A 72,089-nucleotide genomic window follows, 5' to 3' on the forward strand; every position below is an offset into this window, starting at 1 on the left:
AAAACTGTCGCAGAACGCCACCATTAAAAAGAAGGGAACTATAATTTATACACAATTTTATTTACACATTTTATGACGTCTTGTCCATGATCATGTTCGATTATAGGAATGGTTTTTTTATGGAAGCAGGTGCGGATCCAATATAGCGCAGTCACCCGTTTGTGCAAAGATTTTAATATTCGTTATTTGGGGGCTAGGACAAGTTTTCACCCATTTTTACCCATTTTCAGTACAAGAATGTGTTAAAACTAGAAAAATACGGTTTTATTTTTCAATTTTATTAAGGTAAATCGCATATTTGCGTATGCCAATGATCTTGATATCATCAGCCTCAACACCCGCAAGGAAGCAACGCAAATTCTGACAGTGAACGAGGGCAAGACGAAATATCTCCTGTCTTCAAACAAACAGTCGTCGCACTCGCGACTTGGCACTCACGTCACTGTTGACAGTCATAACTTTGAAGTTGTAGATAATTTCGTCTATCTTGGAACCAGCGTAAACACCACCAACAATGTCAGCCTAGAAATCCAACGCAGAATAATTCTTGCCAACAGATGCTTCTTCGGACTGAGTAGGCAATTGAGAGGCAAAGTCCTCTCTCGACAAACAAAGACCAAACTCTATAAGTCACTCATAATTCTCGTCCTGCTATATGGTGCAGAGGCTTGGACGATGACAACAACTGATGAGTCGACGTTGCGAGATTTCGAGAGAAAAGTTCTGCGAAAGACTTATGGTAATTTTCGCATTGGCCACTGCGAATATCACATCAATGGAACGATGAGCTGTACGAGATATACGACGACATTGACATAGTTTAGCGAATTAAAAGACGGCGGCTACGCTGACTAGGTCGTGTTGTCCGAATGGACGAAAATACTGCAGCTCTGAAAGTCTACCCGCTGGGGAAAGCAGAGTAGGAGGAAGAAGGACGTTGGAATGACCAAGTGGAGGAGGACCTAGCTTTGCTTGGAATATCCAATTGGCGCCACGTAGCGAAAAGAAGAAACGACTGGCGCGCTGTTGTTAACTCGGCTATAATCGCGTAAGCGATGTCTACGCCAGTTAAGAAGAAAAAGAAATCACATATTTGACATATTGACCGACCAATATATGCGGTTCCAAAATTTTTCTTATAGGTATATGGGGATTAAAGGAGTTATTAATCCAAATCGATTTTCGCCATATAGACATAATATTTTCAGAAAAGAATTCTCTCCGAATTGCTATGAAATATCTCACAGATTTTTTTTTCTTTTTTTTATTGAAACGTAACAAGGATGTGGTTTTACATTTCATTCAAATTGCAACTAGTGACTAACTTAAACTAACAAGGTAAAGGTACAACATAAAAGCTTATACAAAAACTCAACTTTGTGTTAAAAACTAAATATTATAATATTTGTTATTTGTTACTTGCTTAAAAGGTCACGAAACGTTGTCCTTTTCAGTCTGCGCCTGCTATTTCGAGTTTCTCCCAGTTGTCGGGCTTCAGCGTTTACGTGATTTTGTAACCTTGTAGCATGTTTCGATGCAATTTCGTGAATGACTTCCCGAACCATTTTTATGCGGAGATCACGATGTAGATCTGAATTGCGTATGTACCACGGGGCATTTACAATTTTTCATAGGACTTTGTTTTGGAATCTTTGCACCGCTTCGATGTATAACGGTGCAGCGCATCCCCATTGTTGGATTCCGTATGTCCAAATGGGCTTTAACGTTGTAGACTAGGATTTTATTTGAGGTAGTTATTGGTGATTTCCTGCCGATTAACCAGTTAATTTTGTTATATTTTAGTTTTAGTTCTGCAACTTTCCTTTGTATATGCTCCCTCCACTTTAATTTTGCATCCAACGTCAAACCAAGATATTTCGCTGAGGTGGAGTACGGGATTACCTCATTACCAATATGTAAGGGGATATAGGTAGCACTTTTGTTAGTGAAGTTTATATGTACAGACTTCAACTCGTTTAGAGTAATGTTCCATTTTTGTGTCCATTCTACAATCTGGTTGATTGAAGACTGCATTCTGTTCGACGACTCGGATTGATTTTTACCGGTAGTAATTATGCAGGTATCGTCTGCAAATGTGGCGATTGTGCAGTTTGGCGGCGTAGGCATATCGCTGGTAAATAGAATGTATAGAAGGGGTCCCAAGACACTTCCTTGGGGTACACCCGTTTTTATTGGCTGTAACGTAGTATACGATTGTCCCTGTTTGATTCGGAAGTAGCGGTTGCTCAGGTAGGAGGCAAGTAGCTCAGTTAGTTGTTGTGGAAAAAGACGTCTTAATTTATAAAGTAAGCCCTGGTGCCATACTCTATCGAACGCCTGAGATACTGTGCAATTTTCTTTTTTTTTTCCATCGCGTTTTCTATTACATCTGTTATTCGATGAACTTGATGAATTGTGGAATGTTGCGATCTAAATCCAAATTGATGAGTTGGTATGAGGCCATTCTTTTCAATTATGTTCTGAAGTCTTCCTACAATTACGGCCTCAAGTATTTTGGACAAAATAGGCAACAATGAGATTGGACGATATGACGAGGCCTCCTGAGCGCTTTTTCCGGGTTTTTGTACCATAATGATTTCAGATACCTTCCATGACAATGGGACGTATCTTCCAGCTGTGGTAAAGTTTCATGGGTCACAGAGGGACTAAAAGTTTTCGTTAGTTTCTCTGAAAAAACTTCCGCTTTTTCTTCGTCAGTTTTGGCCCAGGATCCGTTTGGCTTTCTGAGGGGTGTATTAGACAATATTGGTTTTCTTGCATTTTTTACTGCTTTCCAAAGGGAATAATCGGAATTTTTGTTTGGCGTTAATTTCTCAATATAATTAGAAATATTTTGATTCGTGAATAGCTTTATTTTGGTACTGAGAACCTTTGTTAAATTGTTCAATTCTGTTTTGTATTGAGGAAAACGCGCTATTTGCCATTTTTTACGTAATTTTCTCTTTTTCTTTATGAGATCTAAAATGTCTGATGGATATTTAGTATAAACTCTTTTTTGTTTCGGAACGGAGTACTTTTCCATGCTGATTCTTGAATCGTTTTCGTAAATATATGAACTTCATCTTCTAAAATATCTTGAGTTGTTATATTTACTTTAACATCAATATTTTTGTTGAGAATTACTTTGAAATACTCCCAATCCGTAAGTCTATTAGAGAGATAAGGCGGTATGTCGATTTCTTTTAGATGATCATTTAGTGATGAAAAAGTGGATCAAGTCAGGTAATTTTCTTGTGTCGGAAGGCCAGTAAGTCGGCTTGCAGTAGACATGAAGTCGCATCCAGTGGACATAGCAGCTTTAAATAGCTCTCTCCCCTTCGGTGTCGTAACTCTTGAACCCCACTGGGAGTGTTTTGCGTTAAAATCACCTCCCATGATGAACTTCCCATGGTGTTTTAGTATAAGTTCTGTGTACATATCCATTTTAATATTGTGTCTAGGTGGGCTATATATTGCGGTAATACTTATTTTTCCGAAACTGGTTTCAACCGAAATGGTCGTGGTTAGAAATTCTGGGATACTTATATTAATTTCTTCGTAGTGGGGGATATTATCTCTGATAATTATGGCACTCCCCCCTCTCGCATTGTTATTTGGGTGGTTCGAGCAATACGTCTTGTAGTTTTTGAATTTGACGAAAATCTCATTTGTAAAATGGGTTTCTGATATAAGACAAATATCAATTTTTTCAACATGGAGTAATGTTTCTAGTTCTTTGCTACGTTTGAGTAAGCCATTTGCATTCCATGTCATAATTTTTAACGGTTTCATTTTTGCGTATTTCTTTCTTTTTGTTGTCGCTCTAGTAGAGTAAGTCATTCATTGGTAAGTTTATTTTGCTCTTCTAGCTTATTAAGCTTCTTGAGAATTATCGATAGATTATTGGTAATATCACTAATAGCATTAGAATTGGTTTGGTTTGCAGACATATGTTGTTGTACGTGCTTACTACCTTTAGTTATGCTGGCAAATGAGGGTTTTCCAGCTTGCGGACTTACATTAGTAACTTCCTTCTGAGGAGCAGTAGAAGCTGTTGTACTTAGACGTTTTAATTGTTGGTTATCTTCTTCTTCTTAATTGGCGTAGACACCGCTTATGCGATTATAGCCGAGTCAACAACAGCGCGCCAGTCGTTTCTTCTTTTCGCTACGTGGCGCCAATTGGATATTCCAAGCGAGGCCAGGTCCTTCTCCACTTGGTCCTTCCAACGGAGTGGAGGTCTTCCTCTTCCTCTGCTTCCCGCGGCGGGTACTGCGTCGAATACTTTCAGAGCTGGAGTGTTTTCGTCCATCCGGACAACATGACCTAGCCAGCGTAGCCGCTGTCTTTTAATTCGCTGGACTATGTCAATGTCGTCGTATATCTCGTACAGCTCATCGTTCCATCGAATGCGATATTCGCCGTGGCCAACGCGCAAAGGACCATAAATCTTTCGCAGAACTTTTCTCTCGAAAACTCGCAACGTCGACTCATCTGTTGTTGACATCGTCCAGGCCTCTGCACCATATAGCAGGACGGGAATTATGAGTGACTTATAGAGTTTGTTTTTTGTTTGTCGAGAGAGGACTTTGCTTCTCAATTGCCTACTTAGTCCGAAGTAGCACCTGTTGGCAAGAGTTATCCTGCGTTGGATTTCTAGGCTGACATTGTTGGTGGTGTTTACGCTGGTTCCAAGATAGACGAAATTATCTACAACTTCAAAGTTATGACTGTCAACAGTGACGTGAGTGCCAAGTCGCGAGTGCGACGACTGTTTGTTTGATGACAGGAGATATTTCGTCTTGCCCTCGTTCACTGCCAGACCAATTTCTTTTGCTTCCTTGTCCAGTCTGGAGAAAGCAGAACTAACGGCGCGGGTGTTGAGGCCGATGATATCAATATCATCGGCATACGCCAGCAGTTGTACACTCTTATAGAAGATGGTACCTTCCCTGTTGAGTTCTGCAGCCCGAACTATTTTCTCCAGAAGCAAGTTGAAAAAGTCGCACGATAGGGAATCACCTTGTCTGAAACCTCGTTTGGTATCGAACGGCTCGGAGAGGCCCTCCCCGATCCTGACGGAGCTTTTCGTGTTGCTCAACGTCAGTTTACACAGCCGTATTAGTTTTGCGGGGATACCAAATTCAGACATCGCGGCATAAAGGCAGCTCCTTTTCGTGCTGTCGAAAGCAGCTTTGAAATCGACAAATAGGTGATGAGTGTCGATTCTCCTTTCACGGGTCTTTTCCAAGATTTGGCGCATGGTGAATATCTGGTCGGTTGTTGATTTACCAGGTCTGAAGCCACACTGATAAGGTCCAATCAGTTTGTTGACGGTGGGCTTTAATCTTTCACACAATACGCTCGACAGAACCTTATATGCGATATTGAGGAGGCTTATCCCACGGTAGTTGGCGCAGATTGTGGGGTCTCCTTTTTTATGGATTGGGCATAGCACACTTAAATTCCAATCGTTGGGCATGCTTTCGTCCGACCATATTTTACAAAGAAGTTGATGCATGCTCCTTATCAGTTCTTCGCCGCCGTGTTTGAATAGCTCGGCCGGCAATCCATCGGCCCCTGCCGCTTTGTTGTTTTTCAGGCGGGCAATTGCTATTCGAACTTCTTCATGGCCGGGTAATGGAACGTCTGCTCCATCGTCATCGATTGGGGAATCGGGTTCGCCTTCTCCCGGTGTTGTGCTATCACTGCCATTCAGCAGGTTGGAGAAGTGTTCCCTCCATAATCTAAGTATGCTCTGGGCATCGGTAACTAGATCACCTTGGGGGTTCTACAGGAGTATGCTCCGGTCTTGAAACCTTCTGTAAGCCGCCGCATCTTTTCGTAGAATTTTCGAGCATTACCCCTGTCGGCCAGCTTATCCAGCTGTTCGTACTCACGCATTTCGGCCTCTTTCTTCTTCTGTCTGCAAATGCGTCTCGCTTCCCTCTTCATCTCTCGGTATCTATCCCATCCCGCACGTGTTGTGGTCGATCGTAACGTTGCGAGGTAGGCAGCCTGTTTTCTCTCCGCTGCGACACGGCACTCCTCGTCGTACCAGCTGTTCTTTTGCACTTTCCGAAAACCAATGGTTTCGGTTGCAGCTGTACGTAAGGAGTTTGAAATGCCGTCCCACAGTTCCCTTATACCGAGTTGTTGACGAGTGCTCTCAGAGAGCAGGAGTGCAAGCCGAGTAGAGAATCGTTCGGCTGTCTGTTGTGATTGCAGCTTCTCGACGTCGAACCTTCCTTGTGTTTGTTGGCGTGCGTTTTTTGCTGCACAGAGGCGGGTGCGAATTTTGGCTGCAACAATATAGTGGTCCGAGTCGATGTTAGGACCTCGGAGCGCACGCACATCTAAAACACTGGAGACGTGTCTTCCGTTTATCACAACATGATCGATCTGGTTGGTAGTTTTTCGATCCGGAGACAGCCAGGTAGCTTGATGGATCTTCTTATGCTGGAATCTAGTACTACAGATAACCATATTTCGGGCCCCGGCGAAGTCGATCAGCCTCAACCCATTTGGGGATGTTTCGTCGTGGAGGCTGAATTTACTGACCGTAGTACCAAAGATACCTTCTTTGCCCACCCTGGCGTTGAAGTCGCCAAGCACGATTTTTACATCATGACGGGGGCATCTCTCATAAGTGCGCTCCAAGCACTCATAAAAGGCATCTTTGTTCACATCGTCCTTCTCTTCCGTCGGGGCGTGGGCGCCAATCAGCGATATGTTAAAGAACCCCGCTTTGATGCGGATTGTGGCTAGACGTTCATTCACCGCAGTGAATGATAGTACTCGGCGACGGAGTCTCTCTCCCACCACGAATCCCACACCAAACCTGCGCTCCTTTATATGGCCACTGTAGTAAATGTCACAAGGACCTACTCGTCTCTGTCCTTGTCCCGTCCATCGCATTTCTTGGACGGCGGTGATGTCAGCCTTTGTTTTCACGAGGACATCAACCAGCTGGGCAGTGGCACCTTCCCAGTTAAGGAACCGGACATTCCAGGTGCATGCCCTCAATTCGTAGTCCTTATTTCTTTTGCCATGGTCGTCATCAAAAGGGGGGTCTCTGATCCGAGGCTGGTTCTGACTATTCACTGGGGGTGTTTTTTTACGTGGCGGGTCCCAAACCCAGCGCTCAACCCTTCTCACGTTAGCTCGCCTTCAAACGGATGTTCTTAGGCTACCCAGAGGATACTTGGTCAAAGACCGGAAGTCGTGAGCTGCTTGAGTCATATGTAAAAGAATCGTTTCTGGCCACTCCCAAGTGAATGGCAATCAGAGAACTTTCCTCACTTGCGAGAACTTCTACACATGACTCACATCCCCTATAGTTCGCATTTTGGCGGTAGATCAGCAGGTTTTGTGCAATTTAGAGTAGAATGATTTCCGGCGCACTTCACACACCTTGGTGGTTTACAACAATAATTTCTGGTGTGACAGAACGCTTGACAGGTCTTACTTTGCGGCACAAGATTCGATGGCTTGATGGGCTCGAGTTTGACGACAGAATTTAAAATATGCTTAATTTCGTAAATTTTTTTTGATGTTCTCTGTTGATTCGAAGCATGCAATAAACATGTTTAACGGATTTTTCGTTTTATATTGTAGTTTGTTTATGACCTTCGTAACTTTAAAACCCTGCTTCTGAAGATCTGTGACAATGCTTTCAGGCTCACTTGAGTGATGTAGGTTTTTTATCATTACGCGTATATCACGCGATTGCTTGTCCTCGTACGAGAACCAAGAAATTTGCGATTCATTTAATTTCTTAGTGAGTATTCTGTAGTCTAAACTATCTGAAAAATTTATTTTGCATGAACTTGGGGCAGTGAGCTTAAGCGTGTAAGTATTTTTAACTTCCGCGTTTATCAAGGAACGCATCAAAGGTTGATTAAAATTCTCTGATATAATAATTGGCGGAGGGCGACGACTTATTTTTATAGCTTTTTTACCTTCTGCTGTGTTTTCCGGACTCGGAGACTTCAGCGTTACATCCAGTGATGAATCTGCTTCACGTTTTTTACTTTCCCTCTTTTTTTTCTCTTTTAATAACCAATTTGTTTCGTTTTCCAGCTCATCTTCGTCTGTTTCTGCGACAAAGGTCGATTTTGATGGAGAAGAAGACGTTCCGTTGGTATTTTTGTTTAACGATTTCCTCAATTTTTCATTCACAGATTGACTAATATTTTAATAAAAATTTCGCAATTCGAACAGGGGTCCTCATATTCGGTACCTGGGGTCTGTATGTCCGTCTTTCATAGGTTTGGGCCGATTTGAACAGTTTTTGGTCGGAAATTGGCATATATCGAAAGCATTATTAGTGCAAATGTTTGTCTTGATACTTTTATTGGTGCTTGATTCTTGTATTGTAAATCAAAAGAATCAGAAGGAATTAAAATTGTGTTATGCGATCCGATTTCGTCCATTTCTACACTGTGACATAGAATTATCAGAATTAATTTCTATGTCGAATTTGGTTTAAATCGGTTGAAGCGGTCCCGAGAAATGGGCTTTTACCAAATGTAAGCGGTGCCATGCCATTGCTCAATTTAGGCAACGGCTCCTATAAAGCCCTCTTGTACCATCCCGAGTGAAAATTAAATGCCTTTTTCGGTATATATAATATATTTAATGATTTATTGCACTTTCAGATATTTTTAAAATCCGATTTGACCAATTTTCATAACGGTATGCATGCTAAAAGCATTTGTCTTGAGCGAATTATTGTTTTATTTTTTTCCAAAATTATTTTGTTTATGGGATCTGCTTTTTCTTAAAAGCTAACAATAAGTTATAAAATCCTAAATCTATTTAAAAACTAGACAGGCTCAAGCAAGTGATTGAGCTGTTTTGGTGATACGTCGCTCTTTAATACGCAGGCATATCTCTTCTTTTAAGGCAGTGGTTCCCAAACTTATTTTGTCTACCGCCCACTTTGAGAATAAATATTTTTTTAGCGCCCCCACTATAACTTCAAATTAATTATTGTTACCTATGTATATATGTATATTAACGGAGAATTCTAAACGAAACTTTTTCTATAACCAGCAACTTGAAACCTTAGCGCAGTAGGTAACACACAACGACGCTTAGGTCTCAAGTTAACTCTTACGGGCTCCTCCTGCCAATAAGAATGATTATTGAAACACAACTTTATAGTATTAAAACAGAGAATCTTTTATTAAAAATAAAACTAAAATAATCGAGCCATCGATGCTGTTTAATAAGTTTGTTAATATCAGGTTCCAATTTACTCAAGAACAGTCGCAAGTCGCCACGTTCGGTAACAAGCACACGATTTCTATTTTTAGTAAGCAGTGTTGTCACAGCACTAAATCCACGTTCACACAAATATGACGATGGGAATGCTATCAAGAATGGTTGAACGATTGACCACAATCCAGGGTACAATTGCGAGATCGGTTTTTGTAGCCAAAATTCTCGGTAACCGTTTTTGAACTTGATTTTTATTTCCTCGTTTGTTGTCAATTCTATAAGTTCTTCTTCCAGCTGAGGTGACATTGCTGTGTTGATATTTGAAAACGGATCCAACACCCAGTCTGGTATTTCTAAGTTCAAAATGTCCTGATATCGTTCGATGAAGTCAATGTGGAGGTTTTCCAAATGTTGGCAGTAGGCAAAAAATTCGTTGTTACTGCATGATACTGATAAATTCGGAAAATTGTGAAACTCACGTCTGCCCAGATTCTTTTTGTGTAGAAGCAGTTTGGCTGCGAAAGCAGCAACGACGTTTCTTGTTTTAATTAAATTTAGTTTATCGCCTTGCAGTTGGAGATTCATGTCGTTGAACAATTTATACAGGTCTGTCATGTAAGTTATATCATTCTTTGATGTTATGAGCTTGTCTTGAAATTCTGTATCTTTAGTTTTCAAGAACTCTATAACAGAGTCAAACTGGTTGTAGAGTCGAGTCAGACAATTGCCTCTTGATAGCCAACGAACTTCAGTATGAAACAACAAACGATTGAAATCCTCGTCATTAGTAACACAAAGCTGATGAAATAATCTATCATTCAAAGAGCTGTTGAGGATTTTATTAACTGCTTTGATGACATATTACAGTGATTAAAATAGTTTTTCACTTAAGTTTCTAGCAACTAAATGTTGTCTATGAATAACGCAATGTACACCAAGGACATCTGGAATTTTATTTTTTAAGTGCGCTATTAAGCCTCTATGGCACCCTATCATAGCCGGAGCGCCATCCGTAGTAATTAAAATAATATTTTTCAAAGGAATCTCTTTCTCATCGCAAAACTTTTCCAATATATTGAATATGGTTTCGCGTTTTGTATCGGTCTCTAAATTTCTAGCAAATAATAATTCTTCACATATTTTCTCATCTTTAATAATCCTAACGTAAGACAACAACAATGTTCCATTAGTTGGTGAAGTGGACTCATCGAGCTGAATTGAGAATTGGCTTGTCCTCAGGTGATCGCACAATGATTCTTCAATGTTTTCAGCCATTTCATCAATTCGTCTTTGCACAGAATTATTACTCAAAGGAATTTATCGGATAATATCTGCGGCCGGTTTATGAAGCACGGTAGTTATTACTTCATTTATTCCTGGCAATATTAACTCTTCTCTGATGTTATGTGGTTTGCCTTTTTGAGCAATTAACAAAGAGATATTGTACGAAGCTCGAAGTCCGTCGTCATCTTGCTTAGCAGCCGCCGAAAATAGTTTTGCTACACTTGGCTGAGTAATACTCTTCTCTAGGTCTCGAAAATATGTTACATTCTTGTCTCTCTTATCTCTATGTTTTGAGACATAGAAGGCACAAAGGCGAGGATGGGTTTGTGGGATTTTCAGTGAATCCGAATTTAATGTATTCCGCACAGTATTGCCGTCTCTTCTTTTTTACTTCCGACATTGTTTTGCTTTGAGAAATACGTTTAACTTCGCGAGTAGTGTAAAGGAGGCGTAAGTAATGCTTATCTATTGCGCGCAAAACCACAAATGAATATAAAATAAATATTACATTGTTTATATAGGAATGCTCAAGCACAATTATTATATAGCAGTCCAAAAATATGAATTCTTATTTTACCCAGAAATACATTCGTAAGAAAGGATAAAAATCCTTTTTTTATTTTCCACATAAAAGATTTAAGGAGTTCAAAAGCTCAAAACTTGCGCTACATCAGCTCGAACCTACCTACCCTACACCTTTGCGCAAATGATTATATTATGATAGCAAATGACCACATACAGATTTGACAATGGCAATTACAATACCTTTGACAGTTAGTATTAGTAAACGGAGCGACCGATTGACATGATTTTCATTTTTTCTATATTCAATAAAATAGGACAGATAAACTACGCGGAGAGAAATATAGAACCGAGTTTGAGCAATCTTTTAATTCATATTAGTTGATGTTCACACGTTGTAGAGAGTCGAGAGCTCATGTAGTCGTTGTCTAAGAGGCCTCCTTGTTAAATAAAATTACAAATAACCCCTCAGGCCTCTACACAACTCCCCTATTTTCTTTCTGGGTCTCTTACCGCCCCCCCTTGACACCTGCAGCGCCCACAAGGGGGCGTTATCGCCCACTTTGGGAAACACTGTTTTAAGGCGTGTTTGATCGCAGGAATGTACCAAAGCATTAGCCAGAGGGCTTGGGTGATCTCGGAGTTTAGATATATATTTAATTCAGCTGTCTTCTACTTCTTTCATTACCTGTATACTTGGTATCCCAGGTCTTTATGGATATTTCCGTTACGCATGTACCATGGTGAACACGTGATTGTTCTAAGCATTTTTGATCGAAACTTTTGTAATATATCAATATTAGTTGCAAAGGTCGTACCCCACAGTTGAATGCCATACATCCAAATCGGCTTTATGACCGCATTATATAAAAGCACTTTGTTGTCTAAGATAAGTTTGGAGTTTTTATTTAAAAAACAATTTAAATTTGCAGCTCTAATTTCATACATGTTATTTTACTATAGATGTGTTTTCTCCACGTGAGCCTTCTATCTAGGTGAATACCAAGATATGTTACTTCGTTCGCTTGGGGTATTAAAATATTGTTTATTTTTACTGCCGGGCACAACTTTGGTCTTAGCCAGGGATGGGCATATTAACCCTCAGTGGCATTTTGCCCGTGCGGGCACGAGTGCACATTTTGAGGGCTAGGCGAGGGGATCATCGCGGGCAAACATGAAGAGGGAAGTGAGAGCAACGTATTTTACCACTCCATATTTACAAATGAAAGCAACGGATTTTCCCACACCATGTTTACAAATGAGAGCGCACGCATATATGGGAAGTTGCACTGTGGGTAATAACTGTAAAATTGCCTAACAATTTTAAGTTTCTTTGTAACTACTATAAATTTATAAAATGTAAGAAAAATAACAAATAGTATAATAAATATTTGATTTTAGTAATCATTTTTTTAATATGTCTTTATATCATCATTTAAAATATATAAATTTGGTTTAATCTCATTTGCTATAGCTCCACGCATAATTGTACCAAGTACAAAAATTTAAATCAGATAACCTACTTCTTATTTTATATATAATTTTCGAAGCAAAAAGTTTTAAAACTTATAAAAAGTAATTTCAATAATAACTTCAGTTTATGAACCACTGTTTCTTCAAACACATATGACCAAATGAATCTTTTGAGAGCGCAATGTAAATAATTACACAACAACCCTTCTCCAACCCGGCGAACCAAGAATTTCCAACGACTCAGCTGATTGCTCTCTCACACCGCAGGGTTGCCAGGCTTGATATACTGTAGTACTTATAAAAATGCTATTATTTACAAATATATAAACTAGTTTTAATAGTTTGATTCAAGTTTTGATATTTTTTATTATGAAAAATTATAATTGAAAACTTAGATGTGTACAAAACTACATATGCGCATTGAGTAATGGCAACATTGTTCGAATGAAAACGAGAACAAAACGCTTGCCGCTCGTGGCGAAGTAAGAAGATGTTTCTGCCATTAGCGTTTGTATTCTATTTGTGTGCTTAGCCACTCTCAATCAATAATGCCATACCGCGCAAATATATTTTTATTTAGTGATTTCTTATATTTTTGAAAATATGTGCTCCCTTTCTATAGCGCATATTGTTATTTTAATACATTTCCAGAGGCAACTTAGATTTTTAAAATTTAACAAAATATTTATAGAAAAAAACCTCAACTTTTTGAATATTTTGATAAAACAACCTAACTGAAAATATCACAAGTCATATATTTATATAAGAATTTTCATTAAATGGAACTGCAATATGTTTAAACACAATATATAAATATAATGGTCACAAGTATATTTTCTTTTTTATATATGCAGATATGCATATGTACGAATAAAAGCCCACAACTTGAAAAAAGTTTGCCCAATTGTAACTAAAATGAATTTTTACAACTAGCATCACCACCATTAACTGATCTATCACATGTACAGTGGTGTAAACAAAATAGGAACAACTATATGTGTTGTGAAGTTTAAAATGTGCTGTTTTCTTATTAAATAAAATTGTTTTTAGATACAAGTATAACTTATATATTTTTTCCTAACAGTGATTAAAATTTCCCACCATGCAAAGGTAAATAAAAACAAATTTTAATGCGAACTCTAAACCCTGCAAAAAGTAACAATTACCTCTTTTTGTTTACACAACTGTACAATTCCGATATGAAGTAAACTTCCGCTCTTTAATTTGTGTACAATGTCAGTATTGCCGCAACCACTCTGCCAATGATAATGGGATGCCCAACTTATTCCAGTGTGAGAGCGCCTCAAAATAAGCGTTTTTTATAACATTTTCCATTATGGCCAGATCGAACAAAATAAGAATTTTTGGGCATTTTAAACTAAAACACCCAACAATTATTACGATTGCAAATTGTTATATATTGGACTTTTAACATATGGCGAAACTACTTAAATCCTCTTTTATGATTTTATGGTATATTAAAACAACTGACTCGAACTTTCAATACTTAATAAGGTGAATTGAACCTGTTAGTTCTCAATTAATAAATGTTTTTAATCTTTTGTAATTGAAAATTAATTCGATTATGCATCAAATTACAAAACGTTTCATGAAATATATTTAAATTTCACATTTTCTTTGATTTTCATTGTTTTAAATTTTTATTAGCGATCTTGTACGGCGGCAACAAATTCTTCTGTTCACATATATTTTTGGTATAATTTCTATCTGGCCGTTCCAGTCATTCCAATTGCAAAACGTCAAGACCTACCCAATCCAGTCAACTTTCAAAGTTCGGTAGGTGAGCGGCTCTCACATTTCCAGTGACAGGAGAGTTGGGGATCTCTTTATCTCCGCACTCTGCCATGAACATTAAGTTACGGAGGAATGTAATTGATTTTTTTCGCAACTTGTTATGCCCTTCTCTCCGTAAACCGATATTCCCCTCATCAAGCCCCCGTGCGCACTTTGCTAACTTTGCGGGCTAAAAATGTGCCCATCCCTGGTCTTAGCGAAAATGTAATATGGGCTATGCTCGTAAATGCATCATGTCTTGCAGCATAAGCAACAGTAGCTACACTGCAAGTTTGACGTTTGATACTTCTTATAACGGGTGATTTTTTTGAGGTTAGGATTTTCATGCATTAGTATTTGACAGATCACGTGGGATTTCAGACATGGTGTCAAAGAGAAAGATGCTCAGTATGCTTTGACATTTCATCATGAATAGACTTACTAACGAGCAACGCTTGCAAATCATTGAATTTTATTACCAAAATCAGTGTTCGGTTCGAAATGTGTTTATCGACAAATTTTGTTCAGCGATGAGGCTCATTTCTGGTTGAATGGCTACGTAAATAAGCAAAATTGCCGCATTTGGGGTGAAGAGCAACCAGAAGCCGTTCAAGAACTGCCCATGCATCCCGAAAAATGCACTGTTTGGTGTGGTTTGTACGCTGGTGGAATCATTGGACCGTATTTTTTCAAAGATGCTGTTGGACGCAACGTTACGGTGAATGGCGATCGCTATCGTTCGATGCTAACAAACTTTTTGTTGCCAAAAATGGAAGAACTGAACTTGGTTGACATGTGGTTTCAACAAGATGGCGCTACATGCCACACAGCTCGCGATTCTATGGCCATTTTGAGGGAAAACTTCGGACAACAATTCATCTCAAGAAATGGACCCGTAAGTTGGCCACCAAGATCATGCGATTTAACGCCTTTAGACTATTTTTTGTGGGGCTACGTCAAGTCTAAAGTCTACAGAAATAAGCCAGCAACTATTCCAGCTTTGGAAGACAACATTTCCGAAGAAATTCGGGCTATTCCGGCCGAAATGCTCGAAAAAGTTGCCCACAATTGGACTTTCCGAATGGACCACCTAAGACGCAGCCGCGGTCAACATTTAAATGAAATTATCTTCAAAAAGTAAATGTCATGAACCAATCTAACGTTTCAAATAAAGAACCGATGAGATTTTATGCGTTTTTTTTTTAAAAAAAGTTATCAAGCTCTTAAAAAATCACCCTTTACAATTTTTGACAATTTGCAGATACATTTGTTTGCATTTTTGAACGCGTATAATACTAAAATGGAAAGTTTGCTGAATCTAACACTAGACGAAATTTTTGAGCAAAGAAATGATAGATTTTCTTTAAATTTAAGAAAAAGAAGGGTATTGAAGTCAAAAAGAAAAATTTGTAGGTACAAATGTTTGTCTTTAAAAAGAGAAATACCTAAAAACAAATCATTTATTAAAACAATAGGGGTATTCTCTTGCTCTTGCAAGATTGCAGATTGCAAAAATACTACACCGAAATATACAAGGGCACGAGAGCACCCATTGCAGAATCTAGTGATATATGAGCGACTGATTCAGTCAATTTATTGTAAATGATTATTGTGCATGGCTATTGTGAATTGGCGCACCTTCTGCATACATTTTTAACAAAAAAAACTGTAACAAAACTTTATAATTTATATAGAAATTATAAAATATAATTAAAATTTACCTTTCTCAACAATTTAACGACGTAATATGTCTTTATGTAAAATGGCAACTACAACAGGGTTGCAATTTTATTTTTGCGTGACATTGCACGCTAATATACATGGGTTTTGGTCTGACATATTTCACAGCCCTTGCAAATATTTTTCTGCGTGTGTTTGTTGTTGTGCCGTTGTAAATCTGCAATGCTTGCATCGTGCACCGGGTTTTGCAAGAGCAAGATAATACCCCTAATAAAGTCGTGTGGGCGACGTTGACAGTACCAAATCCAAAGAGGCTTGCAAATTTGCTATTGGAGGAGTAATTGAGTGCCTTGTACCATACCTCCAGTATGTAGCTTCTCTACCGGAAGAATTATTTCTTTTCTTAATGCGCTTGTAAAGGGTGATTTTTTAAGAGCTTGATAACTTTTTTTTTAAAAAAAACGCATAAAATTTGCAAAATCTCATCGGTTCTTTATTTGAAACGTTAGATTGGTTCATGACATTTACTTTTTGAAGATAATTTCATTTAAATGTTGACCGCGGCTGCGTCTTAGGTGATCCATTCGGAAAGTCCAATTTTGGGCAACTTTTTCGAGCATTTCGGCCGGAATAGCCCGAATTTCTTCGGAAATGTTGTCTTCCAAAGCTGGAATAGTTGCTGGCTTATTTCTGTAGACTTTAGACTTGACGTAGCCCCACAAAAAATAGTCTAAAGGCGTTAAATCGCATGATCTTGGTGGCCAACTTACGGGTCCATTTCTTGAGATGAATTGTTGTCCGAAGTTTTCCCTCAAAATGGCCATAGAATCGCGAGCTGTGTGGCATGTAGCGCCATCTTGTTGAAACCACATGTCAACCAAGTTCAGTTCTTCCATTTTTGGCAACAAAAAGTTTGTTAGCATCGAACGATAGCGATCGCCATTCACCGTAACGTTGCGTCCAACAGCATCTTTGAAAAAATACGGTCCAATGATTCCACCAGCGTACAAACCACACCAAACAGTGCATTTTTCGGGATGCATGGGCAGTTCTTGAACGGCTTCTGGTTGCTCTTCACCCCAAATGCGGCAATTTTGCTTATTTACGTAGCCATTCAACCAGAAATGAGCCTCATCGCTGAACAAAATTTGTCGATAAAAAAGCGGATTTTCACATTTCGAACCGAACACTGATTTTGGTAATAAAATTCAATGATTTGCAAGCGTTGCTCGTTAGTAAGTCTATTCATGATGAAATGTCAAAGCATACTGAGCATCTTTCTCTTTGACACCATGTCTGAAATCCCACGTGATCTGTCAAATACTAATGCATAAAAATCCTAACCTCAAAAAAATCACCCGTTACGTTACCAAGAAATTTAAGAATTTTCTCTGCGCTGTGGTGCTGTCCAGTCTTATATGTGGATTTACATTTTTAACTTCGGTCACAACTTTCTTCCACAATAAATTTTTTTCCTTCTACCCTATTTAAACTCGTCCTCCATATTCAACCGTACTCTCAGCAATAACTGTGTCTCCGCATTACTGAGATTTTCTCTAAAAATTTAAAAATAATAATTTATACAATTATTATTAACATAATTTAACTAAATTTTAATGCAAAAATTAAAATAAAACAGTTTTTCACTTACTTTTCGTCAGACATCGTAGTTAAATGCAGTAAACAATTTTTTGATAGAAATTATGAGTGACAGCTGATAGAAGTGTTGTGTTTTTGAATGCTTGATTATTGCAGTGTTGCAATATTGGCATTTCTGAACGTTCCGTTTGTTATGGAATCGTCATGATGCTCGTCATGATGCATTTACGAACATAGCCATGCTCACACTTCTGTTCGTTCAAATTTATACGCCAGTTCACTAGCCATTCTTCAACAGAACGTCTGCAGTTAATACATTATTAGCTGTTGTCTGCTGTATATGTACATAATGTATAGTGTTGGGCCTAAAACACTGCCCTGGGGTAGACCAGCCCTTATCTGTCGTTTATCAGATATGAAATCTTCCATTTTTACCATAAATTTTCTATTTTTTAAATAAGACTCCAATGCTTTATACAATTCTAAAGGTAGCATTTTTTTAATCTTATATAAAAGACCTTCGTGTCACACCTTATCAAATACCTGAGCCACATCTAGAAATATTGCTGAACACTACTCCCTGGGCTCAAATGCTTCCTTATCTTGTTAGTAATTTTATTTACTTGCTCTATTGTGCAATGTTTCGCACGAAACCCGAATTGATGCATTGCTATTGTATTATTTTCGTGGAGGAAAGGAGACATCTCTGATAGTAATACTTTTTCAAATACTTTTGAAAGACAGGGTAGAAGACTGATTGGTCTGTATGAAGACGGCTATGTTAACTTTCCCAGGTTTACCTATCAAGATAATCTGCGACTTTTTCCATGAAATTGGATAGTATCCGAAACTAAGAATTGCATTGATGAGCAAAGAGAGCACCTCTACAGCAATAATTGGTAACTCAATTAGCATTTTTGGGGAAATGTTATCATGTCCCGGCGACTTTTTTGGATCAAATTCTTTGATGATACCAATAATTTCAGAAAATGAAGTCTTAAGAGACTCGAGCGACTCTTTAACTGTGTTGGGTAAGGTTGACAGCTTAAAGTGGTTCTTTGGCAAATTGGGTTGAAATACCTTTTCTAGGTGATTTGCAAAGAAATTAGCCTTTTCCTCGTCACTTCGAGCCCAATTTCCACCCAAGTGTCGTATAGGCATGTTGGAGTCAGTTGGTGGCTTCATGGACTGTTGGGCTTTCCAAATCGAATTTGCTTGTTTGAATTTGGACACAGCTTCTTTATATACATTTCGGTGTTCAATTCTTCCTCACGTTTAAGCGCTTTTTTTAATTTACGTACAGCAGATTTTAATTGAAGCTGAGTGGAAGGGGAACGATTTATCTGCCACTCACGTCTTTCACGCCTTTTTTCATTTACAAGCATTTCTATTTCGCAATTAGGGATTTTTCTGAAACCAATCGGCTTATAGCTTTTGTTTGGCGTTGCTAAGATAGCTACGCTGGTTATTATATTATTGACTTCTCTTATGCTTTCGTCAATATCTCTTCCTGTTTTTATTTTGTACTCTATATTAATGTGGCTACTGACGTATTTTTTAAATTTTAGCCAATTCGTTTAATATGAAGTTAGACCCATTTTTGGATTAACGAATATGGGTTGTTCACATAACTTTATTATTTACGGGAGAGTGATAAGAAGATAGATCAGTACATGTATCAGCTGTTATGTGCGATTTATCTATTTTTTTGATTACAGCAAAATCAATTAAATCTGGTATTTTCTTACGATCACTAGGCCAATATGTCGGCTTACCAGGAGATATTATTTTAAGGTTATTGTGCCTATTTATAACAGTTTGATACAGCTGTCGTCCTTTCGGATTAATAAGACGTGAGCCCCAGTACGTTTGTTTTGCGTTGTAATCTCCACCTGCTAGAAACCTTTGACCTAATGTTCCACAAAAATCTTTAAATTCGATTTCTATAATTTTAAAACGAGGTGGACAGTATATAGCCGTAAGGTTTAAGTCACAACCCCGATTTTTTAGTGATATTGTTGTAGCCTGTAACTGTGGTGTAGCATGAGATTCTAGAGCATAGTGGTTTAAACGATTTCTAATCAACACTGCCGTGCCACCATGCCCTTTTCCATCCGGATGATTTGTAACATATAGTCTAAACCCCGGTACATAGAAATTATTTTTATTTGTTAGATGAGTTTGAAATAAGCATTACATCTAAAGGGTGATTTTTTAAGAGCTTGATAACTTTTTTTTAAAAAAAAACGCATAAAATTTGCAAAATCTCATCGGTTCTTTATTTGAAACGTTAGATTGGTTCATGACATTTACTTTTTGAAGATAATTTCATTTAAATGTTGACCGCGGCTGCGTCTTAGGTGGTCCATTCGGAAAGTCCAATTTTGGGCAACTTTTTCGAGCATTTCGGCCGGAATAGCCCGAATTTCTTCGGAAATGTTGTCTTCCAAAGCTGGAATAGTTGCTGGCTTATTTCTGTAGACTTTAGACTTGACGTAGCCCCACAAAAAATAGTCTAAAGGCGTTAAATCGCATGATCTTGGTGGCCAACTTACGGGTCCATTTCTTGAGATGAATTGTTGTCCGAAGTTTTCCCTCAAAATGGCCATAGAATCGCGAGCTGTGTGGCATGTAGCGCCATCTTGTTGAAACCACATGTCAACCAAGTTCAGTTCTTCCATTTTTGGCAACAAAAAGTTTGTTAGCATCGAACGATAGCGATCGCCATTCACCGTAACGTTGCGTCCAACAGCATCTTTGAAAAAATACGGTCCAATGATTCCACCAGCGTACAAACCACACCAAACAGTGCATTTTTCGGGATGCATGGGCAGTTCTTGAACGGCTTCTGGTTGCTCTTCACCCCAAATGCGGCAATTTTGCTTATTTACGTAGCCATTCAACCAGAAATGAGCCTCATCGCTGAACAAAATTTGTCGATAAAAAACATTTCGAACCGAACACTGATTTTGGTAATAAAATTCAATGATTTGCAAGCGTTGCTCGTTAGTAAGTCTATTCATGATGAAATGTCAAAGCATACTGAGCATCTTTCTCTTTGACACCATGTCTGAAATCCCACGTGATCTGTCAAATACTAATGCATGAAAATCCTAACCTCAAAAAAATCACCCGTTATATTCTTTTCGGACAGAAATATGACAATCTCTAATTTGTTGGTTGGTTAACACCATTAGCATTCCATATACAGATATTTAGTAAGCTCATTTTTTACATCATAAATTTTTCAGCATTTGATTTTGTGATTTTATTAAATCTTGGATCATGTTTTGCATGCTAGACATAAATTGTGTCATACACTATGTAAGATTTATAATCATAGTTTGAATACCTCCATTTGGAGGATTTGTTGCCTTTCACCACATTTGCATAGCTTCCTTGCGTATTATTATTCTTGGAAGTAATAGGATTAGAACTTTTTGCTATAATTTCATTACGGGGTGTTTGTAACACTTCGTTACGAAGTGCTTGAATGCACTGTGACAACTTCAATTTCAAATCTTTATATACAGGGCAACCTCTGTAGTTAGCAGTGTGATTTCCTCCGCAATTGCTGCATTTTTTATTTAATTCTGCTTTCTTAAGGGTGCATTTAGAAGTGGGATGTAAATCACCACATACCACACAAACACTGCGTAGAGTGCCATATGATTTAGTATACCTATATTCTTGGCAGTTAGTACATTGTACCGGACCGTTTCTTTTATGTGGTTCTTCCACAGTTACTCTACGATGCAGCAAATATTTCAAATTATATGTTGGATGTGCATCATTTTTTTTAAGTTGAAATGAGTTGAATTGTAACAATTCAATTTTAAACATTGGCTGTACTTTGTTTCTATTAAATATATTTACAACTGTTTTAATTCCAAAACCGCATTCTTTCAATGGTTCTCTGATTTCACTAGAGTCTACGGCGGACTCTATACCCTTGATTACAACAACTAGGCCCTTGGAGCTCTTCAGTTGATACGAATAATAATTCTTGTTTTTATTTGACAAAAATTTAACTACAACCATAAAAAATTTTTTCAGTGTAGGACTGGAATTTTTACGATTGACCGCTGTCTTTGATGAACTTAATTTCCTTTTCTTGTTAATGTAGCGGTCAATGCCAGTTTGTACAGACTGGCCTTTTTTATTGGTACATTTTTACCTTGCTTTATAATGTTCTTCAGAGAATGCCTACGGTCTTGTTGGTGGGGCTGCGCTGCGCTCATGTTTTCTGTTTTTTTATTGTTTATTTCGCTCTCATGTATTTGTTTTTTTTTATTATTTATATTGTTTACAAAAAGTCGAATGTTTTGTGTTTTTTATTATTTATGCGATTAGTATTATATAAACACATTAATATTATATAACACAATTAATATTATATAAACACATGTATTTATTTTTCTTACTATACTTTGTATATTTTCACAAGGAAGTTGTATATATTCACCAATGAATTATATATGTTTAAAAATGATTCGAATAGGTTTACAAACGGATGATATGGATGATATATGGTTAAAAATGAATTATATATTTCCTTTTAGGTTACAGCATTGGATACTACGCCAATTTCCTTTTAGGTTATAGCACTGGATACTACGCCAATTTCTTTCGCATGTAGCGATACTCAAAGGTTAAACGTTACCACCAAAGTTAATGTACAGTACTTGTCCAATAAATTACGAACGAAGTAAAAAATAGTTCTAACTTTAATCATTAATAAAAACATAAATATTTGACTAATTTTAGAAAAAAATTATTTTTTATATGCTATATACATTAAACTTAAATTATTATATTTTTGTATTGAATCATATTCAATATTTTGTCGCCATATATATATATATATATTTTTGTTTTTTTGCTCTCGTTCGTAATTTATTGGACAAGTACTGTATATACAACGGGTAGAAGCCAAATACCAAACGAATGCTCTTTATATAAGATGACCGGAGGGTGCCAAAAATGCAAAGTTAAAAAATGTTTTTAAATAGACGGTATGTGTGCGTGTGTAGCGGCGAACGTGACTTCTGGAACTATGTAGAACAAAAAACGGCACAGCGTCACCTTCTCGTTGGTATAAAATGAAAAATGGAACAAAAACAGTTTGGTGTGGAGATGATCAATGATGCCCTGCTTTTCTAATTAACGTGTTGATGTGGAGAGTGTTGTATTCACTGGTCAGTGATGCCCTGTTTTTTTTTCTAATTAACATGTTGATGTGGAGAGTGTTGTATTCACTGATCAGTGATGCCATTTAGTTAAATTAGTTCGGGCGACTGGAGTTTATCTCAACATCCTGGCCCCCCTATGCGAGTACTAGCCTAGTAGACGCTGTAGTGCCTGTAACGTAGCTATAACGGCGCTCAGGCCGGTGGGGCGGGGAGGTTGTGGCCTTATTTGGTTGCGCGTGGAGGTCGTATTGAGGGGGCGCCAAGACCATCCAGCTTCTGGATGCCGTGCCACACGGTTAGGCTGCGATCGTCGGGTGGCCGTACGGCGGCGGAGGACAGTTGGTGAGCCAGGATGTCCGGCGTTCCGGTGGAGTAACGTATGATGCGGTCTTTCACACAACCGGCACAAGGTATCAGACTCGCATTCAAGCGTGGCGTGTGACTGGGCCAAGCAGTTTAAACAATGCACATGTGCCTGTGCCACCTTCTGACGTTGTACGGGTAACATTCCCTTGAAAATAGAGCAATGAGAACGGCAACAGAGCGGACATCTGGTGCGGTGCGGTTTCGGAGGCGCCGGCGTCCGTGCTGCGCGTGTTGAGCTTCGTGCCACGGTTGGCGCCCTTGCTGCCGTGATGGTTCGGGGCGCTGCTACTGGAACAGTTCCGGAGCGAGGCACAGTAACAGCCGAACGGAGAGTTGGCGTGGGGGTTACCGGTGTATCCATATCGATCTGTGGAAAGAGAAAATCGTAATGATTATAAGTTGATTGCCTGTAAGCGTGCATGAACAGGATGCCACGTGAGGGGGCATGACTAAATGATCGTCCGTCTATGGGGTTGCGATACATATGTAGGTCTACGTTTGTCTTACGGCTTGAAGCTTATTGTAATCATTTTTTCGGGTTTTCTTAATGATATTATTAATTTATTTTCTTTTTCCCGTCTTTTCGGATCAGTTTAGGAAGGGTTATTATTTGCGTTTTCGTAAGTGGCGGCAGTTGGTAAGAAACATAATTTGAGAAGCGGCAGGGTTAGCGTTCCGTTTTGCGTACGGAGATCAACCACCCGGATGTGACCGTCGGAACCGTAGTGAAGTTTCTCTATGCGGCCAAGCCGCCATTCTGTGGGGGGGAGACAATCGTCGTGAACTAGGACACAATCTCCAAGCATTGGAGCCTGTTCTGGGATTTTCCATTTATACCTCTTGTGAAGGTCTTTTAAATACTCTTCTTTCCATCGTCGGCTAAAATTATGGTGGAGAATTTTAATTCGTTCCCATCTGTTTAGTAAGGACGGCGACTCCATGCCTGGCTCAGGTGTGGCCAGAATGGGCACTCCTTTAAGAAAATGCCCTGGGGTAAGGTCGGTAAGTCGGAGGGGTCTTGCGAGAGTGCAGCGAGAGGCCGTGAGTTGAGAACGGCTTCGATTCTGGTTAACAATGTCGTGAATTCTCCATAATTGAATTTGAGGTTGCCAGCGAGCTTCTTGAAATGAGATTTAAAGCTCTTTACCGCTGATTCCCATAAACCACCCATATGAGGAGCGCTTGGGGGGATGATTTGCCAGTTTATGCCTTGAGGGGCGTATTTTTGAACAATGTCAGGTGAGACTTGTTTCATGAACTCCACAAACTTTTCTCGGTAGCTCTTTGGGCTCCAATAAATGTTTTGCCATTATCGCTCATGATTTTTGAAGGAAAACCACGTCTTGCGACGAAGCGAGCAAATGCGGCAAGAAAAGCCTCCCTGGTCAGATTAGTACATAGCTCCAGGTGGACTGCTTTTGTTGTGAAACAGACAAAAACAGCCACATAGCCTTTCATGAGGGTAGGAGATCTTAGCATGGAAGCCTTTATCTGAAAAGGGCCAGCAAAATCTACACATGTAGTGGTAAAAGGCGGAGCAAAGTTGCAGCGTTCCGGTGGAAGTGCTGCCATAATCTGTGTTCGCATTTTCTGTTTATGCATAGTGCAGATCTTGCACCTGAAAATGCATTTCTTGATTTGGGGCTTCAAACGTGGAATGTAATATTCCTGTCGTACCACATGCTGCATGAGACGGTTTTCGGCGTGTAGCATTAATATGTGGAAGTAAAGTAGGAATAATGTGCAAATGGAGATTTCTCAGGTATTATTATGGGGTGGCGCTCGTTGTATGTTAGGCTTGAATTGACAAGCCGACCATTGGCCCGAAGCAGCCCTTTCGTGTCTAGAAACGGGGTTAGCACTAAGAGTGAGCTTGTTTTTATCAATCGGCTTCGATTCTCTTAGTGATGCTATGTCGCGGCTGAAGTAGCGCGTTTGAGTTGATGCGATAAGAGCGACCTTTGCCTTTTGTAAGGCTTGGTGCGTCAATGTATCGCATTGGGGGTAAGTTGCTCCTTTCAGTTTAAGTTTGAGTTGCTCTATGAATTTAAGCATATAGGCGACGACTCTGAGGGCTCGGGGGAACGATGAAAATCATTCAAGGATGTCATTATCCTTCAATATTGTGTAGTGGGTGTCGATTTTTCGACTCTCGGGCGCAATTATGTTGCGCAGTGGCGATTGTGGCCAAGAATCGGAAGATTCTGCTAGCCATCGAGGGCCATTCCACCAGAGCGTGGTGGTGGCCAGATGCAGGGGTTTGCACCCTCTTGTACCTACATAGATCGGCAGGATTGTCAGCAGTGGCTACGTGTCGCCATGTGGCGGATCCCACTAGGTCAAGTATTTGCGAGGTTCGGTTGGAAATATATGTTTTCCACGCATGTGGGGGTTTTTCCAACCAGGCTAGGACTATTTCGGAATCAGACCAGAGATATAGCTTGTATTTCGCCATGTCTATGTGGGTCTGCACCATGGAAACTAGTTTTGCTAGTAGCAGGGCGCCGCAGAGTTCAAGTCGTGGTAGACTTATCGTTTTTAGAGGCGCAACTTTTGCTTTTGCCACTAATAAGTGGCTTGTGGTTGCGGTATCGCTTTGTGTGCGCACATATATGTTGGCACAATATGCTTTTTCAGAGAGAGAGAATAGTTTACCCACCGTGGAATTTGTATCTGCGAGATGTCGTTAAGATTACTCGCGAACTGGGACCACTTTTCTAGACGAAGTGGTTTTACTTGCTCGTCCCAGTCGGTACCATCTAGCCATAGTTCTTGTATCAGGATTTTGGCTTGTATCATAATTGGCGAAAGCCATCCTGCAGGGTCAAAAAGTTTTGCCACAGAAGAGAGAATTTGGCGTTTTGTAATGGCGGATAATGCGGATATGGACTCGGTCGTATAGGAAAACTGGTCCGATACCGCATTCCATTGGATGCCTAGAGTTTTTGTGGTACTTTCCTCTTCGAATATGAGGAAATTAGTATCCAACAAATTTTCTTTTGGTATGTCTTTTAATATATTTGGGTGATTTGCCGTAATCTTTTTTACTTTGTCACTTGTGATAAGGACTCGTATGCTTGTGAGAGGCTGTGGCTCCCAGACAGAATATCGTCTACATACGTTTGTGTTTTTAAGATTTTTGTTGCCAGAGGAAATTCTGACTTTGTGTCTTCTGCCAGTTCGTGGAGTGTACGGATGGCTAGATATGGGGCACAGTTTACGCCAAAGGTAACTGTTTTTAACTTGAAGTCGCGAAGTGGACTATTGGGGGATTTTCGGAAAATAATGCGCTGAAAATCTTGATCGTCTTTATGTACGACTATTTGTCTATACATTTTTTCGACGTCCCCGTTGAATACGTATTTGAATATACGCCAGTTTAGAATAAGCAGCATTAAATCAGGTTGGAGCGTGGTCCCGTAAACAGGATATCGTTTAGGGATTCCCCGAGCTAGTAGTTCTTGAGGCATTGAAGACAACTCTGACATTTGTTGTTTTCTTGTCAGGCTTCACTACTGCATGATGTGGCAAGTAGAATGAGTATATTTGCCTTTTAAGATTTTTTCACATGGTCTTATTTCCTCCATGTGATTTAAATGAAAGTATTCTTCTAAGACACCATCGTAATCTTGTTTCAGCTCCCCTTTTCTAAGCAGGTTTTTCTCCATACTTAGAAACTGCTGAATTACAGAGGTACGAGAGTGACCTAAGGCGAGTGTATCTGGGAATTGTTGCTTTAGTGGTAGTCGTACGACATACCGACCATTATCCGATCTAGTAGTTGTGGCTTTGTAAAAGTCTTCACAATACTGATCTTCGGGGGTTGTGATTGAAATGGGGGGGAGTTCTTCTATCTCCCAAAATTTTCTCAATTGTGAATTGAGGTACTCATTTGAGATTTCCTCAACTTGAGTTGTCATTGTTGTGACTGGTTCCGTGACTAGTCCACTTATGATCCAACCGAAAATAGTCTTTTGTGCCAAAAGTGTATTTGAAATTTTCTCAATACCTTCGAGTATTATTTGTGGTATGAGATCGCTGCCTAATAGAAGGTCTATTTGAGCGGGGGTGTTGCAGTTGGGATCTGCTAGCTTTAGCCTTGTGCCATTGCTTGCTATTTATGTGATAGCTTGGTAGCATATTGGTTAGTTGCGGTAAGACTATTGCATCTGCTTGAATGCGCTTATCCGCTTGGGGGGAAATTAGGGTAATGGGGCAGATTTTATTTGAGTTTTGAACCACTCTTCCGCCCATTCCCGTAATTTCAAAGTTGGCTTGTTTTGTTGGCAGTTTTAGCCTATTTTGTGCCCTAGACGCTATGAAAGATCGTTGTGATCCTTGGTCTATTAGGGCTCTGAGCTTAAACAGTTCTCCTCGATGTTCGATTGAGACGACTGCTGTGGGAATTTTGAGATTCGGGAGTTGCGGTTGCAACTAAACCCGTGGCTCTTTTTGAGAAAGTAGTAGTAGTAGTAGTTTGGGGTGTTTTGGGGAAATTATTGAAGTGCAACATTGAGTGATGCCTTTTGTGGCAATATACGCAATTGAATTTGCTTTCGCAATTAGTGAAGTTTAGGTGAAAACTTCAACATAAATTCAATATTTAAAATTTTTTGAATTTTAATTTCTTTTTGACACGTGAATTGTCTTTATTTTTGTAATTGATAAAAAATTAATAAGGAATTTCATTAATTTCACAATTTTGTAAAAGTTGTCGAATCACTTTCAAATTTTTTTTATATTAATTAATACTAAAGTTTTGTATTTTTTTTGGGTGTAGCAGCAAGCTCTCTCATACTCCAACACAAGCACACAGTTTGGTAGTGTGCGTTTGGGCATCACTGATATAAGATGACCGGAGGGTGCCAAAAATGCAAAGTTAAAAAATGTTTTTAAATAGACGGTGCGTGCGCGTGTGTAGCGGCGAACGTGACTTCTAGAACTATGTAGAACAAAAAACGGCACAGCGTCACCTTCTCGTTGGTATAAAATGAAAAATGGAACAAAAACAGTTTGGTGTGGAGAAGATCAATGATGCCCTGCTTTTCTAATTAACGTGTTGATGTGGAGAGTGTTGTATTCACTGGTCAGTGATGCCCTGTTTTTTTCTAATTAACATGTTGATGTGGAGAGTGTTGTATTCACTGATCAGTGATGCCCTTTAGTTAAATTAGTTCGGGCGACTGGAGTTCATCTCAACATTTATGTTTTTAGTAACACTTTCGGCGTTAGTTGTAAATGCTTGCACTTAATGGACTTTTTTGGTATTTGTTAATTTTTTATTTTTGTTTTTTTTTAGTAAGTTTCTACGGAGCACATCAATACAAGTCCGTTTAGATTGAAAGCTCTCCATCTTCTCAATTTGATGTATAGCTTCAGCGGTTTAGGAGATATGTACTTTAAACTTGTCACAGGGCGGGGCCACATCAGCCAACTTCTTCAAAGGTTTTTAAACTGCAGATACCCCTCCTTAATGCACCTTATTGTGGAACTTACTTATGAAACTTTGTTTACTTTCGATTAATAGCCTTTGGCTGGCGGTTTGATGGTATGATTACGCCCTCTTGCAATTCCAACCTTCTTATAGTGTTAAGAAATATTTGTGCCAAAGTTTATCACGATATCTTAAATTTTTCTCAAGTTACAGCTTAGAAAAACCACTTTTAGTTTATGACAAGGAAGGTTTCTCACAACTTCTCGAAACCCTCATGGAATATTTAAAACTTAAGGTATCAGTTGAGAAATGGGCCTTTAACGACCTTGCCGTCAAGATGCCTCTTTAGCATCCCACTATACTTTTGCAACCAGTTGCTACAGAGAATTATAGTTTTGTTCACCTAACGGTTGTACGTATCACCTAAAACTAAGCGAGTTAGATATAGGGTTATTTACACACATCTTAATATATAAAAATCACGTGTCACGTTGTTTGTTTGCGATGGAATCCAAAACTACTGAACCGATTTTAATGAAGTTTTTAAACTGTGTGCATTTTGGTGCACCTTGAAAGATAGGATAGTTTATAACTCTCCTTATAGTCGCATTATTTATTTATTGCAAATTATTTGCTTATTATTAGCAAAGAGCTATCCACCAGTTGGTGGCGCTAACAGCGGTATTGAGTGCGGTATGTTACAGTAGATGGCGCTACAAACATTAAAAACATTAAATGAAAATGCGTTGTTTGAAGTTTATATTATTTGTGGTAAAGTTATAGGAGTCTATGACTTCAAAAAAAAAATAAAAATAAAAATTGGGCGGGGCGAAGTTCGCCGGGTCAGCTAGTAAGTATATATAAATGATCGGCTTTTTATGTAATAAAAAATCTATGAAAATCAAATACAGCCTTACTTAAAAAGACGAGTGTCTCGAGAAGTATTAATGATAGCGATTTCGACCTCGGACTTTTTTGTAGCAAATAAAATTTCCCACAAGTTTATCACGAACATTTTTTCTATAGCTCTTGTCATTTACGAGATATATACAAAAATGCCAATTTCGTGGAAAACCGAGGTTTAGAGCCCGTACTACCTCGCCAGTGAGAGTTACGACCTTGTTGCACTGGGCACTTTTGTAGAATGAACCATTCTGAGAAATATGCGTCTAAAGTCGCACCGATGACATAAAATACCTCGCATCGGTAGGAATTTAAAGATAAAAAAAATCACGATTGTGGTCTATTTTGTGTGGAAAATTTTTACATGTCTTGGTCCAGTCCTTAATGTTAATATTAAGGGCTAAATTTTTAGGCAATTTTTTAGAGTATTTCCAAGCAAATTTCGTGACGGGACTGAAAAAAATTAATAGTTCAAAAAAAAAAAAAACTTCATCTAAATTTCCGAGCATTCGGCTAACTTTACTCTGTATGATTGGTTTTGCACCTTAAAGTATTTTCCTGGCTTTGATTCTTGCAAGTTGCAAGTGTATAAAATGTTCCGTTGCACCTGAACTTAGCCCTTCTTTAGTTTTTTTCTGTTAAAATGGGTAAAATCTGATAATAACCACGCACACTCTCCATGTAACGGTTACGTTAAAAATCACTAAAAGTGCGATAACTCACTGAATAAATGTGCCACAAGTACTTCACAACCAAAAGGTAAGGAAGAGCTTTATAGTAGCATGTATTAAAATTACACAATAATCTTTCTACCGAGTTAACGAAAGTGTTTCTTATAATATTTCCTTATCAAAATGTCCTAAACAAACAAACATCCAAACAACCTTGAATTTGAGTTAACAACAAACATCGAAACGACCTAACCGTAGAGGAAATGTATCTAAGCAAACAATATACATATATATATGTAAACAAATAAGGAGGAGCTAATTTCGGGTGCAACCGAACATTTTATACACTTGCAACTTGCCAGAATCAACCCCAAGGAAATACTTTAAAGTGTAAGTGTATCCTCAATATAACTTATGCACTGATCTACATATTCGGAATACGATCTGTCAGAAAAACCAAAACCATTATACGTAGGGTAAGTATAGACCCGATTTTATTCATTAACTGCTGATAATGTTCCTTCGGTTTCATTCTAATCATATGGAGCAAAGTCAGCCGGAATTAGCTCCGTCAGGATCGGGAAGGACCTCTCCGAGCCGTTCGATACCGAACGAGGTTTCAGACAAGGCGACTCTCTATCGTGCGACTTCTTCAATCTGCTGCTGGAGAAAACTATTCGAGCTGCAGAACTTAATCGAGCAGGTACAGAGTGTACACTGTACAGCTGCTGGCGTATGCCGATGATATTGATTAGATGGTTGTAGGCGGGGTGACAATTGGAGGCCATTACTTTACTTATGCCATAGAAATTCTATTGCTACGAATATGGAAATGACAACGAAATAATGCAAATATGCATATTTCTAAAGGTCATTAATTTTTTTTGAAGAAATGAAAGGAATGAATGATGCTGAGAAGTATAGTCTTAACTTTTCAACGGCCCACGCGGAGTATTTCAAACAAAAGTCACATAAAATAGTTGAGAATTCGCAGAAATGAAAGACAAACGAAAGAAAAAGAAGTATAACTTAAATAATGCACAAGCATTCAAACATACATATGCGCACACATGTGAATATGTCACTAACCAAAAATTGAAACATTGTTCTACAAAAGCAACAACAGCACAAGCATGGCAACATTCTGTTGTTGGTAGAAAAGCCGAGCTGTGCCGAAAGAAACGAACAAACGATCGCCGATTGTCACCTCGAACATCTTCGCAGACAAGGTTGCGTTAGATTCATATTGAGCAAGGTTGCGCAACCTGAATCTATCGCAACCTTTTCCGAACTCGTATAAGAAGTATAACTTCAAAAAAAAAAATTCTATAAAAATACAGCAATACTTTTTTGACAAGCCAATATAATATAGGGTGATTTTTTAAGAGCTTGATAACTTTTTTAAAAAAAAAACGCATAAAATTTGCAAAATCTCATCGGTTCTTTATTTGAAACGTTAGATTGGTTCATGACATTTACTTTTTGAAGATAATTTCATTTAAATGTTGACCGCGGCTGCGTCTTAGGTGATCCATTCGGAAAGTCCAATTTTGGGCAACTTTTTCGAGCATTTCGGCCGGAATAGCCCGAATTTCTTCGGAAATGTTGTCTTCCAAAGCTGGATTAGTTGCTGGCTTATTTCTGTAGACTTTAGACTTGACGTAGCCCCACAAAAAATAGTCTAAAGGCGTTAAATCGCATGATCTTGGTGGCCAACTTACGGGTCCATTTCTTGAGATGAATTGTTGTCCGAAGTTTTCCCTCAAAATGGCCATAGAATCGCGAGCTGTGTGGCATGTAGCGCCATCTTGTTGAAACCACATGTCAACCAAGTTCAGTTCTTCCATTTTTGGCAACAAAAAGTTTGTTAGCATCGAACGATAGCGATCGCCATTCACCGTAACGTTGCGTCCAACAGCATCTTTGAAAAAATACGGTCCAATGATTCCACCAGCGTACAAACCACACCAAACAGTGCATTTTTCGGGATGCATGGGCAGTTCTTGAACGGCTTCTGGTTGCTCTTCACCCCAAATGCGGCAATTTTGCTTATTTACGTAGCCATTCAACCAGAAATGAGCCTCATCGCTGAACAAAATTTGTCGATAAACACATTTCGAACCGAACACTGATTTTGGTAATAAAATTCAATGATTTGCAAGCGTTGCTCGTTAGTAAGTCTATTCATGATGAAATGTCAAAGCATACTGAGCATCTTTCTCTTTGACACCATGTCTGAAATCCCACGTGATCTGTCAAATACTAATGCATGAAAATCCTAACCTCAAAAAAATCACCCGTTACAACCGTTAGGTGAACTAAACTATAAGACTCTGTAGCAACAGGTTGCAAGAGTATTAAAACCTACGCAAACAATATATAGTACTATAGGTAAACAAACTATCAACTAGTAATAAGTAAACACACTAGTTAGTATAAATGACAGCAAGAACCCTTTAAGAAGTTTGTCTTAAAATTATTAATATATAGGGCACACCTCGATGCAGCTCAAAAATATATCTTTTCACTCAATTCAACTTTATGTGAGGATTAACTGCCGCCCACCATTTGATGAAATCTTATATCTCAGAATCTTTTTGACCGATTTTAGCCAAATTTGGCTAGTGAGATTACCTAAATTTTTCGATCATAATATAAGCCGATAACAACTACGTCTCAATAAAAGAAATATTATATAAAATATAAATGAAATTATCAGAACGAAACTTCGCCCAAAGAGTACCACTAAAGTATTTCAGCTAACGCCCAAAAATTGTCAAAGTCCGACTATGTCTTTGCAAGAACTCAGAAATTAAAAATGTGGACCCAGTGTAAATGGAATTTTTTACCGTATATACTAACGGTTGTGAAAAAGCTGTAAAAATTTGTGAAGAATTATCTTTATCTCTTCGAACATGGGTAAAATCGGGACAATACTTTCCTTAATCCCATGTACCATATATATGTAGGTATTTTCGGTTGACTTTTTGCCGCGTGTGTCCGTCAATATATAAGAAATCGTAATGAAATTCAGAAAACAATTTCTTAAATAACAATATACTATCTCCCTTAAATGGATGAATTAAGGTACTTCCCCTAGCCCCATATAAATAATTCCAAACTTTTCAGATATCTGCTTGAATATACTATAACTTATTTGTAAATTGGGAGAGTATAAAGTCTTCGTCTACTTAGGTCATTATTACCTACCTACAATTATTTCTTATTTTAGTTTTGTATTAATTTTACGGCATTATTCTCTTCCATATCTCATATCAAATAAAACTAATCGAGATAGAAAAATAAAATGGGCGTGGTTCTGCATTCTAATTCATTCAATGTAAGTACATATCCCGTAAACCAATAAAGCTACAATAACCAAATTCTTTCAAGAAAAAAAGGATGATAACTCCGTCCACTCCCAATAAAGCGGTACTATTAATAACTGCTAAAAATGTCATAAATCAGTAACTAAACAGGCCAGAAAAATCAAATGTTACAGTCGAGATTAGAAGGCTTTATACGAGTCGCGGTAAACATTTTACGATGGACGTGATACCGCCCACTTTAAGGTCAAATCACAAATCTGGGGACCAACTCGAGCGATTTCAGTCAAATTAGGTACATTCTTCTAACACTTCTATATTAAAGGGGCAACAATTTACGAGATCAGACTACAGCCTCGCCTACTTCCCATAGAACCCAATTTTAAATTCCTTCTGATGCTTTCGCTTTCCATTGTACAAATCCTGCAGTAATTAATATAACGTGACACAACTTTGACCCAATAATGCCTCTACTCAATATGATTGGTACCTTGAAGAAACCCAAGGAAGTTAGTAAAAAGTAGTACTGACTAAAATAGATAACATCAGGTCGATACTACCCTTACCGAATATGATGGTCAGTGTATGATTTATATATATATAAAATGTTCGGTTAAATTACCCCTTTCTTACTTGTTTTGTTTTATGTTGGTCCTCAATGAGGAGCTCAAAAAACCTTGAAATGATGACAATGGTATACGGAGAATGTAGTCTGAAAATATAGATGAAAGTTTTGGGATAGTAAAGAAAATTGTTAGAGGGAATCCGCGAATCGCCATTAGAAAAGTTACTGAAGATTTCGTCATATCGATTGGCTCATGCTATGTAATTTTTTTTTCGAAAATTTTGGACATGAAGCATTTAACAGCGAAGTTCGTTTCGTAATTGATGAGTTTCGACCAAAAAAACTGCCACATGAGCATCGTTCAGGAATTTTTGAATGACGTGAAGGGTGATTCAGATTTGCTCTAAAAGGTCATAACTGGCGACGAATCATGGATATATATTTATGACATAGAAACCAAAATGCAATTGTTCCTATAGAAAAGCACAGAAGAACAAAGGTCAAAATCAGAACTGTTTCAGGATTTGAAAAAAACGTTAGCACAGGTGTATTATATCTGAGGGGGACTATTTTGAAGAGCACAAAATCGAAATTGATAACATGCATGCCAGCTCCGAACCCGAACCGGCTGAAATGCATATTTCTTCTCCTAACAAGGTAAATGTATGAAACATTTATAAAATGAGGCCTGAAAATTCTCAAGCGTTTTTGAGATAAAAAATAATAGTCGGGACACGTGAAATCACTAGAATTAAAATTTAACCAATTGCCTGCACTTAAACTCACGATACTGTGACGAAAATTAGCGAACGAAAGAAAACGCGTGCGATCTTGATTCCGGTCTAATTACAATTAATTTCTTTATTTCAGCAACTAGATGACTTAGCCTAAATCTTAAAGCTAACGGGAAAAAACAGTTGGAAAGTTAGTATGTATTTTTGTACAAAAGGGAGGTAAGTATAATTCATTTCGTTAACTTAAAGTAATAGATTAAGGTAAGTATATTTAATATTATTAGGGTAAGTACAATGAAAGTATACTTCGAATATAAAATGCATTTCAAAAAAGGAATTAATTATAATTTCATATTTTATTTTCATTTTAAATTGAACATATACTCGTATAAGTCGCTTGACGCAACACCGGCAACCTTGACAGGATCAGGATCCTTCAACATCCATGGGCAGTAGTGCAAGTTTATGAATTGGGCGCTTAATGGTGCCCGCCTTGGTTGCCACGTCTGCCACTCGTACCTTGTCGTCTTGGCCTTCGACGGTTGCGCCAACGCGGCCGATTACCCACTGCTGCGGCGGCACGTTGTCTTCGTAAACGAGGACGAGATCGCCTGGCTGCAGGTTGAGTTTGGGGTGGAGCCATTTGTTGCGCTCCTGAAGGCTCGTTAGATATATTTTGGACCACTGTTGCCAAAACTGTTGCTTGAGACAGCAAACAAGTTGCCATCTCTCGCAGCAACGAATTGGGTCCGTTGGCACTTGTGCTGGGGGCAGTGCTCGCAGAGGACAACCGATTAAAAGGTGTGCTGGAGTTAGTGCTTCTCCGTCGTTGGGGTCATGGCTCAACGGTGTTAGGGGACGCGAGTTCAAAATGGCCTCCACTTCGGCCAGTAGCGTTGAGAGCTCTTCCGTCGTTAGTAGAGCGTTGCCGAGTGCGCGAACGATTAGATGTTTGGCGGACTTCACGGCCGCCTCCCATAATCCGCCGAAGTGCGGCGCTCTGGCAGTTATAAAGCCGAAGCTGAATCCTTCTTCGGCTGCGAACCCCATTAGTTCTGGGGCTTGCGCCAGAAACGCCTCCTTCAGCTCGCGCAGCTTGCGGTCGGCGCCGACAAAGTTGGTTGCGTTGTCGCTGAATACTTTCTGTGGCACCCCTCGGCGACCAATGAACCTTTTGAGAGCGAAAATAAAAGAATTAGTAGATAGGTCCGAGACGAATTCTAAATGTACTGCTTTTGAAGTGAAGCAAACGAAAACTGCTATATAAGTCCTTACGGGTGGTCGACGACGTATTTTTAACGTTGTATATATGGGACCACAAAAATCTACGCCACATATCAGAAAGGGTCGTAAAGCTCGAAGTCGTTCAACTGGCAAATTTCCCATTATTTGGGTTTGCAACTTCGGCTTGTAATGAAAGCAGTGTGTACAATTTCTTACAGTTCTACTGCAAGCTTCTCTGGCATTAATTAGCCATATGCGTTCTCGAAGAAGCGCAACCAACGCTTTTGCCCCAGCGTGGTGATTTCGAAAGTGCAGGAACCGTAAATAAGTGATAACGAAATGCGAATTTTTATTCAGTAATAATGAGAATTTGGCATCGTATAGGAGAGGTGCATTTAATAGGCGACCTCCTACTCGGATTAGTTTAAAAGAAAGCGACGTATCCGAGTACTCATGAAAGAACGGATTCAGTTTTTGCAAGTTGGCGGGTAGCGTCGTTCCTTTAGTCAGGTTTTGAATTTCGCTCGCAAACTCAGAATGTTGAGTCACCTGGACAATTTTCAAAAAACTCAAGTTTAATTCATCTGCAGTCAGAGCTCTTCCCACAGTAGGCATTTTTGGTCGTCTGATCCATCGTAATAAATATGCGACCACACGAAGCAAGTTTTGATGAGAAGAGAATTTTCAAGTCATTTATAGTGTTATCCTTCACATTTGCAAAAAAATGTGACAGCGTTTTTCTTCTTCTCTAAGACTTCGTTTTCTGGGGAGAGTTGGAAGTGAGCGTTAATTGGCCATAAAGCAGGGTCTTCTAGGAGGAACTGTGGACCGCCAAACCATATAGAATTATTCAATTCGTCCACGTTACAACCCCGAGACACTTGATCCGCAGGATTTTGTTTTGTTGGCACATGTCGCCAATGTACATTGTCAGTCAATTCCTGGATCTCGGACACTCTATTTGCGACAAAGGCTTGTAATGAAGATGGATGCGTTTTTACCCAGTGCAATACAATTTCAGAGTCTGTCCAAAATGTAATTTTCTCGAATCGTCGACTCAACATTGGTGCAACTCGTGACCATAATTTGGCAAGAAGATGTGCTGCCGACAGCTCGAGACGCGGAAGAGACTTGGTCTTAAGCGGAGCCACTCTAGACTTTGCAGTAAGCAGCATACATTTGACACCACTAGTAGATTGGCTTCGTATGTATATGCAGCATCCGTACGCTCTTATTGAAGCGTCGGAGAAGCCATGGATTTGGCATGTAGCAGTGGACTCTAGGTTTACATACCGAGGAATGTAGGTTGGCTTTGAAATTCTGCCAGCTAGTGTTGAGGCGCAATGGAATCAACTCATCCCAATCTAGTTTTTGAATCCAAAGCTCTTGCAATAAGATTTTTGCTTTGGTAACTAGTGGAGCTAATAATCCAAGAGGATCGAAAAGGCGAGCGGAGACTGGCAATATGTTCCGTTTAGTGGCTCGCAGATCATTAAAGTTGGCATCCAAAACAAATCGAAACAAATCCTCTTTCGGCTACCAGTGGATTCCTAGTGTTTTAGTTGAATTTTTGTCATTGAAACTTAATGACTTTTCAGTGCAATCACTGTCGAAAAATTTAGGGTGGTTCGAAAACCACTTTGTTAAAGTGAATCCTGCCGATCTTCTTCTTGTAAGATCTAGAGACTCAAAATTTTCAGATCCTGTCAATAAGTCATCGACATAAAAGTCTCTTTTAATGGCCAATGAACCGAGTGGGTATTTAGTTGTATTGGCATCACTGAGCATTTGCAAACACAGTGTTGCGAGAAATGAAGCAGGCGCAGTGCCGTATGTTACGGTGTTAAGACGAAAAATTTGAATATGCTCAGAAGGATGCTCTCTCCACACAATAAGCTGACAATTTCTGTCTTCTTCGTGCACCATTATTTGGCGGTACATTTTAGTAATGTCTGCCGTTAAAGCGTACTTGTGTAGACGAAAACAAAGAAGAGTTGAGCACAATTCTTCCTGAGGGTTGGGCCTACCATCAAAAGTTCATTCAATGAAATTTGAGATGAAGTACGACTCGAAGCCTCAAAAACAACACGTAATTTGGTTGTTGTTCTTTCGGGTCTTAAAACGAATTGATGCGGAATGAAATAGTGTGGCTCACTCGGGATCTTATTGTTTGCTGGGCTCATGTAACCCAGCGCTCTGTATTCATTCATAAAGTCCAGATACATTTTACGAAGTTCTGGATCCTTCATCGTTCTTCTCTCCAGGGCCTGAAACCGCCGAACTGCGGTTTCATAAGTGTGACCGAGTAACTTACGGTCAGCTTTAAATGGCATTCTGACTTGAAGCCGTCCTGAAGGCAATACTTGAGTTGTTCTCACGAAAAATTTTTCACACTCTTTTTGCTGTTGTGTGAATTTGATGCCATTTGTTTCTGAAGGTATTTCTTCTAAAGCCCAGAACTTTTGGACCACCGAATTAATTGACGTTAAGCCATCTTCAGATTGGCATAATGTGCTAGTTGCAGAAGGAGGAGGACTTAGATTGCTGGCATATTTGCCAGACACAACCCACTCTAAAAGGGTTTTGTGTAGCGTTGGTTGATTATTGCCACTTTTAATTTGGCCAACCGCCAACAAATCGAAAAAGGTTTCTGCACCCAATAAGATATCAATCTTTTTTGATTTATGGAATTCTGGATCGGCCAATTTAACATTGTGCGGAATTTTCCAGCCAGCCAGCCTGGATGGTTAGCCGAAATGTACGCATTATCCAGAATTCCGCCGAAAATTCGTAATTATTTACCCGCGACTTAACAAACGCACTTAGTTTTGTCCCCACTTTCGTGTTGGAATTTCCAATTCCTATTATGTTCAACGGCTTGTGTTGGCGACAAATCCGCAACTTTTGTGCCAAGTCCTCTGTCATAAAGTTGACTTGGGAGCCTGAGTCCAGTAACGCTCTCGCAGGTAGGTATTCACCGTAACTGGTCCTCACTTGAATAACAGCTGTCGCCAACATTACCCGATCCGGCATACTCGCTGTATGCATGGCATGTGTGGTTGATGGTTGCGGATGAGATGCAGCGGGGAAGGAAATCGGGTACTAGTGTAACAATGTGTGATGCGATCGATTGCATACACGACATCGATCCGCTCTACACTTGGACACAGTATGCCCCTTACGCAAGCAATTTATGCATAAGGGCACCGATTTCACAAACTCGAACCTCTGTTGTACCGGAAGCGCCTTGAAAGTGGGGCAGGCAGTTAAAGGATGTTCTTTTGACTTGCATTTTAGACAAGTTGGCTGCTTTGCCTCTGCAGCAACTAAAGCTGATTTAGTCCTGTCCATGTGTGGCTGCTTCATGTGGCTCATGCTGGTTGTGGCTCCGGATTCCGTCCTCGAACAAGATGCTCTTTCCGCTGCTAACTGCTGAAATCTTCTATTTATAGTTGCTTCGCAAACCTCGTATAAGTCGCTTGACGCAACAAGGCCTGTAAATGAAATGCAGCGTTATCTGTCCAAAAGATGTTGATTGTACTCTAAAGCAAATAAAAGGCGTCTTGCATTGTTTATTCCGCTAATATTGACTATTTTACGTAAAACTTAATTATTTATATCACTTTGTTTTCATCTCCGACAAAAAGTGGCATCACTAAATTATTAGAAAAATGTTGATTCGATGCCCAATCATTTTTCGAGATTTTCTTTCTCATTCTTCCCTTTTTTAACTAAATTTTAAACCCGTTCTTTGAAATTTTTTAGCAATTTACTAACTCCGAAGCTGAAACACGAATCGTTAATTCTTTGTTCGTTGCGTAAATACTTTTTACTGCCTCTGTATGTATAATTATTCCGCCATTGCATCTTTTTATCCTGCACTGTACACTTTTAAGTTTGTTTTATTTTCTTATTTCTCTTAATTTTTTTTATATTTGTATACAAATATATGTACATAAGTATACATATGTACGCACAAAAGGTATTGGTTTTCTTATTTTTAGGTTACAAATCAATAGTTGCTATCAATAAGTATTGACTAGCTAGAGAAACGGAATGGATTCTAAAAAAATGACCGGCTAAAAACGAAAAGCGGAGCATTCTCCTGATCTTCAGGAAAAAGCAAAGAACGCCATATCAAACCCGCTTATCCCAAAAAATAGTACGCGGCCTCAACCAATTATGGTGTCTGGAGATGCCAACGGCAATAATTATCAGCAACTATATGCTATTGCTAAATCAGAAGCAAAAAACAATTTTACTATTAAACTTCTGAATAATGGAATATATAAAGTAAATACTTTCTCCGTAGAGGACTATAGATGTATATCGAAAGCACTTTCGTGTAGAAATATATCTTGGTATAGCTTTGGCAAACGCGGCCAATTAGAGTTATTGTAAAAAATTTGCACAACTCTTATGATCCAAAATCGATTATTGATGACTTAAAAGAGCAAGGATTAAATGCACTGAGTGCTGTCAATCGTCTTCAATGGAAAACTAAAACTCCCCTCGACATGTTTTTGGTAACATTCGATCCCATGGAGAACATAAAAAGATTTACGAAACTAAAACTATATTAAATTCAATTGTTTCTATTGAACTCCCGAAGATGATACCACAATGCAAACATTGCCAGTCATTTGGCCACACACAAAACTATTGTGGCAAACAACCAAGATGCGTTAAGTGCGCCGGTAAGCATAAAACATCTGAGTGTTCGAAACCAGAAAACCAGCAGCTTAAATGCTGTAACGGTGGGGAAGCACATCCAGCCAACTATCGAGGCTGCCTTGTTGCCAAAGAATTACAGAAAATACGAGCTAACACAATTGGCCACAAAAAAGATGATGGTCTAGCCCTAAAAGTAGAAGGTGCTGTAGACTTTAGAACAAAAAACAATGAACATCAACAACAAGAAGATCTAAAAACTACAGCTGAAACATCAAAAAACATTTACTTTTGCTCATGTTCTAAAAACAAATAATAATGATAATATATCCAATAGCAGCATTCTATCACAGATCTTACAGAAACTTAATAAACAAGAGTAATTCAACACTTCCTTACAAAATCGCTTAAGCAAGCTTGAAAAATATCTTTTTAATACCAAAGATGTCTAAGTCTATAAAAATTCTTTTATGGAACTCAAATGGATTAATCAAACATAAGAATGAAATCGAAATTGTACTGAACTCAGAAAATGTTGACGTATGTATAATATCGGAGACACATTTTACGTCACAAACCTATTTTAAAATTAAAAACTACGAAACTTACCATACAATTCATCCTAACAATTGCGCCCGTGGCGGAAGCGCAATATTAATCAAAAGTACGATCAAACATTTTGAGGAAGAAAAACTTTCATCTGATAAGTTTCAAGCTACAACAGTGACTATTTACGGAGTTAAAAGTCTACTCTCACTCAGGTATAGATTCATAATGGGTGGAGATTTCAACGCAAAGAACACGCACTGAGGCTCAAGGCTTACGACTACAAAGGGAAGAGAACTCTATAAAGCACTGCAGTCAACCGGAAGTTACGCATTCTCGACGAACTTACCATCATATTGGCCATCAGACAATCAAAAGATTCCAGACCTGATAGATTTTTTCATTGTTGGCAAAATATCTCGGAACTATTTGTCGATCAATCAGGGTTATGATCTTAACTCGGATCATTCCCCAATCTATTTAAGCTATAGTGAAACGGTCATCTTTAAAGACACAACAGCGGCCTTGTATAATAAACGTACAGATTGGGAATATTTTAGAACAATGATGGAATGTTACGAAAGTAAATATGACTCTATATTAAATATAGGCCAGTTGGAATCTGAAATTTTTCACTTTACAACAAGTATACAACACGCAGCTTGGAAAAGTACAACGGAATTGAAGAAAATTGCAATAAACTCTAAGTATCCTAATGATATAAGGGAAACAATTAAATTAAAGAGAAAGCTACGACGTAAGTGGCATCGAACTCGTTGCCCAGCTGATAAATCTATTTTAAATAAAGTCTGTACAGATCTTAATCGGAAAATTAAGAGGTTTAAAAATGAAAGTTTCACAAAATATCTTCGTTCCCTAAGCAATGGAAAAAATTCCGACTACTCTCTTTTTCAACACACGTTGATTATCCTACTGCTTCCAGTCAAGAAAACGAAAAAATCCCATGTTGCACAAGTAGTGAGCTAAGTGAGGAAATAAAAAATCTTAAAAACAAAAAATCCCCCGGTTACGACTTGATTACTGCCGAGGTCCTAAAACAGCTTCCTCAAATAAGTATAGTAAAAATTACCAACATTATTAACGCAGCTTTCATCTTAAATACGTGCCCACTTATTGGAAAATTGCTGAAATTATCATGATTCCAAAGCCAGGAAGCCTAGGATATGATGTATCTTCTTACAGGCCCATATCACTTCTACCGATAATATCGAAGCTATTTGAGAAAATTCTCATAAAACGTATCAATAAAATCATTGAACGAAAAACCATAATTCCAGCGCATCAATTTGGGTTTCGAGCCAATCATTCTACGATTGATCAAATCCACAGGATTACACACATTATTGAAAAAGTCTGTTGCGCCAAGCGACATCTTCACAACTCTAAAACTAAACATAAGAAAATGAAATATTAAATTATTATAATGAAAAATGAAATTGAAATTATAAATATTGAATTGTACAAAATAGCATACTTACCTTAATAATACATTTATATTACCTTCATTTATTACTTACCTTAATTCATCTACTACAATATTTAACGAAAGATAATTACTTACCCCTTGTATTTACATTACCACTAGCTTAAGCCGTTAGTTTTAAGATTTAGGCTAAGCAATTCCAAGAACGGAACAAATGAATTATTGTATTAAAAACCTAGAAAGCGAACGGACGTGTTTTCTTTATCGGAATATTTTCTTTTCGTGACAGGCAATTAGGCTTTAAATTATTCGCGCATTCCCAGTAAAGATTTTTTCGCATCTCAAAAACGCTTGAGATTTTTCATGGCGCCCGAGCAGGGACTAAGTGCGTGAACTTAGTTATATTCTTAATAAAGTGCTAACTTTCGTTTTCGTTTCTAATTGCCTGTCAACTCGTTTCGTTTTCGGCCTTTCGACAAGTGAAGTTAAACCTGAAAAAAACAAACAATAAAATAACAAATTTAAATACAGAAATATCGGTCTATGTATATACATAGCCTAAATACATTATATAGTGAAAGTGACTAAGTGGTGTAGTACAGAAGTATAAAACAAAAAAAAAAACCAGCGGTAAAGTTATCCCTAAAAGTGAAGAGTGATAATACTTACAGACATACGTGTTCTTGGTTAAATACAGTGGCCAAATATACATACATATACAGAAAAAGGAAAAATAATTATAAAACATAAAACACAAAACTAAAGTGATAATAAAGAGACGAAGTGATGTGAAAAGTGTTAAACACAGTGGCAAAATACATATAAAAAAGGCTAAGTGAGAAAGCTTAAGTTAAACATACATACTAATTAAAAAACAAAAAATAATAATAATTATATACATACATATATATTTGTAAAGTGGAGTGCATAAATTTACTTACCTCAGCCTAAAAAAGCAAAAAAAGGAGTTATTGTGGAGTGCGTGCACATACATATATACATACAGTATTATAAATACATAGTGTGTGTTGCTAAATGTTCGTGTGACAATTTCACCTAATATCCAAACCAGAGAAAAAATAAGAAGAAAAGGTGGTACAGTGCAAGGTGAATTTTTCTTGCGGTACAGTGGTGGGCGCAAATAAAAGCTCAAACGGTTTTGCCCTAAAAAAGTAATAATAATAATTGCGTTACAGTTTAAAAAAAAAAAAAAATTGTGTAACAGTTTTATAAACTGTTTAAAGTGCCGCTTAGTGGAAAAACCGGTAAGCTTAAAACCGTTGTGCTTAAAACTGTTGCTGTCACCACCGTTGCCACCGTTGCTATCATCAGTCGCTGCTACCATTAATCGCTGCTGCCATCATTCGCTGTTATCGCACCGCTGCACAGTGGACGGTCTTGTATGAAATCAGCGGCCAAAAATACTTCCACTGTTTATATCAGAGTAAAATTTATATCTTAGGTTTTTCAAATTATAATCAGTAAAAAGCAATAATAATAATATAAATAAACCGCTTCGGATCCCCCTCTCTCACTACCCACGCCGTCTCCCGCCCATTGAAAAATAATTAGTAAAAGAGCCAAAATCTTTTGCTTTGCTTTTGACTAATTTATTAAAGCAATGAAGTTTAGGACAAAAGAATTGTAATACAGTATACTCTCGAAAAGTAAATCGATTGGTATTTTGGGTAATTTACTTTTTCGAATAATTTACTTTTCCAAATATATACATAAATTATCTGTTTTTATAATATTAAATGCATTTTTAAACTTAAAAAATTCATTCATTTATTTGCTTCAATAAAACATATGGATTTACATGAAAAACATATGTATTTATTATGAAGAGACAAAAAATTTTGAATATTCTTTTGTTTTTTTTCTTTTTGCAATATATATTTTCTTTCTGACCATTTACATATGTACATATCTCAAAGTTTATTTACTAAATAGACACGATAAACAAGAGAGAAAGTGTTTTTGCAACATCGTAAAAAACGCTGCTTGCTTCGTTTCGAATTTTTTATCACACTCTCTGAAAAGTAAATTAAAAAATTTACTTTTTCGAGGTGCATGTGTAATCTTAAAGGTGATTTACTTTTCCGCGATTATTTACTTTCTGAGAATTTACTTTTCGAGAGTATACTGTAATGTGATAGTGATGATAACGAATTTTAATTTATTAGAAGTAGTTAAAGTTGGCAAATAAAAAAAAAAATTTTTGCGTATTATTCAACTAAATCGAAAACTGATTTCAATAAAATCGATGTATTTTTGCTTGGTAATTTTCGTTGACCAGTGATCAGAGGATCTGAGCTTAAAAGTAATCGGTTAAACAAGTCCTGATTTGTAGCGACCCGTGAGTTCTTTCGTGTATGATGGAGTCGATACAATTTAACGTCCTTATTCCTTGCCTCAGCAGCTTCTTCAGAGAGCTCTCCAATTGAAAGTAATGCGTACTGAATAAACATCAAGAGCGTGAATTAAAATTTTATGCACTGAGGGAGGAAGATAATACCAGGAATACTTGGGATGTTAGCTCTCTTGCAGTATCTAACGCAAATTTCCTAAATTTTTCCACATTAATTTTATACCCTGACGATATAGCTTGCGGTAATGTTGCACAATTTTCAATGTAGGTGTGTTTTTCTATGCCAGTTATTTCAGCAGATATATGGGCATCATTGAAAAATCTTCTTGCCGTGTTCCCATCATTTTGAAGATCCACTACCACCTGTTTTAGGTTTGTCCGACAATTAAACCCATTTTTTTACGAAACTCGCACTGAATACTTTGTTTCCTTCGCAGAAAATCGTTCTTTATCTTCTGAGTCCCTTATTTGCCATTGTCTTATTTCAAGTCTATAAGAAAGGTGAAGAAAATATTCAAATAACCGAAATGTAGGCATGTAATGGAGACAACCCAAATTCATAGCGATCTGTTCGTACTTCTTTTTGTAAGCATTTGTCAATATCGTTCATCTCAGTAGGTTTGGCTTGGCAAATGTAGCATTTTTGCAGATGAGGTTTCGGTTAAGGCATTGTATACTTTGCCATCCACCATAGTTAGTTGAAGAATATGATCAATATAAAATTTTTCGGTTTGTAGCTGTTTTTGAATTCAGTGGGAGTTTAATAGTTGAATTTTGTTTTTAAAATATAACTCTTCATTTTTGGTTAAATGAACTGATTCCTTTTGAAATTGAATTCGAACAGGGCGGCAATAGCGGGTGGACGACGGTCGAGGGTTTTTCCAAATTATTTTATGCTCCTCATCATTCTTAGATTTTTTTATAAGTTGGAGAGGAACATATGACGTGATAAACAAATTACTGTCTTCCAAATCATTATTTTCAAATTTTTGCTTATATTCTCTCTGCCCAGAGCTACCATCAAATCCCCATTTTCCTAATAATTTTAGGTAATTAGAGGACTCCTCGAGTTCATTAATCACATCGCTTTGCATCCCTAAAATTCGCGACGCAGTGTGGTCCAATAATTTTTGTAGCTCAACTTCCGCGACAGCTTCTGAAACTCTTCTTTGCTCATGGGGGTGGGGGGGGGGGGGGGGATAACTTTTTCTGTTTTTTCCTTTACAATATTATCATAACAGGGAAAGAAGTTAATATTAAATTTAATTGTTTTTACGAAGCTTCTAATAAGTAGATATTGATTCTTTGTTAAATTGGCTTTGGTTATTAAGTGATATTACTTCACACGTTTTTGCGAAAGGTCGACGGATTCGATTTACTATAAGCCAAATACAAATCATCAACAGCGGACACATTGAGTTCTGCTAAATCTGCTATCCGTCGCCGCTTAGTCTTCCTGAGCACTCTACTACCAAACTTAATCTAGGACGTCCTCGATTTTGACTCAATGTAGATGTATTGTCGACTTAATAATATACATTCATGTTGTGCAAACCAATCGGAATTTTTTTCGATAACTTTGGATTTTGCCTTCTGTTTGTTTTTTTCCACATTTCTCCAAATTTTTTAAATATATAATTTTAGTCTTTCATAACACTACTTTCAAATATTCGTAACCATCAGATTCAAATCTTTGTTTTAGCTCCCTCATATACTTTTTTAGCTTTATCTGCAAATGACCTTTTCTAAACACCACATCTCAAAAATATAAATGCGGGAAGTTTGACATTGATTGATGTGCCTGAATATATGTAGGCGAATAAGACAAACGTTTCATGAAATTAGCAAAATGATATTATTAAAACTAAAGCAACACAAAAACAAAATACTCACGTAAGCAAGTACGTACACGAACGTATGCATGAGCAAAAACAACACAAAAAATGCTTGGTAGAATAACACGAATAACACAGAGAGGAGCAAAAGGTAGTCAGCTAAAATTAAAAAACGTGGACTTAGACAACCATTAACTAATATTACCAAACTATATTTCATTTGAGTGGCGAGACGGGGATCACTACTTTTTCTATAGCTAAAATCAATATATAAAGAAAAGTACACCACTCAACAGGTCACTGGTAAAACAAGAATTTTAAAAAATAGGTCAATTAATTATTACATAAAACTCGATTAGTTATAATAGTCTTTACCTTTTTTTTCAATATTCATTTTAATTTACGGTGATTAAACGCGATTAATTGCTAAATTTAATTTTTTTTATGAGAGAAAAATTTTAAGCTATTTTCACTGCACATTCGCGTGTTTCTATTGCCTCACTTCTCTCGCTTTTCGTAGGGCGTACGGATGGGATAGACAAAAAATATATTTACAGTTAGTTTTATTGGTATTTTAAGAAATATTGTTGATACAAACAATGGCAAATTTCAAACTTTTTTTTTTTTATTTTTGGCCTATGAAATCGACCAGTGTGCGCTGCTGCCATCACACCGCTGCTGCCATCGTCGCCGCTGCTGCCATCGTCTTTGCTACCATCAAACCGCTGCCGTCGTGGGAATGAGCTGCCACTGCATTCTCTGCAAAAGGGACGTAAGCGCCGGCAAACAGCCGACGCACCAGGTAACGAGTGCGATTTACTGAAAGCAGTGCAAGCAAAAAATAAAACGAAAACACAAACAAATAAAATTAAAATAAAAAACAAGTGCACACTTTCAGTTTTTGGCTCTCCCTTTTCACTTGACATCATATTGATTATATTGTGTTTATTATATATACATATACATATAAATTAGTACATACTCATATGTACGTACATATATACATATACGAATTAAAAGTGAATAAGGGATTTTGGGATTTTGCGGTAGCCCTTTATTTTGAAATAAAGGTGAACAATTCTTATCGGTCGTTTTTTTCGCAATTTTTATCGATTTTCGTTCGGACATTTTCCTATTAAATTACGTTTTTGTGCTATTGCTCATTTTGCGCATTTATCGGTTTGGCTTTCGATACTTGAGAATCGATATTATCATTTTTTTTTTTCGTTTTCGTCACCGATTCCAAATATATTTGTTGCCAACTTTTATTGCGATTAGTTTGGCTTTCGTATATTTGGGAATCGACATTTATTTTTCGTTTCGTATATCTGTTGCCAACCGTTATAGTCCTTTGTCGGAAATTTAATTTAACCAACGCAAAATGAGCAAGCCAAAGCCAACTCTCGCAAGCCTGTCTCCAAGTAAGAAGTTGACGGACTTAAAATCGTTAAGACGTCAAAGAACGGTTGCGAAGAGTAGTATTTTGCGCATTAAAACGGGCCTTTTTGAAAAGACTATGTCTTTAGATCCAATAGAATTGGAATGTCGTCTCGATATATTAAATTCACATAGTGAAAAATTAATGAAATGCCAATCAAAGATTGAAGAAATTGATGAGGACGACATGGCCCGAGGGGAGTTAGAGGACATAATCGTTGAAACGAAGTCCATAATAAAGTCAATTTTAGCAAAAAATAAAACTTCATTTGCCGAAACATCTTTTGTAGCTTCTCACAGCTCAAGGCTCCCTAAAATGAATTTGCCGAAATTCAAGGGAGAATATTCAGAGTTCAAAAATTTTATGAGTTTGTTCGAGAGCTTGGTTCATAACGATCCAAATATCCCAGATATTGAAAAGTTTAACCATTTTGTAAATTGTCTATCTGAAGAGGCTCTGGGAACAGTTAAAGCGTTCCAGATGTCGGATGAAAATTATCCGAAAGCGTTGGCAAGTCTCAAAAAAGTTTATGATAATAAAAGTTTGATATTTTTCAATACAATATCTAAACTTTTTGAGCTGCCAACAATCCCAAAGCCTTCTGCGCCTTCCCTGCGTTCAATGATTGACGAAGTGTCAGCGGTATATGATTCATTGCTATCGCTGGGCGATGAAAAACAAATAACGAACGCAATAATCATACACATTGTAATGACAAAGGTTGACCCTGCCACCCGATCCAAATGGGAAGAAGCGCTTGACTATGACAAACTGCCACTGTGGAAGGACTGTGAAGCCACCCTAAATAGGAGATACCAGCAACTATCAGCGGAAGGAGCATCACATTCTAGGACGAAGCCCATACCTACAAGCAATGCGCATCATGGGAAACAACAACACATGGACAGGACCAAATCGGCGCTGGTTGCTGCAAATACGAGGCAGCCTCTTTGCCAACAGTGCAAATCGAGGGATCACCATTTGACTGCCTGCCCCACCTTTAAGGCGCTTCCGGTGCAGCAGAGGTTCGAGTTCGTGAAATCGGTGCCCTTATGCATAAATTGTTTGCGTAAGGGTCACACGGTTTCCAAATGCAGAGCGGATCGTAATCGATCCCATCACTCGCTGTTGCACCAGTATCCAGTGTCCTTCCCGGCTGTACCTCATCCGCAACCAACAACCACACATGCTATGCATACAGCCAGTATGCCGGATCGGGTCATGTTGGCAACAGCAGTGATTCTAGTGAGGACCAGCTGCGGAGATTACCTGCCTGCGAGAGCCTTGCTGGACTCAGGCTCCCAGGTCAACTTTATGACGGAGGACTTGGCACAAAAGTTGCGGATTCGACGTCAGCACAAAACATTAAGCGTAATTGGAATTGGCAATTCCAATACAAAAGTGGGGTCTAAACTAAGCGCGTTTGTCAAGTCGCGGTTAAATAATTTTGAATTTTCGGCGGAATTCTGGGTAATGCGTTGCATTTCGGCAAATCATCCAGACCATAACATCAATGTTAATGGCTGGCAAGTTCCGCACAATATTGAATTGGCGGACCCAGAATTCCACAAATCTAAAAAAGTGGATATCCTATTGGGTGCTGAAACATTTTTCGACCTTTTAGCTGTTGGCCAAATTAAAAATGGTCCTAACCAACCAACACTTCAGAAAACCCTTTTAGGATGGATTGTGTCGGGCAAATACGCCAGTAATATAAGTTCTCCTCCCAGATTACATAGCACATTATGCCAAGCTGAAGAAGACTTCACGTCAATAGATTCAGTAGTCCAAAAATTTTGGGCTCTAGAAGAATTACCTTCAGAATCAAATGGCATCAAATTCACAGCAGAGCAACAAGAGTGTGAAAATTTTTTCGTTAATACCACTCAAGTATTGCCTTCAGGACGGCTTCAAGTCAGAATGCCCTTTAAAGCTGACCGTAAGTTACTCGGTCACTCATATGAAACCGCAGTTCGGCGGTTTCAGGCCCTGGAGAGAAGGACATTAAAAGATCCAGAACTTCGTAAAATGTATCTGGACTTTATGAATGAATATAGAGCATTGGGTCACATGAGCCCAACGAACAATAAGATCCCGAGTGAGCCACACTACTTCCTTCCGCATCAATGCGTTTTAAGGCCCGAGAGCACAACAACCAAATTACGAGTTGTATTGGATGCTTCGAGTCGATCTTCAACTCAAATAGCGTTGAATGAACTTTTGATGGTAGGTCCAACCATCCAAGAAGAATTATATTCAACTCTTCTACGTTTTCGATTGCACTAACAGCGGACATTACTAAAATGTACCGTCAAATAATGATGCATGAAGAAGACAGAAATTGTCAACTTATTGTGTGGAGAGAGCATCCTTCTGAGCAAATTCAAATTTTTCGTCTTAACACCGTAACATACGGCACTGCGCCTGCTCTATTTCTCACAACACGGTGTTTGCAAATGCTCAGTGATGCCAATACAATGAAATATCCACTCGGTTCATTGGCCATCAAAAGAGACTTTTATGTTGATGATTTATTAACAGGGTCCGAAAGTTTTGAGTCTCTAGATCTTTTGAGAAGTGAGGTAATTAAAATATTAAACTCGGCAGGATTCTCCTTAACGAAGTGGTTTTCGAACCTCCCTAAATTTTTCGACAGTGATTGCACTGAAAAGTCATTAAGCTTCAATGACAAAAGTTCCACTAAAACGTTAGGAATCCATTGGTTGCCGAAAGAGGATTTGTTTCGATTTGTTTTAGATGACAATTTTAATGATCTGCGAGCCACTAAACGAAACATATTGTCAGTTTCTGCTCGGCTTTTCGATCCTCTTGGATTACTAGCCCCACTAGTTACCAAAGCAAAAATCTTATTGCAAGAGCTTTGGATCCAAAAACTATATTGGGATGATTCGATTCCATTGCGTCTTGACGCTAGCTGGCAGAACTTTAAAGCCAACCTAATGCAGCTCTCATCTATAAGCATTCCTCGTTACGTAAACGTTGAGTCGAGTGCCATCTGCCAAATACATGGCTTCTCCGACGCCTCAATAAGGGCGTACGGATGCTGCATATACATACGAAGCCAATCTGCTAGTGGTATTAAATGCATGCTGCTTACTGCAAAGTCTAGAGTGGCTCCACTGAAGACCAAATCTCTTCCGCGTCTTGAGCTCTCGGCAGCACATCTTCTTTCGAAATTATGGTCAAGAGTAGCGCCTATGTTGAGTCGACATTTCGAAAATATAACATTTTGGACAGACTCTGAAATCGTTTTACATTGGAGTAAAACACATCCATCTTCGCTACAAACCTTCGTCGCAAACAGAGTGTACGAAATCCAAGAGTTGACTGACAAAGTACATTGGCGACATGTGCCAACGAAACAAAATCCTGCGGATCAAGTGTCTCGGGGTTGTAACGTGGACGAATTGAATAATTCAATATGGTTTGGCGGTCCACAGTTCCTCCTAGAAGACCCTGCATTATGGCCAATTAATAACCACTTCCAGCTCTCACCAGAAGACGAAGCATTAGAGAAGAAGAAAAATACATTTACATTACTTTGGACTACTGAGAAAAATTCAATATTGGACCTTATTGAAAAATTTTCTTCTCATAAAAAATTGCTTCGTGTGGTCGCATATATATTACGATGGATCAGGCGACCACCAAAATCCTCCAGAGGCCAAGATCTGACTTCAGAAGAGCTAAACTTGAGCTTTCTAAAAATTGCACAGGTGGTCCAACATTCAGAATTTTCGGATGTTATTCAAAAATTGCATAAAGGCACCACCCTACCCGCAAACTTGCAAAAACTCAACCCGTTTTTGCATGAATACTCGGATAAGTCGCTGTCGTTCAAATTAATCCGAGTAGGAGGTCGCTTATTAAATGCACCTCTCCCATACGATGCCAAATTTCCGCTTTTATTAAATAAAAGTTCGCACTTCGTTACAACGTACTTACGGTTCCTGCACATTCGAAATCACCACGCTGGGGCTAAAGCGTTGGTTGCGCTTCTTCGAGAACGCATATGGCTAATTAATGCCCGAGAAGCTTGCAGTAGAACCGTAAGAAACTGTATACATTGTTTTCATTACAAGCCGAAGTTGCAAAACCAAATAATGGGAAATTTGCCAGTCGAAAGACTTCGAGCACTACGACCCTTTCTTATATGTGGCGTAGATTTTTGTGGTCCGATATACACAACTTTAAAAATACGCGGTCGACCACCCGTAAAAACATATATTGCAGTTTTCGTTTGCTTTACTTCCAAGGCAGTTCACTTAGAATTAGTTTCAGACTTGTCAACTAATTCATTTATTTTCGCCCTAAAAAGGTTCATTGGTCGCCGAGGAATGCCCCAGAAGATGTTCAGCGACAACGCAACCAACTTCGTCGGCGCCGATCGCAGGCTGCGCGAGCTGAAAAAGGCGTTTCTGGCCCAGGCAACGGAACTGAAGTTATTCGCCGCAGAAGAAGGGTTCAGCTTCACCTTTATACCACTGCGGGCGCCGCACTTCGGCGGATTATGGGAGGCCGCGGTGAAGTCCGCCAAACATCTCATCGTTCGCGCAATCGGCAACGTGCTCCTGACAGTAGAGGAGCTATCAACACTGTTGGCCGAAGTGGAGGCAATTCACAATTCTCGGCCCCTAACACCTCTGAACCAGGACCCCAACGACGGCGAAGCGTTAACTCCAGCGCATCTCTTAATAGGGTGCTCCCTGCGATCACTCCCACCAGCACAGGTAGCAATGGACCCAATACATTGTTGCGAGAGATGGCAACTTGTTTGCTGTCTCAAGCAACAGTTTTGGCGACAGTGGTCCAAAACATACCTGACGGGTCTTCAGGAGCGCACCAAATGGTTACAACCGAAACGGAATCTGCAGCCCGGCGACCTCGTCCTCGTACACGAAGACAACACACCTCCGCAGCAGTGGGTAACAGGACGAGTCGTCGCAACCGTCGAAGGGCAAGACGGCAAGGTGCGAGTAGCAGACGTAACAACGAAGGCGGGCACAATTAAGCGCCCCATACACAAACTCGCATTATTGCCCATGGATATTGAAGGATCCTGATCCTGTCAAGGCGGCCGGTGTTGCGCCAAGCGACATCTTCACAACTCTAAAACTAAACATAAGAAAATGAAATATTAAATTATTATAATGAAAAATGAAATTGAAATTATAAATATTGAATTGTACAAAATAGCATACTTACCTTAATAATACATTTATATTACCTTCATTTATTACTTACCTTAATTCATCTACTACAATATTTAACGAAAGATAATTACTTACCCCTTGTATTTACATTACCACTAGCTTAAGCCGTTAGTTTTAAAATTTAGGCTAAGCAATTCCAAGAACGGAACAAATGAAGTATTGTATTAAAAACCTAGAAAGCGAACGGGCGTGTTTTCTTTATCGGAATATTTTCTTTTCGTGACAGGCAATTAGGCTTTAAATTATTCGCGCATTCCCAGTAAAGATTTTTTCGCATCTCAAAAACGCTTGAGATTTTTCAAAGTCATAGAGGAAAAAAAATTCTGTTCTGCCGTATTTTTGGATGTTGCAAAAGCGTTCGATAAAGTTTGTCACAGATAAAGCTGAATGAACCTAATCTGTACACATTGTTTTCACATACAACAAGATACAGTACTTACCAATTTTCATAGACGGTGCTCGAATACCGTACTTTAATTCCGCTAAATACTTAGGAATGACGCTTGACACTAAGCTACGGTGGAAAGTTCACGTAAAAAACAAACGTAAGGAGCTGGACATGCGACTCAAAAATTACAATTGGTTAATTGGTAACAAATCAGTGTTATCCATCGAAAATAAGTTACTTATCTATAAACAAACACTCCGACCGATATGGAGCTATGGTGCACAACTCTGGGGATGTACTAACGCAAACAATAAGAAAGTCATCCAACAATTCCAAAACAAAGTACTAAGACTAATTGTCAAAGCGCCTTGGTATTGTAGATGTGCTGATATAGAGCGTGATCTAGGCGTCGGTTAACGCAGAAATATTAAAAATTGCTACAGCACATAGTGCAAGATTGCTACAGCATTGTAACGAAGAAGTAGCTATGTTAACTTCTGGAGATGGTCCACCAAGACGACTCAAACGCAGCGATTCTTTAAATTAACCAATACTCTCATAGTAGTTTTGTGATTTTGTAATTATATGTTTAAGTCATATTCAAGCTGCTTGTTAGTCCTTTCTTTTATTTGAATTAGTTGCAATGTATAAACAAAATAAAAAAAAAATAAATAAGTATTGAAGGACCAATAGTAATTCGTTGACCTTGACACTTACCAATTACAGCGCAGTTAAGTTTTGAAGTAGAGTGAAAAATGCAAAAATCAACGATTTAAACCCAACAATTTTCAATCTTACACGTACGGCGTACAATTTTGGCAACGAGAATAGTAAGTTTTGGATGCCTTAATATTGGCCCGCGAAGAGCACTAATTTTGTTTTGCCATAATTCAATGAATAGGCCTTCTCCCCTATCACTTTACAAATTTAATTTTTTTTGTATTTTTGCTTTTTCAAATTTCAATATCAATAGGGGAATTCTCTTGCTCTTGCAAGATTGCACGATGATACAAAATTCAAAAATCCTATACCGAAATATGCAAGGCCAAGAAAGCACCCATTGCAGAATCTATTGATATATGACGGCACGATAATAAACATGGGTTTTGGTCTGACATATTTTACAACCATTTCAAATAGTTTTCTGCTTGTGTTTGTTGTTGTGCCGTTGCACCAAGAGAAAAATTCTGCGATTCGTGCCCCGTGCAAAGGTTTTGCAAGAGCAAGAAAATCCTCCTAATTTGACAATGTAAAGTGACAGCTGTATTTGTATATGGAATGTAAACAAATATCAGGTGATAATTTATGGCCGGAAAAATATGTCTTCCAAAAACGATTAAACTAGAGCAGGCACCGATTAAAATGAGTGGAATGTAAGTTTTCTAGTAGTTTTTAGCGAAAACTGAATTCCATTGTGTTTTTTTTGACAGATTTAACATGGACGAAAACACAATTTTGGGCCAAACCCAGTTTTTCCCACGAAAACATGTTTTCATTGTCTACTCCCCCTCCCAGAGTAATTACAACACCAAAAGAAGATCTAGATAAAAGTACCAGCTTGTGATACTGAAATTTTTAATGGATGTTATGACCAATGGCCGTCCTTCCGGGACATTTTCACTGCCGTTTATATAAGCCATACTAAACTTTCACAGCACAAAGGCTATACTAACTCAAGTATAAAACAAAAGCGGAAGCAGGCAGTATCGTCAAGCAATTCCCTTTAAATGACGACAATTTTAAACTGGCTTGAGAAGCACTTGTCGAAAGGTACGAAAATTGAAAGGTTATGATAGAAAACCCAATAAAAACTTTATTGCATTTGCCAAAAATTCAACAAGAAATCGCCAGGAAGTTCAAAATTTATACTCCAAATGTTTTTCAGTGTAAAAATATCTCCACAGAATCGTGGGACCTTATGATATTAACCATTTGTGCAGAAACACTCCCTGATGCTGCGTTACTACGAAGGGAACAATGACTAGTGAAAAGAAAAATAATGCCCATGTGACAACAGATGAAAGCATTCCTCACTACTTAATACGATATAGCTGAGCGAATAGACAAAAAAACTGTAAAGCCAAAAGGTCATCAAAATGACTCAGGTAAAAACTTGTTTAAACCCCAACCCAGTAATAACATACAATACAATAGACACGTTAATAAAAGTCACACATTCAAGTCAAATCAAAATAGCCAATGGCAATCATAGTGTGAACTCTGTAACGGAGGTCGTAAATTAAGATCTTAAGAGAGATTCAAAAAGTTATCCGTTTCAGATAGAAACAATCTGGTCCGTCAACACAAACTTTGCATAAACAGTCTGTCGAATTCTCATATGATAAAAGACTGTGAAAACAAATTCAATTATGTATGTACACTGTCAACGAAGACATCACCCATTGCTTCATATTACCAATTTTCAAAATATGAAGAAAAATCAATTTCAAAAAACCCATGGGTTAGTCGCTACAACTACATCAATCCCGAAACCTCAAATCCCGGAAAAAGGGAAGAGCAACCATGTTGCTCTAATGCAGCAAAAATTCAAGCGCTTCATTCAGAAAATGAAAGCAAAATTCTTTTACCCACTACGGTCATCACCATTGAACATAAAGGTGAAACATTCCAACTTTCAAATTTCGGGAATGGGCGGAAGAATTATTCAAAATCCAAATAAACTATGCCCAATCCCCATAGTTACTCCAAATGAGGATACTCGTATAACAATGGATGCAAAGCCATCGTTCTACCGTAACTTACAAATTTGCCACCAAGCTATGAAGTAAACAAAATACACTGGGAAAAATTCTCACAGCTCAAATTAGCAGATATCAATTGTGAACTTGAAGGTATAGAGAAAATCTCCAATAAATTGTTAGCCCAAAATACAATCTTTAGGTGTCACCGAAAAAATAAACTCTTTCACAGCACAATTGGAAGATATTACAAACAAATATTTAAATAATGAACTTATGAACTTTCTGGGAAGTAGAAGAAATACCTCAGATTGCCCAACTTTCAGAAGAAGACCAGGCATACGAAGCCTTTTAAAAGTCCAGAACAACAAGAAATCGACATGGTCATTATGTAGTGCGACAGTCATTCAAATTCACCATTTCCAAAACCTGTAGCTCTAGGCCATTCTAGAATCTCAGCAGTTCAGCAATTCTAAGCATGGAAAAAAGCCTGATAAAGAAAAATGAGCTAAATCAAATAAAATCAAATAAAAAAAAAAAAATAATGCGATGCACGAATACCTTGACCTCAATCATATGGACGAAACTGTATCTTATGAAAAAATATCCAAAGGTAAATATTTATCTTTTTACCTTCCACATCATGGGGTAATAAGACCAGATAAAATCACAACGAAAGTACGAGCTCAGGCAAATCAAATAAAGTTTACCTTTAGCCACTTCTGTGTTGTAAACTCAAACATATGTGGACGACATTCTATCAGTATATCATTATCGTGCGAATCACTATCTCAAGTGATCAAAGCACTAAATTTAGCAGGTTTTCCCCTAACGAAAATAACATCAAATCATGCCGAAAGAATCAAAGATATAAAAAAGAAGACTTATTAGATACAGACCTCCTTAAATTCGAAAAGGCTAGTGCAATAAAAACACTAGGGCTTAATGGAATGCGATAACAGATCAATTCTCATATACTATTGAGTCAATATCTGCAATGTCCGCCATTACAAAACGCCAAATCCTTTCCTCGATGGCAAAACTTTTCGACCCCGCAAGATGGCTTTCGTCAATGATCGTCAATTCAAGCTAAAATTCTCATTCAAGAATTGTGGCAAGATGGCACTGAATGGAATAAACACGTAAAACCTGTACGTTTAACAAAATGGGTTTAATTTGCTAACAACCTACATACATACTACATCAGAAATTCGAAACCCTCGACGGGTAAATTTCCCCCCTAACATTAACGCAGAATTACACGGTTTCTGTGAAGCCTCTGAAAAGGCTTATTGCGCAACAGTCTACGTCAGGGATGGGCACATTTTTAGCCCGCAAAGTTAGCAAAGTGCGCACGGGGGCTAGATGAGGGGAATATCAGTTTACGGAGAGAAGGACATAACAAGTTGCGAAAAAAATCAATCACATTCCTTCGTAACTTAATGTTCATCGCAGAGTCAGGGATAATGGGATGCCCAACTTATTCCAGTGTGAGAGCGCCTCAAAATAAGCGTTTTTTATAACATTTTCCATTATGGCCAGATCAAACAAAATAAGAATTTTTGGGCATTTTAAATTAAAATACCCAACATTTATTACGATTGCAAATTATTATATATTGGACTTTTAATATATGGCGAAACTACTTAATTCCTTTTTTATGATTTTATGGTATATTAAAACAACTGACTCGAACTTTCAATACTTAATAAGGTGAATTAAGCCTGTTAGTTCTCAATTAATAAATGTTTTTAATCAATCGTAAGAAAATTAATTCTATTATGCACAAAACGTTTCATGAAATATATTTAAATTTCGCATTTTCTTTGATTTTCATTGTTTTAAATTTTTATTAGCGATCTTGAACGGCGGCAGCAAATTCCTCCGTTCACATATATTTTTGGTATAATTTCAATCTGGCCGTTCCAGTCATTCCAATTGCCAAACGTCAACACCTACCCAATCTAGTCAACTGTCAAAGTTCGGTAGGTGAGCGGCTCTCACATTTCCAGTGACAGGAGAGTTGGGGATCTCTTTATCTCTGGCAGAGTGGTTGCGGCAATACTGACATTGTACACAAATTAAAGAGCGGAAGTTTACTTCATATCGGAATTGTACAGTTGTGTGAACAAAAAGAGGTAAACATAATTTGCATATTTTAGAGATTCGCATTAATATCTGTTTTAATTTACCTTTGGATGCTGGAAATTCTAATCACTGTTAGGAAAAAATATATAAGTTATACTTGTATCTAAAAACAATTTTATTTAATAAGAAAACAGCACATTTTAAAACTTCACAACACCTATATTTGTTCCTATTTTGTTCACACCACTGTACATGTGATAGATCAGTTAATGGTGGTGAAGCCAGTTGTAAAAATTCATTTTAGATACAATTGGGCTCTTCTCAAGTTGTGGGCTTTTATACGTACATACATATGCATATCTGCATAAATAAAAAAGAAAAGATACTTGTGACCGTTATATTTACATATTATGTTCAAACATATTGCAGTTCCATTTAATGAAAATCTTTATATATATAAATCTTCTGACCGTGTGTTTGCCTTGGAATTGCTCCTAAACGGATGGACCGATTTTGATGAAATTTTGTGTGTACGTTCAAGGAGATTCGGGAATGGTTTATATTTACAATTTGGTCCACTGTAAAATGTTTTTTAAATTATTTTTTCATTTTTAATCAATTTTTAAATTTGGAATGTTTGACCGATAGATGGCGCTACCATCGCAGTATCCAATATTCAAACCTTAAATTGGCGTAAACGTGTATTAAACAAAACGATGCCAAAGAAGAAGGCGACATCTGTGGATCAAGTTTTTATCACATCGCTTAATATCTGTAAAAGAAAGTGATGTAAGTTACTACGCTTATAACTAGAGAACGCCTGGACCGATTTCGGTGATTACCACCAATTCGGATAGGTCTCCGCCCAAACAAGGAGAATACTTTTTTTCTTTACGATAATTCCAAAAAGTATCTTTTTTCCATAAACATTTTTTTTCAATTTTTGTTTGTTTTGTTTTTCAATATTTTGATTTGTAAATTATTTGAATAGTTCAATTTCGGTCGCTTGCTTTTTTATTCCGGCTATTCAAAAGAAAAATTATTCAGTGAAAACTTTACGTGCGTTTCACACAAAGAGGTCAATTGCAGATTGAAATTTGTTACGAAGCCACGAAGAGGTCGCCCTAATATCGGTCCATCAAAGTATGGCAGCCAAAGGCAAGGCAAGGCAAGAAGTACTCCCAGGATGCGGTGACATACGTGCGGAATTATGGATCGCGGTCAATAAGCAAGCGATCGTCACGATGTCACAGCACGACTTTTCAAACAACAGTTACGATGTTTCATGGAGTTTATCTTGGAGTAGGGTAGGTATATGTGGTACTGTTAGATGCTAAATGTACTCTGTTGAGTGGCAAACGAGAGGTTTGTCGCACGTACATATTCTTCTTTGGATGGTGGATGGTTGTCACACCAGATCAAATTGATGAACTCATTTCTGCGGAAATTAATGATGCAGAGAAAGATCCAGTATTATATGAAGTGATGAAAACCAACATGGTTCATGGACCTTGCGGACACTACAATCACACTTCGGTTTGTATGCCTGACAATAAATGCGCGAAACATTATCCATGTGCTTTTCTGAAACACAAGCTGGAAATGATGGATATCCACTCTATCGGCGTAAATATCGAAGTTAACAACACATCAAAGTTGACAACACATGGGTCGTACCATATTCGCCACTATTGTCTAATTCACATTCAAAAGTCATGTGAAAGTTGCGTATTGTAGTTTGGTGTAGTCGATAAAATGCGTTTGTAAATACGTCACCATAGGAAGCAACATGGCGGTTATTGGTTTTAAACGACACGGTCGATACGTGAACTGAAATAAAGTGCTTTGTAAGATATTTTTTTTGAAATTCATGAACGTTTTCCGACTGTTGTGCGTCTCGAAGTTAATTTGGGGAATGACCAAAGAGTCTATTTCAACCCAGAGAATACAGTACAGTCAACAGAAACACCACCAGCAACAGAATTAACATTAGCGAGTTTTTTCTCAACTCCCGTCAGTGATCCGCTTGCGAGAACATTGCTCTATTCGAAATACGTTGATATTATACATGGGATGCATCATCGAAGAAATTGTTACGCAGAAAGCAGGGTCATCCAGTAGATGGACATCCAGGTGTGTTCTCAACTAATGCATTAGAATGAACTTACACAATCCACCCGAAAAACGAATGCCACTGAAGTTCACACACATTTCGCGATGATCAGCCTTCAAATCGGCGTTATGGGATACGACCAAAAATTACATTGCCGAAGACATTTTACATTGCATACGCTAAGAATTGGAAACGGGTCAATACTGATTGATACTTCCCATGGTCTGATATCAATCCCATATGCCGTTTATCAATTCACGAAAGATGGACTCATCACGAATGTTTATACGAACATTGGCCAAACTGTCGTAAGTACGATTCCTTGAGTGTACGAGCAATCTTAGCTGCCACAAATACCTATGTTGTTGACTTAAACTGGAAAATTCAAAGTCAAATTCCAGGAGACTTGCAATCATACAAATCGATCGATCGTCTGACAATGAAGACGACACCGTGAATTACCAGTGGAATTTGTAAATTCTTTGGAGAGGCCTGGTATGCCACCGCATCATCGCAATCTGATTGTGATGCACCTATCAAATAACGGGTGATTTTTTTGAGGTTAGGATTTTCATGCATTAGTATTTGACAGATCACGTGGGATTTCAGACATGGTGTCAAAGAGAAAGATGCTCAGTATGCTTTGACATTTCATCATGAATAGACTTACTAACGAGCAACGCTTGCAAATCATTGAATTTTATTACCAAAATCAGTGTTCGGTTCGAAATGTGTTTCGCGCGCGTGTTTTGTTCAGCGATGAGGCTCATTTCTGGTTGAATGGCTACGTAAATAAGCAAAATTGCCGCATTTGGGGTGAAGAGCAACCAGAAGCCGTTCAAGAACTGCCATGCATCCCGAAAAATGCACTGTTTGGTGTGGTTTGTACGCTGGTGGAATCATTGGACCGTATTTTTTCAAAGATGCTGTTGGACGCAACGTTACGGTGAATGGCGATCGCTATCGTTCGATGCTAACAAACTTTTTGTTGCCAAAAATGGAAGAACTGAACTTGGTTGACATGTGGTTTCAACAAGATGGCGCTACATGCCACACAGCTCGCGATTCTATGGCCATTTTGAGGGAAAACTTCGGACAACAATTCATCTCAAGAAATGGACCCGTAAGTTGGCCACCAAGATCATGCGATTTAACGCCTTTAGACTATTTTTTGTGGGGCTACGTCAAGTCTAAAGTCTACAGAAATAAGCCAGCAACTATTCCAGCTTTGGAAGACAACATTTCCGAAGAAATTCGGGCTATTCCGGCCGAAATGCTCGAAAAAGTTGCCCAAAATTGGACTTTCCGAATGGACCACCTAAGACGCAGCCGCGGTCAACATTTAAATGAAATTATCTTCAAAAAGTAAATGTCATGAACCAATCTAACGTTTCAAATAAAGAACCGATGAGATTTTGCAAATTTTATGCGTTTTTTTTTTTAAAAAAGTTATCAAGCTCTTAAAAAATCACCCTTTATAAGGGACAGAATGCTTGATTCTACGGATTTCTTTTGAGTTCTAACGATTTGCCAATTCGGTTCAAAAGTATTCCGTTTCCAGTGAAAATTGAATTTAAAATGACGATCAACAGAATAGTCGCATAGTGGGTGGCATACATTTGGAAATGCTATGTTTTTCACACGGCCAGATATACGTGGTGTGCTCAAGAGTTGGAAAACCATCTTCTCTGTACATTTACGCACCGGAACAGAAACCAAAAAATTTTGTTTATCAAGCTGCGTTACATTGAAGAAAAATGTAGACAAATAGCAAATAAATGAATATCAATAAAATATGAATTTTTGTCTTTTCATTTCAAAACACATAATTTCGCGCAGGACAACGGCTGCGGGGCCAGCTAGTATTGTATATTTTTATTTGATGATTTCTTATATTTTTGAAAATATGTGTCCCCTTTCTATAGCGCATATTATTATTTTTATACATTTCCAGAGGCAACTTAGATTTTTAAAATTTAACGAAACAATTATAGAAAAAAACCTCAATTCTTTGATTTTGATAAAACAACCAAACTGAAAATATCACAAATCATATATTTATATAAGCACTAGCTGGCCCCGCAGCCGTTGTCCTGCGCGAAATTATGTGTTTTGAAATGAAAAGACAAAAATTCATATTTTATTGATATTCATTTATTTGCTATTTGTCTACATTTTTCTTCAATGTAACGCAGCTTGATAAACAAAATTTTTTGGTTTCTGTTCCGGTGCGTAAATGTACAGAGAAGATGGTTTTCCAACTCTTGAGCACACCACGTATATCTGGCCGTGTGAAAAACATAGCATTTCCAAATGTATGCCACCCACTATGCGACTATTCTGTTGATCGTCATTTTAAATTCAATTTTCACTGGAAACGGAATACTTTTGAACCGAATTGGCAAATCGTTAGAACTCAAAAGAAATCCGTAGAATCAAGCATTCTGTCCCTTATATTTGATAGGTGCATCACAATCAGATTGCGATGATGCGGTGGCATACCAGGCCTCTCCAAAGAATTTACAAATTCCACTGGTAATTCACGGTGTCATCTTCATTGTCAGACGATCGATCGATTTGTATGATTGCAAGTCTCCTGGAATTTGACTTTGAATTTTCCAGTTTAAGTCAACAACATAGGTATTTGTGGCAGCTAAGATTGCTCGTACACTCAAGGAATCGTACTTACGACAGTTTGGCCAATGTTCGTATAAACATTCGTGATGAGTCCATCTTTCGTGAATTGATAAACGGCATATGGGATTGATATCAGACCATGGGAAGTATCAATCAGTATTGACCCGTTTCCAATTCTTAGCGTATGCAATGTAAAATGTCTTCGGCAATGTAATTTTTGGTCGTATCCCATAACGCCGATTTGAAGGCTGATCATCGCGAAATGTGTGTGAACTTCAGTGGCATTCGTTTTTCGGGTGGATTGTGTAAGTTCATTCTAATGCATTAGTTGAGAACACACCTGGATGTCCATCTACTGGATGACCCTGCTTTCTGCGTAACAATTTCTTCGATGATGCATCCCATGTATAATATCAACGTATTTCGAATAGAGCAATGTTCTCGCAAACGGATCACTGACGGGAGTTGAGAAAAAACTCGCTAATGTTAATTCTGTTGCTGGTGGTGTTTCTGTTGACTGTACTGTATTCTCTGGGTTGAAATAGACTCTTTGGTCATTCCCCAAATTAACTTCGAGACGCACAACAGTCGGAAAACGTTCATGAATTTCAAAAAAAATATCTTACAAAGCACTTTATTTCAGTTCACGTATCGACCGTGTCGTTTAAAACCAATAACCGCCATGTTGCTTCCTATGGTGACGTATTTACAAACGCATTTTATCGATTACACCAAACTACAATACGCAACATTCACATGACTTTTGAATGTGAATTAGACAATAGTGGCGAATATGGTACGACCCATGTGTTGTCAACTTTGATGTGTTGTTAACTTCGATATTTACGCCGATAGAGTGGATATCCATCATTTCCAGCTTGTGTTTCAGAAAAGCACATGGATAATGTTTCGCGCATTTATTGTCAGGCATACAAACCGAAGTGTGATTGTAGTGTCCGCAAGGTCCATGAACCATGTTGGTTTTCATCACTTCATATAATACTGGATCTTTCTCTGCATCATTAATTTCCGCAGAAATGAGTTCATCAATTTGATCTGGTGTGACAACCATCCACCATCCAAAGAAGAATATGTACGTGCGACAAACCTCTCTTTTGCCACTCAACAGAGTACATTTAGCATCTAACAGTACCACATATACCTACCCTACTCCAAGATAAACTCCATGAAACATCGTAACTGTTGTTTGAAAAGTCGTGCTGTGACATCGTGACGATCGCTTGCTTATTGACCGCGATCCATAATTCCGCACGTATGTCACCGCATCCTGGGAGTACTTCTTGCCTTGCCTTGCCTTTGGCTGCCATACTTTGATGGACCGATATTAGGGCGACCTCTTCGTGGCTTCGTAACAAATTTCAATCTGCAATTGACCTCTTTGTGTGAAACGCACGTAAAGTTTTCACTGAATAATTTTTCTTTTGAATAGCCGGAATAAAAAAGCAAGCGACCGAAATTGAACTATTCAAATAATTTACAAATCAAAATATTGAAAAACAAAACAAACAAAAATTGAAAAAAAATGTTTATGGAAAAAAGATACTTTTTGGAATTATCGTAAAGAAAAAAAAGTATTCTCCTTGTTTGGGCGGAGACCTATCCGAATTGGTGGTAATCACCGAAATCGGTCCAGGCGTTCTCTAGTTATAAGCGTAGTAACTTACATCACTTTCTTTTACAGATATTAAGCGATGTGATAAAAACTTGATCCACAGATGTCGCCTTCTTCTTTGGCATCGTTTTGTTTAATACACGTTTACGCCAATTTAAGGTTTGAATATTGGATACTGCGATGGTAGCGCCATCTATCGGTCAAACATTCCAAATTTAAAAATTGATTAAAAATGAAAAAATAATTTAAAAAACATTTTCCAGTGGACCAAATTGTAAATATAAACCATTCCCGAATCTCCTTGAACGTACACACAAAATTTCATCAAAATCGGTCCATCCGTTTAGGAGCAATTCCAAGGCAAACACACGGTCAGAAGATTTATATATATAAAGATTTGCGCGGTATGGCATTATTGATTGAGAGTGGCTAAGCACACAAATAGAATACAAACGCTAATGGCGGAAACATCTCACTTCGCCACAAGCGGCAAGCGTTTTGTTTTCGTTTTCATTCGAACAATGTTGCCATTACTCAATACGCATATGTAGTTTTGTACACATCTAAGTTTTCAATTATAATTTTTATAATAAAAAATATCAAAACTGAAATCAAACTATTAAAACTAGTTTATATATTTGTAAATAATAGCATTGAATTCTGAATTTGAGTTATTTTAAGAAATTTTCAAATATATTGAAGACAATTTTTGTAATTACTACAGTATATCGAGCCTGGCAACCCTGCGGTGTGAGAGAGCAATCAGCTGAGTCGTTGGAAATTCTAGGATTGGCGGGTGGTAGAAGGGTTGTTGGGTAATTATTTACATTGCGCTCTCATAAGATTCATTTGGTCATATGTGTTTAAAGAAACAGTGGTTCATAAACTGAAGTTATTATTGAAATTACTTTTTATAAGGAAGTTTAAAGAAATAACCTGGTTTGAAAATTTTTGCTTCGAAAATTATATATAAAATAAGAAGTAGGTTATCTGATTTAAATTTTGGTACTTGGTACAATAATGCGTGGAGCTATAGCAAATGACATTAAAACAAATATATAATTTATTATTTCAAATAAACAAAATTAAATGCTGAAACTTAAAACTGTTAGGCAATTTTACTGTTATTACCCACAGTGCAACTTCCCATATATGCGTGCGCTCTCATTTGTAAACATGGTGTGGTTGAATACGTTGCTCTTACTTCCCTCTTCATGTTTGCCCGCGATGATCCACTCACCTAGCCCGCAAAATGTGCACTCGTGCCCGCACGGGCAAAATGCCACTGAGGGCTAATATGCCCATCCCTGGTCTACGTACCCACTCAGTACGATAACAAAATATCTTCACACCTCTTGGAAGCCAAAGCCAAAGTTGCACCTTTGAAGACACTCAGTCAGCCACGGCTTGAACTAAATGGTGCTCTTCTGAGCAGCAAAATTAATTTCAATAGTTCAAACACATCTCAAATTAAAAAATCACAAAATGTATCTCTGGTCAGACTCAGAAATAGTCAGAAGCACCACCGTATACTTGGAAGAAGTATTTATTTAATCGCATATCTCAAATCTTAGACTTAGGCAACATGTTGCAAGAGCAGATAACCCAGCGGATCTTGGGACAAGAGGCTGCAAACCATTTCATCTCACTAGCACTACACGCTGGTGGAACGGTCCTACATGGCTAACAGAACCACAAGAATTCTGACCAAAGTCTCCTGCTCGGAATATCATACCTTCGGAAAGTCCGAAAATGTTCATATCATTTCATGAGAGGATGATATTGTCCACAGATTTTCATCATTTCCTGGAGCACTGAAGGTAGTCGCTTATATGCCCAAATTCATTCTTAAAATTAAACAAAAGGTGAAAATAATATCAAACGATCCTTACGTACAACGAACATATTCCCACTTGCAACATGCCAAGGTCAGTATAAACTTATATACGCAAACCCGCCATTTCAGCAGAGAGAAAACAAAGTTGCTTGAAAAGCGGCTTCTTGAAAATGGAAGCTCTCTTCTCATCTTAAACCCATTCCTGGACGCTAAGGGATTAATACGGGCAAATGGATCATTATCATTATTTCAGAGAAATCCCGTTTTACCTACTTATTTCTAATATATCTCCACCAGCTTACACTGCACGGTGAACATCGCTTGATGCAACAAATGGTCCGACAAGAGTTTTATATACCGCGACTAAAGCCACAAATTGAAAAAACCATTTTCATGTGTAAACAGTGTACTATGTACAAACACAAGATGTATCATGGCAGTCCTACCACCTGAACGCTGCAATTATTATATGTTCTACCCTTTATCATCACTGGGTTTGATTTTGTTGGACCTTTCCAAATAAAGGCCTGGATGCTAAGGTCTTCCTCATTTAGAAAAAGGTATGTGGCTGTCTTTGTATATTTTACGACAAAGGAAGTACACTTCGAGCTATTTTCGGATCTGACTACTGCGGCTTTTCTTGCAGTATTTGCGCGCTTTGTCAGACGACTCGGATTGCCTTTAAAAATTATGAGCGACAATGGAAAAAACTTTGTCGGAGCTCAAAGAGCCATGGAAAAGAAGTTTTTACAATTAATGAAAGAAGTATATCCCTAAATTGGGGATTCATACCCCCATGTTTACCACACATGGGCGGACTCTGGGAATAAGCGGTAAAGAGCTCTAAGTCCCATTTAAAGAAAACGGCTGGTAACCATAAACTCAATTATGAGGAGTTTACTACATTACTCGCTCGTATTGAAGCCGCACTAAACTCTAGACTTATCTCTCCACTCACGCAAGATCCCTCCGACTTTACAGTCTTACCCCAGGACATTTTCTCAAAGGAGCAGCCATTCTGGCCATACCTGAGCCAAACTTGCTAAGGTGTCGAATCACTCAAAAACCGAAAAGTTGAATTATACGATTGTAGATGAGAAATACAAGGAACAAATAGATATTTTAATGAAAAACAACTAAAAAAACGAACACTTACCATATACAACAACATTTCCAATGTTCCAGTTTGGGTTAGGCAATATCCCTATCCATATGCAGATCAAAATTTTGTTAAGAAAGAAATACAGAAATTATTACAAAATGGAAGAATAAAAGAAAGTAAAAGCCCATACAGCGCACCAACATGGACAGTTTCGAAAATAGGAACAGATGAATAAGGTAACCCAAATAAAAATAAAAAAGTAAAATACACCGGAAAGTGAAAGTATCAAATGGAATTTAAAACTGTATTACAAGATGCGTTCCAATGTAAACAGGACTTTAAAAAAACAGAATGGTTTTTTCGGAAAAATCAATTTATTTTATTCAAAACAGTCTCCTTTTGCTCCAATACAGCTTTTTCCACGGTCCAAAAGCATGTCGAACAAGTGTTTTAGCTCGTTGGCCAGTATGACCGCCAGCACCGGCATGTGCAGCCTTTTGAATGGCCTTCACTGCTGCATAACGCTTTCCCATGGGCAAATGTATTTTTCTGAAAAGGAAGAAGAAGGAAGACGGCTTTTGCCATATCAGGTGAATACGGGGAGTGGTTGATGGTTAAAATGTGATTTTTTTGTCAAATAATCGGTCACAAGCGTCCATCGAATATTAGATTCGGAGTAATTTTTGGTCGCCAGCCAATTTGTGCGGAACAACCGTGAAAACACCTTTCGTAAGCCCAAATATTCCGTCAAAATGCGATAAATCGATGTTTTGGAGATGTTTAAATCCAATTCCGTGAATTTCAAGATGATTTCGGTGGTTTTTCGATAAATTCTCGCACAGTTTCGACGGAATTTCCGGTGGTCACGAATTTTGATTGGCCTACATTTTAATCGTCATTTATGTCCACCACTATGAAAACTTTGAGACCACTCGTGCACTCTGCTACGGTTTATCAATTGAAATGTTTCGGCAAAAGTTTTACCAACTTTAAAACAAAATTTAATGTTAGCCCTTTGTTTGAAGCTCATTTTCGCACCGAAAACACATACTGACACTTAAACCGCAATAACTTCACTTCCAATCTATGAAATGTCATGAAATTCTCACTGAACAATAGATATGTATATATAGCTGATTCTAACATACCAGTCGACATATAGATGGCGCCACCAGGGAGCGCTATTTTCAAAAAGTCCTGTTTACTTTGGAACGCACCTTGCGTTTGGGCAGTAAGCGTACTACTGCGACCCCTTTCGCCAATTAAAGTTCTAATTGAACCCATTGTTACAATTCATTAAAAACTTTCAAAATAGACTCCTTCTGGTTCGATGCAGTGCAGACAACGCGACTCAAGCATTGAAGGCGTCACTTAAGGCATCCTCCGAAATCCGAGATGCACGCTATTGGCATCCAATCTGTCGCCTGAAAATGCTCGCTTCTCATCGGCCTTTTCAGGACGGAAACAAAAAAGTCCGGGCCACATCTGGCGGTAGGGTAGCTGCAGAAGCGTTGGTATGCCGGCCTTAGTTAGCTGTTCACTAAAAAGGCGGTATGAGCGGTGACGTTGCCGTGGTGCAACTTCCAATCGGCTGCGCTGTCTAGGCGGACCCGATTGACCCTACGTTTGAGTATCTTGAGGACGGTTTGTCCAGGAGAAACAAATTCGAAGTCTTTGATGTCCAAAAAGACAATGAGCATCGTTTTCATTTTGGATTTGCTCATTATTCCTATTTTCATCACCGACCTCTTTCCGGCCCTTCAAAAGGGCCTGGTGCCACCGAAACACACCATTCTTTGCTAAAGGTCAGGGTAAGCCTGCTTGATCATATCAAACGTCTCCATCGCAGATCCACACAAAATATAATAGCGTACCCGAAAATGTTTGACTCTACAAGTGCTCTGAAATAACTGGCCAGCCGCTCGCTCGTTAGCTAAGAACGCCTTCCACTGAATCCAGTCGGTGCGCGCACGCTCCGAAGTACAGTCACGGCAGAAGGAAATCAGTCCTATCACTTTCTGAACAAACTCTCTATACCTTGATGTAAGCCTCATATCCTTCATATACAGAAATTCAATCCTCTGGTAGGATTTAAATATAATTTTAGCTGACACGATCTAAAATACAGCACTTGAACTAATTTTAATTCTCTGGTAATATACAAGTATAGTAAAGTTCCCCACCTGAATGAATTGGATTCTGCAAATTGCAAGAGTATTAAATGTACGATTCCGCGCGCGCTTATTGTTTCCATTTAAAGTTAAAAATATTGTTTAAATAGCATTCTTAAAAATTTAATAAATTCTTAAAATGCGCAAATGCTTATTTTAATTGATTATGTTTTCAAATTAAGTGGAATTCCTGTAATTTAAAGAATTGTTCAATTAAACGAGTATCGGTTATTTGATTACCCGGTTAATTGAAAAAATCCTGTAAAGGTTCCCTATTATAACTACCTTATAGCACTAAAAGTTTTTTTTAACTCCGTTGTCTTTTTTGCAAGAGCTAAGTGCTGTGGTACTAGTATCTATCACTTCTTCTGAAGAGCCATCGTTGTGTACGGTGTGGTAGGATTAATAACAGAAACTTCTAGAAAACATTAAAGGAACGGTTTATTTTTAAACAAATGGCTAATGTAAAAATGAAACCCCATTCGTTGAACGGTACTTTTTTTTACACATTATTAATTTTTAAATATTTGCGAATTTTTATTGCGTTGAAATTTTCCATTTTTTATACATAAGAACAAATACAGAACAATTTTTTTAATAAATTGTTTTATTGTGTGTAAAATACTTACCCTTGTCATATTATAAACAAACATTATCTACTACAAAGAATTTGCGAGATTGCTGAAAGATAGCTATACTTAAATGTTCAGAAACTATGTAAATAGCTTCTGTACTCTGAGAGTTCAGTATTGACCAGAGATAAAAATATGCCCAACTCTGAGAACCGCTCACCAACCAAACTTTGACAGTTGACTGGATTGGGTACGTTTTGACGTTTTGCTATTGGAACGACTGGAACGGCCAGATTGAAATTATACCAATAATATATGTATGTGAACGAAGGGATTTGTTGCCGCCGTTCAAGATCGCTAATAAAAAATGTAAAACAAAGAAAATCAAAGAAAATGCTAAATTTAAATATATTTCATGAAATGTTTTGCAAATTGAATTTTCAATTACAAATGTTTAAAAACATTTCTTAATAGCGAACTAACACCTTATTAAGTATTGAAACATCAAAAGTCAGTTGTTTAATATACCATAAAATCATAAAAATGAGCTTAAGTAGTTTCGCCATATATTAAAAGTCCAGTATATAATAATTTGCAATCGTAATAAATGTTGGGTGATTTAATTTAAATGCCCTAAAATTCTTATTTTGTTCGACCTGTGTATATTTTACAACTGTTTAGATTCACTGTCTGACTTACGTGCAGCTAACGTTAAGTTAGTATGTAAGTTTTGTATATTTAGCCTATCGAACAGAAATCATCCATTAATAGCACGAGAGCGATACAACAAATAAGGAAAGATACAATAACAACATGGCAACAAAGATGGGGGAATGAAAGTCGCGGCAGATGGGCGGCCAGGCTAATAAAAATCTAGACTTATGGACAAGCCGCAAATTCGGAGAAGTCGATTTTTACGCAACCTAGCTACTATCCGGTCACGGATATTTCAAAAAGTACCTCTACAGAATGGGAAAAGTCGAAGAGCCGTCATGCCTATATAACGACGCGACAGAAGATGACGCTGAACACACATTCTTTGAATGTGTGCGTTGGCAACGAGAACGCAACGCCGTAGAAAACCTGGTTGGTCCAACAAACGCGGACAATTTAGTCAGCGTCATGTGGAGAATGAAGAAAACTGGGAGAATATCTAGAAATTCGCAGCAAAAAGCGGGACCTGGACGCAGTTGCGCAGATGTAAATCTCTCAATGAGAAAAATGGAACGCCACTTTACACAAGAAGAGGGCAGCAATTCTTTTTTTCGGATACACATTAAGAGATGTTGTTGCAATTACTCCTTGATGTCGGCATTCT

Source organism: Bactrocera dorsalis, chromosome 2, assembly GCF_023373825.1.
Source record: "Bactrocera dorsalis isolate Fly_Bdor chromosome 2, ASM2337382v1, whole genome shotgun sequence".
Lineage (NCBI taxonomy): Eukaryota > Metazoa > Arthropoda > Insecta > Diptera > Tephritidae > Bactrocera > Bactrocera dorsalis.